The sequence below is a fragment of the Olea europaea genome, chromosome 11 (assembly GCF_002742605.1).
Source record: "Olea europaea var. sylvestris chromosome 11, O_europaea_v1, whole genome shotgun sequence".
NCBI classification, from domain to species: Eukaryota; Viridiplantae; Streptophyta; class Magnoliopsida; order Lamiales; family Oleaceae; genus Olea; species Olea europaea.
The window spans coordinates 22,318,359-22,386,259 of record NC_036247.1 but is presented as its reverse complement, the minus strand read 5'-3'; the positions used below and the strand labels follow the sequence as shown (position 1 = coordinate 22,386,259).

The window sequence follows — 67,901 nt, the reverse complement described above, 5'->3', positions numbered from 1 at the left end:
TATGAAATTATCTTTTTCATCTGGTAATCTTAATTTTGGTAGATTTTTGCATTCTTCTTTTAATGATTTAACTATTTCTGTATATTTTTCATTCCATCCCTTAGTATTTTTTTCTAAGTAAAACTTGGATTTTATGTCTTTATTTAGAAAATTTTTCAATAAATCCTTCTACATAATTTAAACATCCTAAAAATTTTTAAATTTGTTCCTTGGATTCTAATTTATCTGGAAAACTTTCTATCTTTTTGGATATATGAGTTTGTAATTTTATTCATCTTTTATCAATTGATAATCCGAGAAAAACAAGATACCTCTTGTTTTTCTATTATAGATTTCTTTTAGATAGTACAATTCCTTCTTTTTTACATTCGTTAATAAATTAGATTAAATGATTTCTATGCTCTTCTTTACTATTAGAACATATTAATATATCATCAATATATACTATTAGAAATTCATTAAACTTTTTAAATATATTATCCATCTTTTTTTGATATATTTGTGGTGCATTTTTCAAACCAAATGGCATAACTAACCATTCATATTTTCCTTGAGGTATGCTAAATGCAGTATATTGTATATTATATTCTTCCATTTTTACTTGCCAAAATCCTGATTTACAATCAAATTTAGAATAATATTGTTTTTCTCTCACAAGATTTATTAACATTTCTTTATTTTATAGAAAGTAACCATCAAATTTAGTATATTTATTTAATTCTTTATAATTTATGATCATCCTAACTTTTCCTCTAACTTGTTCAGAGTGTTTCATAACCATAAAGACTGGACTGCTATGAGGTCTATTATTAGGGCTAATAAGTTTTTGTTCTAACAATTCTTTTATTTGATTTTCAAATTCTTGTGTATCTTCTATTGTATACATCATTGGTCTTACTCTTATTATAACATTTTCTGTTAATTCTATTTTGACTTTTAGGTGATGTGGTTTCCAAAATAATAATGGATTTTCTCCATAAACATTTTCTAATTGTTCAATGATTTTTTTTATATTCATTTCTATCCCTGTTTTTAGAACCTTTTTATATAATATTCTTTTATTTTTTATTTCATTATTAAGAATTGGTTTTTTCTCCAATTTATCACCTCGCTGGGCTGACTGAATTTTATAAGATTTAAACTCTCTAGAATTTTTTAATAAGTGTCCACAAGCTATTTGTAGTATTATCATATAATTATTTTATTTATAAAATTGAGATTGTTGTATGAAATCATTTCCTAATAATATATCATATTCTAATTTATCATATTTATAAATTTTATTTATTATTAATTGTTTACTTCCAAAAATTATATTAACTTTATCATCATCACTATTAATTATTTGAGTACTTTCTCCTGTAACACCAGTTATTTTTATATTACTATTATTATTCCATGATTTTATTAAAAAAAAATTTAAATATTGTTATATCACTTCCTTTATCTATTAAAGTACAAGTTGTTATATTTGTTTATACAATAGTAATTTGTATATATACAGCTAATGGAAAACTTATCTGATTATTCACCTAATTCTTTTTACACAATGTAGTTTGTCCATTATGAACAATATATAATCCTTCTCTTTTTATACTATATTCTTTTAATCCATTTAGAAAACTCATTCCTAAAAGTATATAAGGGTTTATATTCATACTTCTATCTATATAATATGGTACTAAAAGATCTATTCCTCCTATTTTTATTGGTACCTTAACTTCTAAATTTGTTATATGTACTTGTCCATCAAAATTTACATACTTATATGGTTCAATTTTATGAGTTATTAGTCCTTTATTTCTAATCGAAGTTATATGACATTCACTAGCTCCTGTATCTATTAATATATTTGGTCCATTTATATTTTCTCTACCATTATAATATTCTCTTTCTATTTTCATGTTTCCAGCATTCCTATACAGTTCTACTTCTTTTATTTTGTTGATTTCTTCTAATTGGTTTTTATTAGGTATTTTAAAACTTTTTGATCTTTTAATTAATTTTCCATCCTTAAATGTTATGTTATTAAAATATTCTCCTTCATTTAATTCTGTTATTTCAGGTTTATTTTTTGATATACTAAATTCATATTTTTCTAGAATTACACTTATTTGTTTATTTACTAATATCTTTACATTCTTTATGAACTTCAATCTATGGTTTATTGGAATAAATATTCCCATAGTTAGAATTGGTAAATGTGTATAAAGTTCTATATTCTATAGTCATAATTTGATCACCTGGTCGCATAATATCATCTCTATGAAACTTGAAATGTAGTCCTAAAACTTCATTAAAATTTATATCTTTTAATGATACACAATAATTTGGATAACATGCAAACATAATTTTTTGATATGATAAATTTCCTTCTATTGTTCCTAAATGACTATCTTTTAAGTTTATTATTCTTCCATTATGTAAAGTTATAGTTAAGGGCGAATCTATCACTTCTCTAAATAGTGATTTAAACATTACTTGTATTCCTGTTAAATAAAAATATTAAATTTTTTCACTTTATTTTTTACTAATCTTTGTTAATAATTTATCAACTGTATTTTTTGTTAAAAGATTTAATTTATGTTGTCTATAAGTTGTTTTTATATCTATGGTTTTTTCTATTTTGTGATATTCATTTATTGCTATTCTTTCTCTTTTTCAAATTCTATCAAAGACTTCCCATTTTTAAGTCTAATGACAATTTTTTCAATTTTCTAAACTTGTTATTATCAAAAGTAACTTTTAATCCATATCCTTCTATTCCTTCATATTCTTGTATATTTATATTATTACTTTTTATTTTTTCAATCTCTTTATTCAGATCATGATTCATCCTCTTCTGTTTCATTTATATATACTTCTTGGTCATAGTATTCTTTAATATCTGATATTTCACTTAATTCGTCTTTTATTCCTATGTATTCTTTTTGTAATATTCTAACATTCTTTTTATCACAATCAGGGCTTATATGACCTATTTCTCCACAATTCCAACATTTACATTGGCTTTTATTTTTCTTTTTATCTTTTTTGTTGGTTATATGGGTTATTTTTTCTTTTGTAATATCTTCTTCTAGGTTTTATATATTTTTTATTAAAATTTCTAAATTTTTTAAACTTTTTATTTTTATATTTTATTTTATTAATTTTTTTTCAGGATTACATCCCCATTGTACAGGGGTCTCCATATCTTCAGAACATATTTTAGTTAACTTTCTTGATTTTTTCATTAATTGTCTTTGTTGACAAATATATGCAAGTCTTTCAAATAAAAATTTTATTCTTGAACCTAAAGTTTTAGGTATTCCAGTATTATCTCTAACATATTTTTCAAATTCTATTTTAAAATATATTCCCCATGAACCTGGTAATTTATTATAATACATGTTTTGGTATACTTCTTGATTTTCATGACTATAAAATTGAACATAATAGTAATTTTTAAATTCACAAGTATATTCTTTAATTTTACACATATCACATATTGTTAAGTTTATTAATTTTATTCTAGCATTATCTTTTTCTCTTATTGATTCTTCTTCAGCATCTTATCCAATTTTCTCCTAAAAACTCATCTGAAATAAATTTCACTAATTTTTCTATACCTTGTCTATCTGATTTGATTATTTCTGTTTGTATATTTCTTTTTATTAATGTTTTTGTATCATTGCTTATTCCTTCCCACCAATTTCTAACATCTCATTCAAAAGATACTATTAAGAAATCTATTCTTCTTTCAATATTTTCCCATGTGTCATCGTTGTTATATAAAAAGAATAATATCATTGAATCTACCCAAGTTAATAAGGCTTTTTTAGTATCTATTTTAAAATTTAAATCTAGTTTTGTTCCTCCATGATTAATTGGTTTATCATAATTATTATTTAATTCAAACCTATCATTATATTTATTTCCTTTTGGTGGTTGTCTATCTCTTACTTTATCATAGAATTATCTATATGGTTTATTATATATAGGTGCATAACTTTCATCTGTGTCATTAATTCTTGTTTAGAGGTTCCTGCTGGATTAGGTCCTCCTCTAGTATTCATTAAAACTTGTTATTCACTTATATCAGTTAAGCTTAATTGATCAAAATTTTCTATTAGCAAATCTAATTCTTCACTCATCTTCTTTTTTTTCTACTTTTAATTTTCCTAATGATTTTTCTCTAGATTCTTCTTCATCTTCTAGTATTTTTGGTAATATATTCTTTCTAAATTCATCATCCATACTACATGTTTCTATTACTATATTTTCTTTTTCTATATGTTTCTTTTCTATTCGAGTCATCTCTTTTTCTATAAGTTTTTTTTATCTATTTTCTTATATTCATTCTTATTATTTCCTTTTAATTCTCTAATTTCTATTTTTAATATATTTATATCGTTTCTTATTTCTTTTACTTCATTTCTCAAATCTTATACATCATTTATTAACATTTTTATTCATAATTTTAATTCTTCCATATATTCAGTTATTGACATCTTAATTTTTTCTTATTTCTAACTCGTAGGTTAATTTGCATCTTTTATCTTCTTTTTTATCTATTATTTTTCTAAATCTTCTCTCAACTGTTTCTGGATCTACTAATTCTTCTTTTACTATAGTAAAATATTTGCTCTCAAGTCTTAGTTTTTCACATTTTAATTTTGTTAATCGTCTATTCTTTGATATTCTCATTATTTCTGGTATTAACATTATATTTCTTATTTCTTCTTATATTTTATCCATCTTTAAATAATTTATTCAATTTTTTATGTGTATTATCAATTGTACTCATATTTTTCTTTATAATATAAATTATTTTCTTCATCTTCATATATATTAATAATTTTTTCATATGTATATATATCTTTTATTTTTTCTATTATTAATTTCTCTATTATTTGTTCCTTTATTTCTTTAGGAATTTCTTTAATTATTGTCAAAGTCATTATTTTTAATTTATTATGAATAGGTTTTAAAAATATATAAGTACCTTTTTCTTCTTCTAACCACCAATAATTATCTATTTTTCTTATTTTTATTTCCATGATCTTTATGGCTCTGATATCAATAAAGGGGGCTACTTAGAGCGAACAAAAATCAAATAAATAAAATAAAAATATTAATCAAATAAATCAAATAAAAATTATCAAATTTCAACACTCCCTTTTCATCCCTAATTTTAAACCCTAACCATGTCTATCACCTTCTCTCCTCTTCCTTCTCTCTACCAACTAACCCACCCACCCCTCAACCACAATCCCTAGCAGCATTGGAAGCTTCACCGCATCGACGATGTCGTCACTATCGGAAATGGTGACTTGCAGTGCTGAATCAGGCTGCGGTTTCGGTGATGCTTCCAGCAGCAAAGGCGGTGGCAGTGACGCATGACGCAGCAGCAGCACCGCATACATCTGGCAATGCCTCTGTATTTGCCGGTGCCTCTGCAAATGTCTTTCCAGCGACAGCGCCTCTACTTCAGCATCGGTACACGTATATCGCGACGATGTGCATTTTTGCCGACGCCTCATCTTCGTGGATATGGTGATGTTGATGACGTGGATGGTGGTGGATTTGGTTGCCACGATAGGGGTAGAGGTGGTGACGGTGGCTTCTCTGTACAGTGTCGATGTGCAATAGTGAGGAGGCAGTTGTGGTGATTTGTAGATACAAGCTGTGGTAGTGGTGCGATGGAGGTGGTTTTGAGGCCGTGGTTTTGTTGGATATAGTGATGATTGATTTCTGTTGGTGGCAGTGACAATGGATATGGTAGTTCCGAGAGATTTCTGTTGAATCTGGCGGTAGTGGTCTTTGTCATGGTGCTTGGATAGGTTGTATTGGTGGTGGTGCGGTGCGGTGCGGTGCGGTGCGGTGCGGTGCGGTGCCAATGGTTCTCTTGATCCGTACATGTGGTTCTGGTGAGGTTATGTTTGCCAGTGTTGGGAATGGTGGTGAATGATCAAATCTATCTTTATTGTGATCGTCTGTGACCAGATTTGTGTTAACTGTGACTATATGTGACTTTATTACATATAGTCACAAAATCAGACTAACATAGTCATAAACAGTCACAATGAAGATAAATTTGATCATGAACACATAAGGTCACAATTCATACGTTACATGTCACAATTCGTCGTTAAGGTCACAGTACATTGGTAACAAGTTTGAGCTCACATGTCACAGTCCTTTTATATAAGTCACAAATTAGTATAAAGGTCACAAATCAATATTAACAGGTCACATGTCGTTTTGTAAAAGTCACAGATCAAATTTAAAGGTCACAGAATTTATGTTACGAGTCACGGGTAACAAATCACAGTTAAAAATCATATTTTATAGGTCACAATATACATAGGTCGTAGGTTATTATTCAAAAAAAGAAAAAAATAGATTTGTGAATTTGATATATTTAATTACAAAAATATTTTTGATTAATTATTTCATAATTAAAATATTAATAGTATCTAATTTTTGAAATTTCAAACTTTATTTTTTAATTTTTAAATTGATTACATGCATATTCATCTCACATAATTAGGTCACAGATCTAATGAAATTAGTTATAGATCATTGTCTAAAAAAAAAGGAAAAAAAAAAAAGAGGCACGTCGTTAGTTGCCAAAATGGTTGTTGGAGTCGTCGCCAGAGAGGTTGTCGGAGGCAGTCGAAATTGTCGTCGGAGTCAGAGCAGTGGTCGGAGGTATCGTCGGAGAAGTTGCCGGCGGTGGTGGGGTTGCCAGAGGTGGAATGGGATGGAGAGAGAAAAAGAATGGTTTGAATTTAAATTTTAAAATTTGGTGGGATGGGATGGAGTGGGGCGGGGCGGGGTAGGTAGATTGATTATATTATATTACTATTAAATATTTAATAATTACATTTATCACCTGATTTGTAAAAAAATTTAGAAAGCTTGATAAGTTTGAAGTATGAATTTTATATGTAGGACTTAAGTGGTCTTCCCCTTTTTTGGGAGAATGTTATTGAATTGGGCAACTTACAAAAATACCCTTAAAATTAAAGATGTTTTGAAAAATCATATGAAAATTTTTTTAAAAGTAACACTAGTAATCATGTTCTTAACATATCCATAATGTCCAAGACAATTCATATGACAAATGATAAGAAAAAGTGACAAACACTAAAAAAGTGACATATATGATTCAAATTGGAAAAAATGACAAACATTTAAAAAAGTAACGAAAATTCAAAGAAAATGACATACAGTCACAAAAGTAACAAAAAAAAATTTTAAAAAAAAAGTGAGAAAAAATAGAAAAAAAGTGACTAAAAACATTTGAAAAAGTGACAAAAAATAAAATAAATTGACATACACTAAAGGAGTGTACAAATCCAAAAAAAAAAAAGGTGGCAAAAAATTAGAAATGTAACAAAAATTCAAAAAAAGTGAAAAGAATTTGAAAAGAGACAGAAATTCAAAGAAAGTGACAAATGCTCGAAAAAGTGACAAAGTTCAAAGAAAATAACGTACACTCAAAACTTGGCACAAATTTAAAAAAAAAAAAAACGTCAAACGCCCGAAAAGTGATGGAAATTAAAAAAAAAAGTGACAGAATTTTTATTTTTATTTTTTTAAAAAGAAGTGACAAAAATAGATAAAGTAACAAAAAATCGAACAGCTGCAGAAATTCAAAAGAAGCGACAAAAGTTCAAAATAATGACAAACATTATCATTTTTAAGTGACATAAGACACTTTTTAAAGTTATGTATGATATACAATGTCATTTTTATTAAATGTGATGTTTGTCTCTAAAAAAGTGACAAAAATTCAAAAAAAGTGACAAGCACTCAAAAAGTGATAAAATTCAAAAAAAAAAAAAAAAAGTGATAGCCATCGTTTCTTCTCTTTCTCCGTTCATCGTCAAGCATTTTTAAATCTGTTTACTGACAAAACACCAATTAAAATGTCAAGTATCTTTAAATCAATTCATAGCCACCGTTATCTTACAACTCAACTAATCCATTGACTTCCACTTAATGAAGATCCCAACATGAGAATAAGCTGATTTTTTATTTTTTTAAATTTTTTGAATCTCCGTTGCTAGAAGAGGTCATCACCTACACCGGATTCAACCACTCCTTCACCACACCCAAAGTGCGAGAATTTTCAAAAAATATGATTGAAAATAAAAATAAAAAAGAAGAAGTGACAAAAACCATTAAAAAGTGACACAAATTCAAAAAGGTGACAAAAACTAAAAAAATTGACGTAAATTAAAAAAGTGACAAAACATCAATTAAAATCTTAAAATAAATCATTTTATGCAAATTCAACCACTCCACCACCACCACCACCACACCATAACCCATAGTTCAACCCGACACACCCAAACCTCAATCTAGATTCCTTCCCATTTTTTAAACAGTAGAAGCGATCTCGCCGATTACAATCATCGCATTGTCATCATCAAGCTCCTTCATCGACTACATGCCAAACTACCTACCAATTTCACCAACCCACTGCATTATAATAACATGACAATGATTAGTCATATAGTAGACATATTTCTCATAGCAGAAGAATTATAGTTTCAACATCAGCCAAATACCTCGATGCCACCCAAGGTTTGACACAATGGACATCGTTGAACTTTGCGATAAGAGCATTTTTATAGCGATAGAAGTGCTCTTAATTACTGAGGGAAGCATCTTAAGAATAACATTTGTGAAAGGTCCTGATCCTCTAAAATGTTGAGCAACTGGGGCCTCTTCCTCTTAAATGTTGGGGTGATAATGTCCTGTTCCATATCAAATGGTATGGGATCGAGGTTCATAGGTTTAATGACTTCTAAACCTCTCAACTGCCAAGAAAAAGCAATTAGGACTGTGAAAGTATTTGAATCTTTAATGGTGGACAATTATTTCTTTGTGCTTTCAACAACCATATTCAAACGTATGCTCAAAAAAAGTCAATGAAGAAGTGTGTATGATTAGTGATGATAAGCTAAAATAAAAAACCTAGGTAACAAAGGATAAACCTAAACCATTTCTTTTTTCTTTTGTAATCTTCTTAAGCTGTCAAAGTATTCTCTCACTTGGGTATTTTCGCGAAGGGCATTTTGTCAATAAATTAGGAGTTATTCAAATTTGTCGAATTAGTCCGTAAACTTCATAAGGATGCTTCCACAATTTATATAAAAGCCATATAAATCATATGATGTTTATTCAAATACATCATGTCTTTAAATGTAAATATAAATTGCAATTGAGACATTTTGTCAAACACCTTGATGGTATCTTAGAAAGTCAAAGGGAAAGAGTGTGTCATTTAATTTTGGAGCTAATCCAAAATTTAATGACTATATTTTTTATGCATTTATACACAAAAACATCACAATCTATGCCCAAACTTGCTTCAAATATAAATGAATGAAAAAACTACTCAAAATCAAAGTTCAACTGCAAAAACAAAGTTTATTCAATATTACCTTCAAAATCACGATTGTAATTCTTCATGTTTGAATTTCCTTCTACACTTCCAGATTTTCTCTTGAATGACTTTGATTCATGATATTAATTTACCTACTTTGACCATAGATAAAATCGACCAAATACCAACAAAGATATACCAAATTCAAGCATTTAGAGCACAAGAAAGGGTTTTCACTCAAGATTCGCCCCAAAATCACCCAATCATCCAAATGGAAAACTCTCGTTAAAACTACAAAGAAGCAGCAGCATTAAATTGGTAGGCAAGGTTTTCTCACCATAGGAAGATGGAAGTCGAATTCGAAGTCGGAGTCAGGAGCGAAGATTTCTCGAAAATTTTCTGATTCAGGGCTTTCCCCTTCTGATTGGGGATTTTCCTGTGGTTTTGAACATAATTAATACGGTAATAGTAGTTTAAGTTAGTTTTAAGGTATTGATCAATTACATAATTTTTTTAGGGCGCTGCACCTAATTTTCCCTATTGAATTTGTATCAATTATTTGGCAAATCTCGAACAATAAGAAAATATTGAGCCTAATTGTTTTTCCCAGGCCGAACCTTTAGCGCTTCCAAGGCTCCACCCTCAAAATTTCTGAACCAGAGGCACCCGCCTCTTTGGCCTACATTTAGGTCCGGCATTGACGGTATGAATTATCAGATTATTGGCAGGACCAAATTTCTAACAAAAAAATCGTGCAACAGTAGCTCTAGTTTGAATTTAAACAAAAAATGGTCAAAAGCAATCGAGAAGCTACCAAGACTTCCATCGTACGTCTACAACAGATAGAGATCATATTATTAGAAATACTGGTCTGATAACCAGTAGCTTGACAGCAATAAATCTTGCAGAATCTTCTTTCTCAATCTCGTCAAATTCTGAACACATCCGTTTGGAAACGCTCATCATATAATTGCCAATGACCATATCTTTCAAAGCTGTACGCAGACCTCGGGATATAAAAGTTGGGCTTCTCGATATATTTCAACTTCTTCAGATTCGATGTTGCTGTTGCAATATCACGACTAGTGACATTCGCGCATCCAGATAGATAAAAATGCTCAAGGTCCAAACATCCTTCAGATATCAGAGCAAGTCCTTTGGCCGTCAACTTTGAGAACCGGAGTTCAAGTTGCACAAGATGAGGCATAAATTTTCCAATGGCAGCAGCTTCTGAATCCCCATCCTGGGGACAGGCATCTAGATACTCGTTGGGAACAATTCCAGCATGTTGTGAAGGATCCAACCAATTCATCAGATTCCGCCTGAGAATTTGCAAATTAGGACATCGCGATCCGATGATTGCCAAAGACTTGTCAGATATTTCATAACAATAGCTGATATCGAGCTCCTTAAGCTTGGGACACCCAGAAGCCATTTCAGCCATAACTACATCAGAGACATTAGGACAGCTCTTGATAGAGAGAACTTGAATATTTGGACACCTGTAAGTGCAATAGACTGACTGGTATATTATCTCATGCATACAGAATGTGTGGGATGCACCAAATCAGTGGTAAATAGGAAAAAATGAATGAAGAATTGACTGCAATGACAGCTGTTCTACTTTAGCTTTTGTACAGCTCCTAAACCAATTTTTTGAGCAGAAAGAAAATGCAAATGAACCTCCAAGATGGGAACCACCATACAATTTAAACAGGCAAAAAAGTATCCACGTACATCTTAACCAGAACTTCAACATATAACCGTAAGTATTAAACCAACCATTTGAACACACGAAAACAGAGTGAAAACAAATTTCAACTTCTATATGTTCTGTAACACCTCAAAATGTGTATGTAAATACTTCAGTCACAGCTTAACAATCTTAAAAGAGTCGTTCAGGTATCTCAAGATTTGCTAGGATTCCCATTAAATTTTCTGTTTCTACCAAACAATTGGATAACTTCATTATTTGCTATAATCTACTGCCTCTGAAGGCCCAGCTCCGTTTTATCTTAATCTTGATTTTAATCGAAAAGTAAAACTTAGACCTGTTAGGAATAAGCCCTAAAAAAAGGTAGCTTTTTATAATAAACAAAATTCTAAACATGATTCATAACTCCAACATTCTATGCATGTATTTTTGTTACATTGCTGAGATGAGTATTAACCATATTGATCACATTGTACATGGTCATGTGTATGGAGAGATGATTGTGCACAAAATATAAAAATCATGGGTTAAGTGCACTTATTAGCTATTAACAATAGAGATTATAGTATGTTAACCTTCATGGGATCTAGTACGTAAACAATCAAGATTAGTTATAAACAATTAGTTAACCTTCATGGGTTGGAGTTACTATCTCTGTAACTAGATTGAGATTTGGAGTTTGAAATTCAAATGTGAACCATAGAATGAGAAGGAATTGTACAGGATCTAAACAGGAAAAAATATTCACCTTTCCCTATCCCAACCCTATAAAACCCCCTACTCCCACAACCGACTTGCAAAATGCCAGATATTCATAAATAATTTGGGATTTGAAGTATCAATTCTTTCAATTTTCTACGTTAATTAGAAATTCCAGTTCACATATGCTTACATTGGCTCTCAATTTCAATAAGACCTATTGTATTCCCTGAAAAAATATTTAGGACACACCATTTGGGATAGCTTGTGCTCCTGCTTTGCATATTAGAGCTTCCCAAAATAATCACATCGGCCAACTTCCTATAAAAACTCTTATAAAGTAAAATACTTAAATATATATATATATATATATATATATATATATATATATTCAATTCTCAAACAAAAAGAAGTCATGACTCTTCTTTGAAATAGCTCACAAACAATTCTTTCTTGTTTAATGAATAATGTTCATAAAGACTTATTACATAATAATAATAATAATAATAATAATAATAATAATAAATCATGATGATTAGTACAAGAAAAAGATATCTGTGATGAAGAAATACTACAGCATTGTTTTGGGCTGGGGTAATAGTGTTGAAGAAAAAACTTGATTCAACTGTTCAAAAAGGCTTTGGAGAAGCAAAGGGAACCACTTGACATGATTAAACTCATCATTTAGAAAACAATCGTATGCATAGTTTTACCCTTACAGTATTCAAAAGGTAGGAAAAAACAAGAATAAATAGTATATGCTTGGTGACTCCGAGATTTCAGCAATCAGCAATTTAAGCATTCAATCAACAAAATAGGAACACGTTTGGTTGTGGTTAAAAGTAAGTCAGACTCACTTTTAAGTTGCTTATTTTCACAAACATCATTTTCAGTGTTAGTTTTTTTTAATTAACAAAACATACTTTTACAGTACAGCTAAACATGCTCTAAATCAAATATAACACAAAAACTACCTATTACCGAAATTAAGCCCTGTAAATTACTAGAAGCATCCTCTCTGCAATATACAAGTTGGCTGATACCAAGGAATTTCAACTTATAATACGGAAACTACAACAAACAGCAAACTTTAAAGGCTAAAAATTCCACATTCAGTAATCCATAACCAGAGCCAAGTGACCAAATTCATCAAAATAAAATATAAATGATCACGATAGAGTAATCAGTGGCAACAAATCAAAGTCTTCACCAAATTTTAACAAATCAATTCAACCAAAGTTAGCCAATTATTGAAACACGTGAAGAAATTATCTGAAAGGAGCAAAGCTTTCCAGGTTGATGACCTGGGTTCCAGACCCATTCATCCCTTTTAAGAAAGGTGTGAAGAAATTTTCTATTTCCAGATCGACCCAGATTACCAACGAATAAATTAAAGCCATATCAGAGAACACACGTTAACAATCACCAAATTGAAAAAATAAATTAAGAAACCAGCGACGAATAAGCCTGCACGCAACAGTCACGAAACCAATTATACCTCTGAGCAATCAAAGAGAGGGAGCGATCCGAGCAGTGTCTAACACGTATTTCGGTAAGGGACCCATCGCTCCAGATGACGACAGATCGGACCATGTTATCGACCCGACGTTCAAACGCTGGGGTCCAGAATCGTGGAAACTCATTGGCCGAATCGATATAAGTCTCGAGATCGAACACGGAGTTGAGGTTCGGGTCCTTGCATGCCTGCAACCACGTCTTACACACCCGCATGATCCCCCGCCACCGGTCCTCCAAAGAGAGGCGCGAGAGGATGTTGATGAGGCACTCGTGAGTCAACTCGGCCCAGTCATGAGCGAGTTCACCTGAGTCGGTGATTTTGCCTTCTTTATCGTCGTCCATTTGTCGGATAACACAGTGGATTGATGTTGTTGTGACTTATAGGTTATAACTTGCGCGTTTGGTGAAACGGGATTCCTTTTTCATTTTTTTTTTTTTTCTTTTTTTTCTTTTCTTTTTTTTTTAAAGAATACAAACGGTTCCAAATCTTTGCCGATATGGTATATTTGGTCCAAATCTTTAAATCTTTACAAAAATGGTCTTAAATTCAGCATTTTTTTTTTTTTATATAAAATTAATCTTTTCGGATGGATTATGTTCAAGAGATCCAAAAGGATTGATGTTTTGCATGTGGACTGTTATTGCTCTTATTTTGTTTATAGTTAAAGGAGCAAAGCAAATTTGTAAAATAAAAATAAAGAATAAAAGATTTTAACTGGAAACAAAAATTAAAATATAAATCATTTCGTCCTCACTCATCATCACCACCACGCAAACCGTTGAGGCCATGAACGATCATCCCAAACCCCTGCAATTGTCACCATCATGATAACTAATTGAAGAATTAGCACTAGTAGAGATAGTAATCGGTTGAGCAGGCATGGGTCAAGTTCAAAGCCAACCCAATCACTAAATCGAAAGTTCGAGATGGATTAAATCCTTACCCAAAACTCGACGCGAATGAGACAAAACCAAATCGATTGGATTGATTTGATTTGATATGTTGATTCTAAAGTGTATTTTACCCTTCAAATCAAATTCTTTTTACACTTCAACCTTAAAATTGAAGTTTCAGAGTTGACTCAACCTGACTTTCTCAAAATTGTCTCGAGTCAAGTTGATTTATAAGGTTAGGCCAGTTCCGCGAGTAATATGTGATAAGTGTATTTTATACATTTATTTGGGCCTAAAGATATAGATATTTAATAGTTCATTTAAACAATTATAGCCTAATTTATTGTATATTTCGCTTATTAGGTGAAACTCGTTGAATGGAAAAGAAAGAAGCGAAAATTGAAAAAAAAAAAAAAAGTAAGATTCAAAGTTTGAGGACTACAGTGTAAGTTCTCAAAAGTTATGTTAGACCTCACGATGAGGATTTGAGAATGTTAGAGATCAATTGGATACAAATAAAAGTCAAAAGGAGTGAAATATGGTTAACAAATCAATTTTCAATCTCACAAGATGTTTCAGATTTTCAGCTAGAGATTGAAACATATTTTTTGCCTAATAAACATTCGAATTGGAAAAAAGATATTTCAAGTAAAGTTGTAGTTCTTTGAGTTATCTTTACAATCCAATTTGAATCGTCTCAATCGAATATTAAGAGAAAAAATTATGATAAAAATATTAAAAAACGTGCATATAAATTTTTCGCACAAAAGGGAGGCGTTGCGCCACCATCATGGCACTAAAGGACCACCAAATTCCACACTATAGAGATGCGGTGCCACGCGCCATTTCTATGGCGCAAGGCACTGCCTTCATATATTTAGGGTGCTTTTTTGGCCCGTTTTGAAACATATAAAAATCCTACATTCAACACAAATGTGAGGAGTATAAATACAAGTTTTTGACACTTCTAAAGGGGATTTCACACATTGAGATACAAAAAGTACAACTTGAGGATTAGAGAACAAATTTAAGAGGAGAAAAACAACAATTCAAGGGTTTGAAATTAAAATTTGAAACGAAAAGACAAACTTTGTGCAAGTTTCATTCACTTCTCTACATCTCAATTCAAAACCCGATAACGTACTCCGTTATTGTTATTTGCTTTTATTCATCTATCATGAGTAGTTAAACCTTATATTAGGACAAACAATGTAATCTACTTAGGATTATTTACTTTTTTTATTCAAGATTTTTATTCTTTTATCATACATGTGTTGATTTTGCTACGAGTTTAATGCATTGAATTACTTGATCACTAATTTGATGATTTTGTAAATCTTTTACGAATCGAGAGGTAGGTTTGAGATTTAGACCATATAGTAAAATTTGGTAAATTGGTATAACGTGTAGAGATACTTATACTAATTATTACGATCATTTATAAATTCTTAGAACTGGTATTTTGTATAACTAAAGTTGATTTGCATAGAGATATGAAATTGAATTAGTTAAATAGGCTCAATGAGAACTTAAGATGATTAAATTGAATACAATAGAAGAATTCGATCGAACATTAGATGAACTAGTTTTTCCATTGATTCATTTCAAAACTTCAAAGTCTATTATCCCTTAATTTAGAATGAACTATTATTTGTGTTTCAAAAGAATCCTTTATTTTAGGCTTAAGAAAAAAGGGATTCCTTGATATTGAATAAATGATTTTAATTTATACAAGTTAATAACTTGGGTTTTGATTCGTAAACTGTGACTTAAAGGTGATCAATAACTAAAATTATTCCGCCATAATATCCATTATATATTTGAATTCTAAATCAATCTTTATATGCATCCACTATTTATAGGCACTTACATAAAAAAAAATCATAGCAAATCACAATTCTTTCTTTATTTGATTGAATAGGAATTAGAAATATTAGATTAAGTATTAAAGTATAGTACTCACAGGAGCGATAATCTGGACTCAAAAGTCCATTATATTACTCGATTGATATAGAATACTTGCGGAATATAAAAATCAACAATAAGTTTTAAGGGTCGTTGCCGGAGACTATTTTTCTTTAATATTGGTTTAATTATTTCTTGTTTTTGTTTGATTTTTTTTCTTTTTCTTTTTTCAATTGATCTGTTTATTTTTACTTGCTCCATTGATAGGAAATGAAAAGAAGCAAGAAGTCTAAAATTCATAATGATTGATCTTGACTTAGATGATGGTAACATGCTATTTGGAGATTTTCCCTTGAAACAAGAATTTATAAGTGGGTATACAATCAACCTATCATAAATGATAAGGATGGTTAGCCAAAGGGATTAAATATAAATCAATTATTTATGAAAATATTAGACCGATATGTGAATATTGTTGTGCATTTTATTATACTAAAATTGCTTATTATTGGCAACTCCAGTGGAAGTGAGGAAAGATATCTTCGATGGTCCATATGAATAACAAGATCATTATAGTCAAATAGTTACAGGAGACATCATCATGCAAAAATATAAAAGGACTGAAGATCAAATAATTCCAGATGAGTCAACTAACATGCCAATGGAGAATTCAACCTGAGAAATTAACAACTAGAGAAGCAGAATATATAGAAATCGAAAAACTAATCACGAAGGAGCCAGACGAATTATGGCATTCAAAGAAGATGGAATTAGCATCAAACATCCAACTTTATATTAAATTTGTGATTAAAGTCGAGAAGATCGAAGTATTCTTGTTTGAGTTCGAATTAAGTAATTTTAGGCGATCATACCGTATTCAAAACGGCAAAATATGATTTTGGAGGAGTTGAGAAATTTGTAAAAGAGTTAAATTAAGCGAGCTGAGGAGGACTTCTAAAACCATATTCAAAGTGTCATGAAGCACTTGTGCAAAAGTCTAGCTAAAAGACTTTAAATTAAGCGCTTAATAGGAGACAATTCAATTTCTTACCTTTTTATTTATTATGCTTTCTGTATTTTCATTGCATATAACCTATTAAGGTGCATTAATTTTAAGCATGTTCATATTTCAATAAGAGGGTCATCATATCTATATTAAGCCTATTTAAAGAAAATCATATATTTGAGTGAAAAAAGTAGAAAACACATATGGCACATTTTTCAAAGCTCCAAGGATGTTTAAAAAGAAAAAAGAAAAATTGATTATCAAACACGCTGCGTTGTTGCCTTTAAATTGCTTCTTGACTCTCATATTTGTCTTTGTTTATCTTCTAAAGGTACATGGATATCAAGCGGGAAGCAGCTTAGCGAAAAAATGGAATGAAGTGGTTCAATAAGCCACCTCAAATATCAAACAGAAAATTTGGAGAGTACATTCTTTCTTCTTCCTCGTCTTTTTATGTATTAGATTATACTTTAAGACATTGAAGACTATGCTTACTTTAAATTTGGGGGTGGAAAATATTGATTTTTTAGTTTTATTATTCTTATGTGATTGTGTGCTTTTACTTCTTTATTATATATATAAAAAAATGGAAATATTGAAAAAAAAAATTAAAAAAATCGAACAAATTTTTTTGTATATTGTATGCTTGTGTGATCTTGCCGGAGAATATATTTGGAACTATATGTTAATTTATGAATTGTGAACATGTTACATATTTAGATTAATTGATTCTTATCCATGCAAAGCTTGATACTATTTGCACACATGAATTAAGTTTAGCATTATAAAGTTATGTGTTGATTCATATACTTGATAGGTTGATATAGTAGATATTAGATAATATACCCAAAATTACTACAATATACATCCTTCAACCAAATTTAGAATAGTTAAAGGCCGATTTTACTTTACATGGAGATATGGATATATATGAGGATTCTGTGTGTAAGTTCTTGCGTGAATTGTTTAAAGCTAATATGATGAAAATTAGATGAAACTCTTAAGTTTTTTGAGAATGGGTGTTTAATGAGGGACACAGTACTAATCATGGCAAAAAAATGGAGAAGAGAAAAAAGTTATCTCATTGTGAAGCATCTCTTTGCAACATTTATGACTCGAGTAATTAAGCCTTCAACGTTATCTAAAATTCTAGTGCCTTATAATTATCTAGTTTGGAAGTCATCAACCTCAAACTCGCTATAAGAGTCATTCAGAAAGCTTAATGGATGGAAATCTACGCATAAGATAATAAAAAAATTAATAATTATATATTTACTTCTTACATGCATTGATTAAATCTCAAATACTTATTTGAAAAATTAGATCTTTGACAAGAGATTATTAGCTTAGTTGAGTCTTGGATGTTAAAGCAATCAAAATTTGGAAAATCGTTATTTGTTGAAGTATTGATTTTGCAATTAGTGAGAGTCATCTAAACTAGATAGGGTGAGGAGTTAGTATAAAAATTTAGCATTAGATTACACCCTAGGTAAAAAGTGAGAAAGAATAAGCTTGGAGTGTGTGAATCTTATGAATGATGAAAGTAAAAATTTGACTAGCGAGTATTGGGAATTGAAACAACTCGTGAATTTATAATATTTTACTTAATTTACCCACACATATCAGTTTTACATTAAAAAGTACATATTCATTTTGGTAGTGCAACCTTGAAGCTGTTTATAGATTTAGCACAAAGATTTCAATCCTAAGACAAAACGACATGTTATCTAACCAAAATGTTTTGCATGTTGTGTGTTTGTTAAGTTATATTATGGTTTTGTTTGAGGACAAACAAATATTTAAGTTTTGAGGTGTTTGATAAATGTATTTTATACACTTATTTGAACCTAAAAATATAAACATTTAATAGTTCTTTTGAACAATTATAGCCTACTTTGTTGTAGATTTCATTTAATAAGCGAACTCAGTGATGGAAGTGAATTGAAAGAAAGAAGCGAAATTGGCAAAAAAAAACAGCAAGATCCAGAATCTGGGGATTAAAGTGTAAACACTTAAAAGTTTGTTGGACCTCACAATAAAGATTTGAGAATGCTAGATGTTGATTGGATGCAATAGAAGTCAAAAGGAGTTATATATGTCTGAAATATTTTCACAAATCAATTTTCAACCTGATAAGGATATTCCATAATTTTAGCCGGAGATTGAGACCCATTTTTGGCCCAGTAAATATTCGAATTGGAAAAATGGCTAATTCAAGTAAAAATTGTATCCCTTTGAGTTATCTTTATAATCCAATGTTAATCACCTCAATCAGATATCGTGAGAGAAAATTATGATAAAAATACTAAAGCAAGTGGAGATAGATTTTCAACCGAAGGGTGGGGATGCCACCAAATTCCACATTATAGAGACGCGGCACCGTGCATTACTCCTATGGCATTGAGGCACCGCCTGTGTATCTATGGTGCATTTTTTGCCCGTTTTGAAATCCATAACAACCTACATTCAACACAAACGTGGGGAGGAGTATAAATACAAGTTTTTGACATTTTGAAGGGGATTCTGCACATTAAGATACAGAAAACACAATTAGAAAATTAGAGAGCAAATTCAAGGGTTTGAAAACATGATTTGGAACTAGAAGAGGAACTTGGTGTAAGATTCATCTACTTCTCTATATCTGTTCAAAACCTAGTGATGTACTCCATTATTGTTATCTGTTTTTCTTCATCTATCATGAGTAGCTAAACCTTTTATTAGGGCAAATAATATAATCTACTTGGGACCATTTATTTCTTTTATTCAAGATCTTGTTCTTTTATCGTACACGTGTTGATTTTGCTATAAGTTTAATGTGTTGAATTACTTGAACTAATTTGATGATTTTGTGAATTTATTACGAATCAAGAGGTGAGTTTGAAATTTAGACCATATAGTAAAATTCAATAAATTGGTATAACATTTAGAGATACATATACTGATTATTGCGATCATTTATGAATTCTTAGAATTGGTATTTCGTCTAGATAAAATTGATCTGCATAGGCATATGGAATTGAATTAGTTAAATCAATTCAATAAGAATTTGAGAAGGATAAATTAAATACGATAAAAGAATTCGATCGAACACTACATTAGGCTTTTGAATATTAAATTGAGACTTAAAGGTGATCAATATGCAAAATAGTTCTGCACTGATATCCATTTTATATTTGAATTCTAAATTAATCTTTTTTGTGAATTTAATATTTTAAAGTACTTATATAAAAAATTACAATTCTTTCTTTGTTTTATCAAATAGAACTTAGAAATATTATATTAAGTATGAAAGTATAGTTCTCGTGGAAACGATAATCCTGACTCAAAAGTTCATTTGATATCTATACTTGCAAGATATAAAAAATCAACAACAATATGCCCGCCCTAGTGATATAAAGGTCGTTTGTTGAATTATTTTTGGTGGTGGTGCACTCTTGAATGATGTTTTCCTACTGGTGGTATGGTGCTTCACTATTCTAGGATGGTGAGAGTGTTTTTAGTGTGGTGGAGCTTAATTGTATCTTCAACAAATAATTTGGGGAGAATTTTGGCTGTATAGACTTTAAGTGGCATGCATGGTGATGTGGAGGGATGCGAGAGTAAGCACCAACTTATCGAGTCATGAGATGAGAGTCGATGAAGTAGTATATCAACATACCTCGATCAACCTTGACATGAGCTCACTTTTTGCTTGACCATTAAACATGGGTTATTAGCTAACCAACATCATTAGAGCCCTTATTAGAGAGCCAATTGGACTATTGCACGTAAGTATACGACAAATCGCAATTAACTTCTATAGCACGTACTTTACCTAATTGTCACATCAAGTACTAATTTTCCTCAACTATGAGCAACAATGCACCAAGTCTCATACAAGCCCATCAACACGGTCTCCCTTATTGGAAATTATCGTACTTTCTACACAATCTAAGCGTCCGGCCTGAGGTTACCTTATTATTTACGTAGGAATCGATGCAGCTACCACAATGATTGCCTTTTCACATTTCAAAAGTCTATCCCTTCATGAGAGCAAGAAGTTGACTGCTTAGAAAGAAGCCATGGCTAGAGATAAGGGGGACCATGTTGTGAGGCTGGACATCGAGATCGAAAATTTAAAGACCAATCAAGAGGAGATCAAGGGGTCATTGTTAACATGAGGAAAGAAGTTCATCGAGAAGTACAAGAAATTTAAGGACTACAAGAAGAGTGGCGGCCCTGCTAGGATGAAGGGAATAGACTTAACCTTCAGGAAAGTTAGGGACTGGCTACAGCTCGCTCACCCCAACCACGTCCTAAATAAAGCTTTTTTTAATTAAGGATGGGATAAAGGAGACAGTGAGCAGATGATGCAACTGATGAAGAGAACCACAACCAAACATTTTCTTGCTTGAAAAACATTTACTCCAAGCATATTTTGGGTTGGGCCGTGCCACATTAAACATTGTCACCTCTTGGTGGTGTTCTGATTCATGGTATAATATTTTATTTCCTAGGCTTGGGTGGCAAGTGAGATAACTCACAGACAACTTATCCCTCGAAACTCTTCGTCTCTTCCTGTCAAAACACTTCAGCCAATGGACCCTCCGGCTATCATTCCATCAAGTGGACTGCTGGTTTTGTTGAATAAGCTATGATTTCTAATCTCACTCCTCTTCCTTCCGAAGTGATCAGACCTTCCGAAGGAGAAATGTTAGAATTTCAAAAATCTCTAACTTGTAATTAACTTGGAAAAATAGTTTTCGTTTATCTCACTTTTTTCTCCTGATTTTTTCCTTTCTTTTGTAATAGAACTTTTTGGTGGATATTTTGTAATCATCATAAGCAGAAAGATACTTTCCTTTCCTTTCATATCTTTATCATAGATTTTATCATTGCAACAATTTTTCTGACCTTGGCTCATTTTCACCGTTTTGATATTCAAGCTTTCCCTATTATTGGTAGTATCATCCTTACTGGTAGGAAAGTTTTTCAACTCTTCAACTGTCACAGCTTCGGATATACGCTTTCTTAAATGAGGATTTTAATTTTGTTCTTGCCATTTTTTACACCGTGGTATTGGGGCCATTTTGTCTCAATGTCCTAAGGTAACACTCATGCGCAACCGCCTAGTTTTCCTTGATGCTAACTAATCCTTTTGGGGTATGAAATTTCATACTAAGATGCTACATGGATGTCACTACTTCTCGCCCAATTCAATCGCTAAAATGATTTGTCCCCATGGGACTAAACTATCATCGATAAACATATACAATTGCTCAGCCATAGGCATCCAAGGGTGATCAACCTACATTTGGTCAAATGCACTTCCAAACAGAATAATCACAGAATTACCATTGTTTAACAGCATACAATTGAGGCCATTGAGAGCTATGACTGCCCATAATACTAATCCGTTGCAATAAGGATATAAATCCTTACTCATCATCATTAAATGTGATTGGAATGGATACAATTTTTGGTTTACCTCAAATCCCGAATGTCTCAAACGCAGGTTCCTTAGCGACTCAGGAATAACTTCTTTCTATGTTCATTGTTCCTCCACCAGTGTCATCTTTACTAATTTTTCAAGAATATTTTCAACATAACGTGACCGATTAAAGACAATCCCATCTGATACTCTAGAGATCTTTATTCATGAGATAACATCAACCAGTCTCATATCTTTTATATCAAATTTTGAATTCAACATATCGTCCTATCATTACTACCAACAATGAGCATGTCATCAATATATAGACACAAAATAAAATATCCATTCTCAGTGTCTTTGATATAATAACATTTATTACATTTGTTGATTTTAAATATACTTCCCATCACAGCACATTCAAATTTTACATGCCATTGTTTTGATCTTTGATGTAAATCATACAAGGATTTCATAAGTTTATAGACTTTCATTTCTTAACCATGTGTAATAAAACCCTCAGGTTATGCCATGTAGATTTCTTCATCTAAACCTCCATTCAGAAAGGTTGTTTTCAGATCTATTTGATGTACTTTAAGATTGTGCATGGCAGTAATTGCTAGTACCATTCTTGCGAAATTTATTCTCGTCACATAACAATATGTATCAAAGTAGTCTAGATAAGTGGAAGACAAAATAGCATTATATAGCAATCTCTACAAGAACTATCTCCATTGATTGAGTAAGATCAAATGACATTATTGCGAATCCGCTAGCCAAAGGGTTAAATAGAAAATTAGTTGAAAAATCATTGAGTGGAATGGGACTAAAGCTCATGAAAGAATAAACCAATACAATAAAAACCAAACCTAATTGACTGGAGATCCCAAGATCTAAATTCAAATGGACAGCATAATTGCAAAGATCATGTTGGATCACTATGGGAACTTATCCCAGTCCATTCCTATGATGAAAACAATAATACCCATAAGGAATAAAGGATAAAATAGTAATGCGGATTACTTTTAATTAAGAGATTACCTATGTGAGAGAGAAATGGGGCCACTTCAAAGGAAAATTACCAGGGTTTAATTTTTTAGAAACTCCCAGGCTAGACCAAAGGGGAGCATGGGTTTGGAACAACGAGCCACCCAAATGATCGGCTCATGGATAGTTCCCTCGAGCTCGAGGAGCCCATGAGTCTAAATTAAATGACCGTTGCCAATGGTCACAAAACTTTCCAATGTCCCAATGGTCACAGAATCTGTTTATTTATTTTATTTTTCAAACTCTATAAATACTCCTCATTTCAATACATTTTCACACCAATTCTCTACAATATATCTTCTACATTTTACAATCTAAATTACTTGCTCTTAATTCAATTCTTCATTAGCTATTCCATTATTATTCAATAACAAATCCATTTGATCCATCTATGACATTTTCATTCCTTATATTTTTCTCACTTTATCTCAATTTTATAATTCATCAATCACATTCACACTTCTATATCATATTTATTCATTCCATTTCATTTCCTACAAGTGGATATCAATTCTTATGCTGAGGGACTATTTGTGGCAACTCACCATTGACGTCACAATCTCAATTTCACAATGAGTTTTTCGATCTCAACGATATTCCCTTTCTTGACGATTTAGGCGTCGACGATATGCATAGGAGTAGTTATCCAATTAACTTGGATGATATTGATGAAGGGAAAGCTATGGAACCAAAACTCAAAATGCCAGATACGAGAGTGAAGAGAAAATCTAAAGAAATTGCGAAGTGTTGGTAACACTTCAAATTAGTTTATACAAATCGGACAGTTGATGGAGCCCAAGAATGTAAAGCAGTTTGTACATATTAGCAAACAAGTTGGCATGACAAAAGGGAATCGAAACTATTCACCTTAACAGTAACTACTTGAAATGTTCGCCTAAACATGGACTTGCTGGTCAAACACAAACAAAACGTCAATTCAGTATTCCTTCTCTCGGTACCAATTCTTCTATGAACGTGAATTAATTCGAAGAAAATTGCCATGAAGGAATGGTGAAGTTTGTTGTCCATGCTCAATTACCAGTAAACATAGTGGACAACCAACATTTCACAAAGTTTGTACAAGAATATCTTCAACCAAGATATGTGAAGATAGGTAGAAACACTCTTCATTTCGATGGCATTGAATATTCATTAGGCACAAAAAACAAATAGTACATGATTTACAAAAATATGAGAATGTTATATTGTTTACATCAAATATACGGGAAGGCATTAATAAAAAAGGGTATATAACTACAACGGCTCTATATATACTCACTTTGGATAATGCATAAAAGAATAATTGCTTTTAAAATGATTGAGTTCCCTCACAATGTCAATAACATATTTGATGTTATTATGCAAATTATAAAATTATTGTTGTGAATATAAAATTCATAATTTTACATAGTTCAAGTGTTAATAAACCTATTAGAGAATATAGTATTTCAAAATGTGTCAAAGTCAAGAAGTTATACAATTCAATCAATTTAATGCTAGTAAAAAAGCTCAAAAGGGACAAGTCAGGAATCAAATTGCTACACAAATGTAAAATGACTATTCGATGACTCATACTTGATTCTATAGATTTATTTTATTGTTCTAATCTCCCAATTCCTTCTTTTTTTTTTTTTTTTGTGCTATCAGTATTTAAGCATGTAAGCTTAGTCCACTTGCTATTGAAATGTTTGCTCCAATCTTATAATTCACAATCAAAATGTGTACTAGCATTGTATGATGAAATGTATCCATTATTGAATAAAAAATCATATAATAAAGTTTAATAAAAACAAACGTGCTATTCTAGTAAACTGTTTTGAGAAACAATTTTTCGGAGTAACAAACCTACGTTTCCTACAATTTTAGAATTGAATATGAAAACGAAAAACTAAAAAATGAATTCAAAACTCAAAAGTGAAGTACAACCCAAATGAACCCCAAGTGTTTCTACATAAAATCTTGCAAATGAAATTATAATAACCGACAATTTTTGATAACATATTGATAAGGATTCTGAAATTGTAGGTTTAATATGCATATGGAAAAGAGTACTTATTAGTAACGCCATTATTGTTTTAGAACCCATTACAGAATCAGCCAATCAGAGGCACCAAGGAGAGACTGTTGAAATCCATGCAACCAAACATGCGATGAATATCTTCATAATTTTCAATGGTACCTGTAATGAAACGGTGCCGTTTCTTGCCTGGTCGCTGCCCTAATCCCCAACCACTTCTCCAGTGACATTCCGATTCTCTCTTCCACAAGTGATTCGTGCGAATGATTTGCAAAGCCAATTGATCTCTCTATACGGCCATTCTTCCCTCTTCTCAATTCGTCTACCACCGCGCGTTTTCTAGCTATCTCTGTCGCGATTACCTCTTGTCTGATCCTTTCTTTCTCTAGCTCTATAAGAATCGCTTCACGCAATTTTCTTTGCTCCAGAAAATCGTTACCAGGCGGTCTCAAATATCCTGCTGGAACAACCAGTAGAAAACAGTATAAAATACAAAAAATCAAAATCAAAATACATATTTCAATTTCGGGAACTAAGCTGTCGAATTTTCAGAGAATGAAAAAATATTCTGAAATTGAATAAAACCTCGGGAGGCTTGTTCTGTGAGGAAACTGTAAGGAGAAGCTTGTTCACCAATTGTTCGATAATTGAACTCCATTATTGCATACCAAGAATTTAAAGTAGGGTTGTGTACAGAGAGTTTAAATTTCTATGCTTAGATAAAGAATAATGGTGATTGGTTAAAAAAAGAGACGTGCTTGCCTTTTTTAACACGTCTTTAGTTGAACTCTCAGCCAATGCTGGCTCGTCATAACTAACTCCTTATAAAGAAAAAATGGGAAAATTACCCAAAAACCTACATTTTAATTATATATTTCACTTGTCAAATCTTAAAATTTTCTTTTCACGTTAAACCCACATCGCACCATTTCTCTCTCTATCACATAAACAATCTAAATAGCTGGCTTCGGTCAGGAGCGAATCCGGGATGTTAAGCCAGCATGGACAGCTGTAATAAAATATTAAGAGCTCGTTTGATGTCATTTTTTGCAAAAAAAAAATGTATTTTGAAATAGTAATTTGATGGAGAATGTGTAGTTAAAAATAATAAACTTTTTTGATTTTACGTGTAATATTATTTTATTAAAAAATATTTGATCGAAAATAAAAGAAAGAAAAATGTATTCTGAACTAAATGGGAATCAAACAAAACTTAAAATTTAAATAAAATAATTATTTTGTTGAAATTGAACATATATAGAATAAATCGTACTCACCAAATAACATTATTGCTTTGTATAATTCAAAGGAAGAGCATGGTGTTTGAATTTTTACAATTGCATAAAAACTAATAAAATCTTACATATATTATTTTGATAAACTTTGTATCACAACTCATTAAGTGTCATAGTCGTCAAGCTTTCACTATATCCTAAAATAGCTCACAGGTTCGATTCTCCACTGACTTCCTTATTTCAATGGTTTTTGGTTAAAATTGTATAACTAAAAAAAGCAAAAGGAAGCGCCAACCAAAGATTCGAGCCTGGGACATCAAAGAAGCAAAAGAAAGCAACAACCAACTTGGCTAGAAGGAATATTTGGAAGAAAAATAATTCACCAGTAATATATACTATATATTTGTCCGTTCTCAGAAAAAAAAGGCTCCTAGCGATCAGCACACACGGCCGCGGTGGCTCGCCGGGTGCTGGATCCGCCAGTGGCTCCGGTGACAAAAGTAAGGACTGATTTGCAAATGAGGAATTAGCATGCCCACTCACTTCAAAACCCTTAGTCAACGACAAAAGCAAGAAGAAAATTTACTACGGCTGCCGCGGTTGTTATGGGCCTTTCGAAGGAAAAAAAATGTACTCCAACAATCGATCTGCTTTGGTGATATATTTTGGGGTGGTGGATTTTGATGCATTTTTGTTGATGGTGGTGCAGTGGTGATACCAATGATGATGTCGGTTGTAGTGATGGTGGTGGTGGTGTCTGACATAAGTGTTTGGAGGCAATGGAAGATCATGAGAAAGGTTTGGAGGGAATTGGAAGAGTTGCCACCGATAGCCCCTATCCACCACCAACAGCAAAGTTAATAAGAATAATTATAGGGATTATTTATAAATTGAAACGTGCTGGGCGTACAAGGGACCCCTGCCAGACAACAATAAGCGTGGGCCCTGGAGCAATTTTTTTTTTTTTTTTTTTTTTTTCAAATGGGACTAGCCCCTACAGTGAGGGGTCGGTATAACCACTATAGGTTCTCCTTTATAAGTTAGTTTTTACCCGATGGAAAAATATGTAGAATATTTCATTCTAGCAAAATATTAATGAAGCTCATCGGTCAACCAACAACTTTTAAGGTCGACGTTCAATGTACAGCAACAAGATCCTCAGTTATACATTGTTCGATCATGTTGACCAAAAGAGATAAATATGTATATTCTGGCCACTCTAAATTTATGGTAAGTTTAACTTGTATTAATCAAGTTAGCATTTTCTAGTAAGTTTTATTAGTAGCTTACCTTTTAGATCTACTGGAAATTGGAATAAGACCAATTTTCAATTTATTCTGATATGGAGTCACATAGAGACATAGAGATGAAATTTTTCTGAATTTAAGCCACGAACAAATTATATTACAAATTTGTAGGTGGATGAGCGAACCACGGAGGAAAAGGCCACAGATGCCTACCTACCGATTACTTTTGTCAAAGGAATGTAAAATGGTGGTGACCTTATAAATGTTAACTATAACCTTTGTAACTAGGTCTGTGTTAATTGTAACATGTTGTGACCAAGTCTGTACATGTTAATTATGATCGGTTTGTGACCAAAACTGTCTTCATTGTGACTATCCATGCTCACTTCTGCCTTAATTGTGATTGACCAAATTAACAGTGGCTTGATTACATACAGTCCAATTAGACTAACCTGGTCACAAACAATTACTCTGAAGACAAACTTGGTATGGAATAAAAAAATTTTCATCTCATCGCTCTCTTATCCTAAAAAGAGGAAAGAAAGAAAATGAGGGAGCTACCTTAATAGCAACCAATTCTATTCAAAATTCTAAGTACTTATTGGTACAAATTTTAAACCAATTAAAATCAATTTTTTGACTGTTATTTCACTATTTCAACCATCATTTTTGAATTCTTCTCTCACAGGTAGGATCCACTTTATTTTTAACGGTCAAAACATCAATTATCAAAATTCCTACCAAACAAGTATTAATTTATGAGATCTAAAATGTGTGATTTGTAATAAAATTTGTAATTGTGACTTATAATTTGTGCCTTCATGATCGATAAATAAATTATGATTAATTAATTTGATTATTTGTGACTGAATCTTTGTTAACTGTGGTCGATTGTGACAAGGTCCATCTTTACTGTGACGGTATGTGATCAAGCTGTATTAACAATGATGCGTAACTAAACATCTATTAACAATGATTGTTTTCGACAGAACTTGATTACATTTAAAGTTTGTGACCAAAATATATATTAATTGTAATTCTTTGTGACAAAATCTGTGTTAACTTGGACCAGTTGTGACCAATATAATGTTGAATGTGACCTGTTGGCTGATTATGACTTGTTATCACAATTATTATAAAAAAAAAAAAAAATTATTTGGCAGAAACTATTCTAAATTAAAGACTTAAGTTACAATCAATCGTCATAATATTTTATGGTGATGGTCTAGGTTCATATCAGACGTGGGTATAGTTTATGAGTCATTATAAAGTGAATTCATGAAATTGTCGCTAAATTAATTCAATTACAGAAACTTTGAGATTTGGATTCATCAATCGTGGGAGAATATAGGTGAAGATGTTGAAGGTAAGAGAAGTTGAAAAAATAACTAATTAAAAATACAAGTTTATTTTAAAAATTATAAATTTGAATTTTCCCCCAAATTCCCCCCTTCCCCTCTCTCTAGAGTTTCCTTTTTCTCTCTTCCCCAGATTTTTTAATGATTATAAATTTTAATTTTCCCCAAAATTCTCTCTCTCTCTCTCTCTCTCTCTCTCTCTCTCATGGCTTTACTCATCTCTCTTCTTTGTAGGTCTGTATGCCATCGCGAAGGATTTCATTTCGTATCTACCAAGACGATGCATTTCCATGGAGGTTTAGAGGTAGTTGTGTGAAGTCTATTAGATGGAATCAATCATGGAAATTGAATCAAAAGTAGGATTGGAGGACTTGGGTGAAAAAAGACCGGCTAAAAAGGATAGGAAAGTGTTGAAAGAAGCTAAGAGGATTAGAAGCGCGGGAGGTTTGGCCGTGAATACAAAGTTGGCGAAGATGGGGTTGTTGTTGGTGGCGATGGGGAAGGGGAAGGTGGCAGAGATGATTAAATTATCCCGTATATTATTATTATTATTATTCAACACCTGATTTATGAAAATTATTATTATTCTTCTTCAACACCTGATTTATGAAAATTATTATTATTCTTCTTCAACACCTGATTGATTTTACAAGTTTGATAAATATAAAATTGTATTCTTAATGTATTGTAATTATGCATTTTTCTCATTTCTTCAACAAACTACTTGGGCGTGAAGTGGGACTCTTCTTAGCTCATGTTTAGGCTCCATTACAAGTGGAAATTACAGGAAGTAAGACACTGAGAGATCCCATTTCATAATCATATGTTAGGATTTATATTTCAAAAATAAGATGTTTTGTTAATTAATTAATATATTTTAAATATTAATAATTATATTACAAAATTAAATATACATATTCATCCTACCCAATTACACATACCAAAACTCTAATCATTTTCATCCTTTCCATTCTCTCTTCCCTCTTTATCCCAACTTCTCTTATATCTCTAGCCGATCGCTGCTTCCACCACCCTCGCTAGCGCCACCACATCACTGGCACCACCTCGCAATTACCACGCTTGACCACCTCACCACACCCACCAAAAAATCTCCAATGCTGCAACGACCGTCGATGCATCATCACCACAAATCCTTTATTTTCACCTCAACTATCAACACCACACCAAACAAATCAAGAGAAATAAAAAGAGATGGGAAATAAAGAAAAGGATCGCCCCGCACCTCCAGCGACGTAACGACTCACAGCATCGATGATGCCAAGATCTGGGAAAATTTGTGGGTAAATGATGAGATCCGGAGATATGTCGGGATTTGCTGCAGTGGCAATCGATGGGATTTGGGAGAATTTGTGTCGTGCTGTGCACAGCAACAGCACGTTAACATCTTGAGGTGGTGGCGATTTGCGTAAGGTTGTGAGGGTGTTGACTATTTTTGTGGGTGATTTTTGTTGGTTGTGTTTATCATTGGTAGTGTTGTGGCGGTGGTCATCACAGCAGTAGTGTCAGCATTAGTGGTGATGGTACTTGTGTTCTATAGTGGACTGATTTGTTTGAGGAGGTAGTGGTAGTTCTAACGATAACAACGACGGTGGTGCTGCTGCTGGAGACAATGATGAGATGGTGCTCGCAAGTGTTGATGGTAGTCACAAATTATTTGGTTGACTGTGACCATTATTTATAACCAATAAAAAAGATAAATTGTGACCAAGAAAAAAGTATGACCTAAAAATTGTTAATTTGTGTCGATAATTTGATAATTTGTGACCGTATAATAAATTGTGATTTGAAACCAATAAATAAATTGTGATTGATGAACAAATTGTAACCTATAAATTTTTTGAATTTTGATAGTAAAATAATTTGACATATAGAAATTTTGATTTATGATCGAAAAATAATATGTTACTAACTAAATTGTTAATTTGTGACTAAATTATATATATTTGTGACCTTAGTATATAATTAATTAATTGAATCATAAATAAATTTTAATAAATATTTGATTTTTTAAATTTGACATCTTTGTTCTTAATTTTGAAATTGGTGATACCTAACTTCTTAGTTAAGAAACTTTCCCCATTAAAATAAGTTATTGGGACAAAAAAAAGTTTTAGAATAGTGATTTTTTAAATAATGTATGGCTAAAATAAGGGGAAAATTGAATTTCTGTGTACCATTATTTCATTGGAGTTTACATGGTTGAAAATGAATTTTGAAAAAATAGAGTACAAAGAGGAGCTTAGTTCCTATCATAAGTTGGCAGAGACAATATCTTCCTGCTTTTTAAAATAAAATTTTAATGGTTATGACTAAGGTAAAATCGTGATAATGTAGCGATACTCGAACATGCAACTGAATTGCCTGTTCTTAGGAGAGCAACACCAGGGTTCATTAGTGCATATTTTGTCAAAATTTATAATTACTTATAAATGGATGATTCCAATGAATGTATGGTTAAAAGTAGATAAAGTTTGTAAATCTTAAAAAATAACGAAATGGTAAAGTTTAACTAGCTTATAAACAATTATAAACTTTAAAAAACAGGATTATTTAGAGTACATAGCTATGATGACAAATGAAAGCGAGCAAATAACCATTTGACTTGTTAACTTTACACATTGAGATTTGAGATTAGTGTAAGGTATTTTATGAGATTTCCTATCTTTTCATCGGCATTGGGTGAGATATTGAAAAGGAACAGGTTTATTATAAGATAGTTTGCATCCTTCCAATTGTTAAGGAAGCGAATTCCACGTATGCTAGATGTAAGATAGTTTGCATCCTTCCAATTGTTAAGGAAGCGAATTCCACGTATGCTAGATGTAGCATCAGAAGAACAAACCATTGGAAGGCAACTCTAAATTACAATTCTATTTCCGCCTACGGATGCAAGCATAAGGGTAGAGATTCAGCAAGGATTTGGCTTCTTCTATTCAAATTTACAATTCTATTTCCGCCTATGGATGCAAGCATAAGGGTAAAGATTCAGCAAGGATTTGGCTTCTTCTATTCAAGTAAGAAGGTGTGTAAAGATTCACAGACATCACTCATAAAACACTAATTTCGTGAGAAGAGCTTTTATAGGTAAAAATGCTACTCTGTCCAACACAGCAATATGGTCCTTGTTCATCTCAACAAAAGAAAGAAAAGCAAAAGAAATTAGATGTAGGTGGACGTGGATACAATTGCAGAGCGCAGGAAGAACGCAAAACTTGTTTTGAGAACTTCCTTCACGAACTCATTAAGATGTCTCCTAAAGCATGAAAATGGGACACGATATTATTCACAAAAATGTGTTGAAAAATATACCCTTACCTGAAAGGAGAGGACGCAAGAATCAAGAGCCTCAAATCTACACTTGACAATAAATTCCATACCAATGACTTAGAGCATCTCCAAGGGGGATGTGGATAGCACTGCCACATCACCCACAATAAGCTTACATGGCAAAAGAAAAGGTGCTCTAACTTAATTTTTTAAATTTGTCTTCATTGGAGGATGTGTTCATTTAATTTTTTTATAATTTATCACCCTCTCTACATCCTCTCTCTTGTACATGTGGCCTTCGATTGGTACAATCCACATCCCATTGGAAATGCTCTTCTTTCCATTCTCATCTTGTTTTCCACATGTACAACAACTCACATTGTTGCAAAGGAGATGCTCTTAGCCAACCAGATTTCTCAAGTTGTGGAGGGCAAGAGAAAGGCATATATGCAACAGAGGATAAATCAAAGAATTGGTTCTCCAGCACCCAACAGCAGCTACAATAAGGCTAAGAGTTACATTTTAGGGGCATACAATTAATACGTTCTAGTCCCAATTATCAGCATAGAATTAACTCTTACACGTCCCAATAATCACACCAACCAAATTTCTATGTTCCTATAGTCCAAGACAATTACCACCTAGTTCCAACCATTCGATGTCAGTCTTGTTTGATTTGATATTCCCATGTAGTAGAACTATTGCTCCCATAAAGAAACCAAGTCGAGATTCAGATTGTTATACCTAGAGTATATCATCATCATCATCATCATCATCATCATGAAACCTCTTCAATCTCACCATGGTCGCCTAAATACTCATATAGGCATGGATTCATCTTTTTATCACTAGTAGGCATTTCAGACTACTTTGATGAAGCTATATGGGCAATCACTCTCCATAAGTACAGACCCATTAACTAATTTAAGATTGGTTAAATAGAGCCAAGGATCTCTGCACAAGATATAAGGTTTATACTTGGCCGTTTAAGAATTCAGGCTTCTAATTTCAAATCACAAAACTGATTGGTATTACACTTTATGGCATACACACAATCACAGGTGAATATGAGCACATTTTCACCTCAGCTTAATGATAAGGTGTAAAAGATTAGAAGTAAAAGTTAGCACTTCCGTATGAACAAGAACTTAACGCAACTTACAACAATTAGCATTCATATATTCTGTAATGCATAACATATCTATATAAAAATAGAGAGACTGGACGAAAAAAGAATATGGGTTATGAGATTAAAAAGCCTCAGCAACAAAACAACATACATAACTTATAACCTGCAGAGAGTTATTTGTAAGCACGGTAGATGATAGTGCAACTGTAATAAATAAGGATCAATATCCTACTAAACATAAAAGTCAATAATCATAAACAAACATTAATCGAACTTGAAACACAATAAAAGAAAAATAAAAAAATAAAATAAAAAAATAAAAAATCAACATAGATATTCATGTGCTCTTATCTTTTTATGCACTTAGTTGCCCCCCACATTACATTTCTAAATTAATTGGTCATCGTATTCTCATCCTTTCATACGTTAACCAAGTAGAGAATTAGCCTTTTTTACTGAATATCGTCTATATCTTTTCTTTTGAAACATAAAAGAATTGCTTCAGGCAATGTAGTGAAGAGAGAGTCAACAGCAAGTTAGAACAATAAACGAAAAGACATAACACTAGTTCTCAAGATCAATGGGTTTTATACCTAACACGAGCGACTTGATTAAGTGGATACAATTTTCATTCTTAAAGAAAGAATCAACAGCGAGTTAGAACAATAAACAAAAAGGACATAACACTAGGGCTCAAGATGAATGTATTTTAATACCTCTAACACGAGCATCTTGATTAAGTGGATACAATTTTCATTCTTACAGAAAGAGTCAACAGCGAGTTAGAACAATAAACAAAAAGGACATAACACTAGGGCTCAAGATGAATGTATTTTAATACCTCTAACACGAGCAACTTGATTAAGTGGGCACAGTTTTCATGTTTCCAGAACCCAAATCATCAGAAATTTCTTATAAAAAAAAGTGGCAAAACTCGAACTGGCAATTATAATAAAATTCAAATCTAAAAAAAGTTATAATTGCAGAGTCGATAAGAACAGATAAAGATAAAAGGAAGTATAAACCACTTTTATTAAAACAGTAAAAATTGCAGAGTCAACAAGAACAGATAAACCACAGTTTTGAGATTAATCACACAGTAAAAACTACACACCGCCACAAATAAATGAGGAAATCGAGACCAGTAGTGAATCAAGTACTAAGCAAGTTGATAGTCATCGTCAGCGAACCGATCGCGATCGACAAAAACGATAGCATAGAGAGCATAAATTATCCCAGGAACGTAGCCTAGAATAGTCAACACCAAACATATGAAAAACTCCACCTATAAAAACAAAATACACACACTTAGCAACACAATCATTAAAGGAGAATATATCTACGAAAGGAGCTTACAGAGCAGCAGCCGTGTCGGAGGCAAACTCCGAGTGGAGGGAGGAGAATAGCGAGTATGATTTCGCAAAGAAATACGCATCCTTCTGACATTTTTTCCGATTTCCGATCCGACTGATTCTAATTCTAGACAGAGAGCGTGAATTGGACAATTTTGCTACTCAGACAGGCTCACGAATAGGTTAGAAAACAGACTGACGGCCGCAGGCCATATCTCCCAGTGGCAAAGGTGGGCGGACAGGGTTCAGCGCGGCAGTGTGCTGAGTTCGATTCCCCGCAAGGTGAAATTGGCTTTGTTGCAAGTAGGAGTTACCATATGGGTTAACAACCTTGGCCTATCCATGTGCTCTCCACCCTAGCTCCTGGGAGGCACATCCTGCGATTTACCTCCTCCACGATGACCCAAGACAGGGTCGGTGGGGACGCTTAAGATTGGGGTTCAACCTTTTTTTTTTTTTTAGAAAACAGACTGAAGTGAAAAAGGGTTTTTGACTGAAAAAAATAAATAAATAAACAAAAGATGATTAAATAATTATATGAAAAACTCCACCTATAAAAACAAAATACACACACTTAGCAACACAATCATTAAAGGAGAATATATCTACGAAAGGAGCTTACAGAGCAGCAGCCGTGTCGGAGGCAAACTCCGAGTGGAGGGAGGAGAATAGCGAGTATGATTTCGCAAAGAAATACGCATCCTTCTGACATTTTTTCCGATTTCCGATCCGACTGATTCTAATTCTAGACAGAGAGCGTGAATTGGACAATTTTGCTACTCAGACAGGCTCACGAATAGGTTAGAAAACAGACTGACGGCCGCAGGCCATATCTCCCAGTGGCAAAGGTGGGCGGACAGGGTTCAGCGCGGCAGTGTGCTGAGTTCGATTCCCCGCAAGGTGAAATTGGCTTTGTTGCAAGTAGGAGTTACCATATGGGTTAACAACCTTGGCCTATCCATGTGCTCTCCACCCTAGCTCCTGGGAGGCACATCCTGCGATTTACCTCCTCCACGATGACCCAAGACAGGGTCGGTGGGGACGCTTAAGATTGGGGTTCAACCTTTTTTTTTTTTTTAGAAAACAGACTGAAGTGAAAAAGGGTTTTTGACTGAAAAAAATAAATAAATAAACAAAAGATGATTAAATAATTGTTTCTCTCTTCACAAACCAAAAAATTAACAATTCTCTCTCTCTCTCTCTCTCTCTCTCTCTCTTCCCGAATCAGAACAATTCTCTCAGCTCCTGTACGCCGCCGGCGACTCAAGTGGAAAAGGGGAAACTCGTTTTATGAAAGATATGGTTCTTCACTAAATTGAGGGAATTAATTGGGACGTCGAGAAATTTGAATTCGTAACCGATCGAGGATAGTTAATAATAAATGGTATTGCTAAAGTCTTCCTCGAGGCACATCATAGTTACTGTATCTACAATATACAGGGAAATCTGAAGACTATGTATCGAGGTAATGGCATCGTTGCGTTATTTAGGAGAGCTGCAGAGGTTACAGTTTTGAAGAGTTTGAGAAGTTCTTGGTTAAAATAGAAAGTAAATCGCATGCTGCATGAAACTATCTAACAGGGATGGGGACTGAACATTGGACATGATCACATTTTTCTGGATGTCGATACAACGTCAAACAATGCGGAGTTGCCCAATACTTTGTTCAAAAAGGATCGAGAATTACTAATTCTCGAAATGATTGAGCAGATTCGTAACAAGTTATAATAGTGGTTTTAGGATCGACGTAAGGAATCACAGAGTTGTACAAGTGTGCTAACCCCCACTCAGGAAAATAAACTTTTCAATACTCTAGAGGTGGCGAGAAAGATATGTGTAGAACCAATGGATTAGTTTCGCTTCTCCGTGAGATGTGCACGTAATTTTGGATACATCGTGAACTTGAATGATTATAAGTGCACGTGTAAACAGTTTCAATTGGAGAGTTTTCTATGTACATATGCAGTAACAGTGGTTATGCATAGAAAATTCCCACAACACTCCTTATGCAGTGTTTATTACATGGCTGATTATTGGATAGCAGCGTATGTCGAAACAATATTTTCTGTACCAAACAAAGCCAAGTGGGAAGTTCTCGACCACATTCTTCCACTAAATAATTTGTTGCCACTAGAAGTCGGACCACGTACTACTGGACATAGACATACGTCTAGAATACCATCAATCGGAGAATTTTTCCAACCTCGTAAGTGCGATATGTGCGGCGTAACAAAGCATACTGAAAGATTTTGCATAAGTCAGATTCTTCTAAATAACAACGCAACAGATGTGTAATGAAATTTAATTTTTATATACTATTTTCACATTCTATCAGTATTTGAAATCGTAATACTTGAAGATTTTTTTTAAAAAAACCTACTGTATTCTCCACTTGTTTATTTAATATTTGATTTAATTTTTTATATAAATATTTCATTAACTAATTGAATTGATTACATTTATTATTCATGTAATACTCATTTACTTTATTTAATTATTCATTATACACAAAATACATAAACATTTAACATACTTCATGAAACATTTAAAAAAACAAATAAACTGTAAAATAAATAATATACATTTTACAATTATTTCATAATTATAAATGAATGAATGAATTGTACAATATTAAAATAAATGTTACAATATGTACAATTATTTCATAAAAAATGTACATGTCTAATATTTACTGATCACCATTAAATTCAAATAAATTACATCCTAATTTCTTTTTCCAATTTTGTATTCATACCTAGTTGATTGCATCAACCTTATGTGTCATATTAAAAAATTCTATATGCTTGATGATGAATATATCGCAATCACCCATACAATCAAACAATATTGTATTAGTTCGAGGCTGTGTAGCTAGAACCTAAATTGTAAATTTAAAAAATAAAATTACAAACAATTACAATATTTGCTACCTCGTCGTCATCGTGGCCCGTATGGTGGTCAGTCTGTCCTGTGCAGTAATATTCGCTCATCTAACTATCATGAGAACTATCACAGACATCGACGCCAGATTTTGCTCCAGCTGACCTTGTGTCAAGCATGAATGATCGGGATCGTACACATACATAGTCAAGTCGATGAATATGATCTCCATACAACGTAGTGATGATTCATACACAACGATATGTACAGAAGCGTACAATCCTCCCATGACTTTCCCCCGACTCCCGGTGACATCCTTACAACCCACTCCATCATATATGCGGGCACCGTGTACTCGTTACCTATAACTTGGATCGACTGGTACTTAATGTCAACGGCATGGACGAACTCGATGTTCAATATGAGTCAGTCAGGAATGTTGAACGATTTTAGATTCTTTTAACTCAATCTCGTAGCAAAGTCATGGCCAAGTCAATGTGCTATATCGGGAAACGCCAATAAAAAATGAGTTATTTCATTTCATAAAATCAAAATTATGTATACATAATAAATAACAATATTGTTACTTCACTTACATCGTCGGCGAGTCAAGTCCCCAAAGTGGTGATGCCATGGAACCACTTATAAGGGTCTGAGATCATCTTCTGAGCAATCGTGCGGCTGACTCTGAAAAAATAAGAAAAGAAATTGTTAAAAGAAGTATAGATGTGTCAGTGTCTACGTACTGTACTAATTGTATAAAATACAATACTTACCCGGGCCTAATTGCCTTCCACTTTGTCTCAAATGATTTTCACTTGTTGTGGTCCACCTTTCTGAATAAATTGAGATGTATCTTGTCGACGAACCTACTCCTCAGTAAAGGGAGAAACGACGCATTATGACGGCACTTTCGGCCTCTTACAAACCACCTGCTCCAACACTTCAACAGCACGTGTCCTCTGATCTTCCATCTCAGGGATCTCCACCTCCCCGGCCATCGAGACCATTCCCTCACCTGCCATCGGAACCACCTCCTCCATCCCCTTCACAACCACCCCCTTCGCCATCGGGCTCACCCCCTCCGTACTCCTCTGTACCTGTATCCTATCCGACATCCCTTCTTTCTCTCATGTACCGCCTCCGACTCTTATACCATCTCCACCATCCTCATCGGGGCGACACCCTCCGTCACCTTCTGCACCCCCTCCATGGCCTCCTCGACCATCTTTCCCGTTGCCATTGGGGCCACACCTTCCGCAACCTTCTATATCCTCTCGCATGTTGCGGTCGAGGCTACACTCTCCGTAGTATACTTAAAGAATGACTCAAATACAACATCTGATGGCCACAACGAATCGACATAATCCCCCTCGCCCATGAGAACCACCATTCCCTCCATCCCGATAACTGCCAACACCTCCCTTATCCCCTCCATCCCGATAACCATCAGTCTGTCACAGGCCTACTATTTCGCCTTGTATCACTGCAACCTCAGCATAAACGTCTCCTAACCCGGCTCATAGCATCACGACATCATCTCGTAACTCTGCCATGTTGCCTCTCATCTCTATCAGGAGTTTGAAAAAATCATCTGTCAAAGCACGGCGACTAGGTGCAAAAGGTTATATACTGAACGACCCTCCTAAAAAAATAAATATTACAAATGAATAACTTCATTGAAAAAACCAAAATGACAATGACAAATTATTTTTAATTAACATATCCTATCTCGATCCACGCGCGACTCGAGCATCTGAACGTCTGGCGCGGTCGAACGTGATCTTCTCGATGGTGGTGACATCCTCGACGGAGGTGATACTGGAAGGCCCTCCTGAAAAAATAAATATTCAACAAATTATATTATACGATCAAAGCCATATTCAACAAATTATATTCAATTAACATCTGGATCCACGCTGGACTCTGGTATCTAATCATCAGGAGCAGTTGGAACAAACAGTTCACGAATATAAATATGACTCTCCTCCTCGATCGACGGTACCAACTCATTAAGGACTTTAAGCTGACATTTTAACATTTCACAGTTAATGACTATGTATTGAGATTTTAAAAGGACATGCAATATAATCACAAATATGTAATACGTACCTCAGGATCGTCGAGGAGAGCTAATAACTGTCTGGCAAGTGGCTTGTCTTGTGCTCGCCAGTGATGTGTCCGAGGGCAGCATAGCTCACCCTCCCGCATACCGACTAGTCAAGATGGGGACAATCTCGCACACACATATCTGCAGCAATTACAATTATTATATATAGAATTTAATAAAAAAAATGTAGATAATTCATTAATTTAAACATATACCTGCAACGCCAACGACAGTCCATATGCATCGTACTTGCGCTCGGGTCTGTCCCCTTAGGCATCGAAAATCCCCCTCCTGAAGACGCGTAATGTATCTACAAAACATCTCTGTCCCCATGGATAATTGTTGAAGATATCAATGTCATCAACAACCTCCAAATGAAAAATGCCAATCGATGTCTTCTTGTGATGACACCTGAGTACGCTCTCGAGGATAAGTATAAGCCCAGCTTAGCTTATTAGACATCCGATCGCATATCCTAAATGCGTCTCCCAACTTCGCTAGAGTAACTGTCGTCTGTCCATAAAAATATTCATTCAATAACCTCCTGTTCCTCAGAATACGGGCTCTCGCGAGCTTCTTCGTTCGTACATCGAATCCAATGACAAGAAAAAAAACTCTAATATGGAGAACGTCGCTAACGGTCCCCCAAGATCAAAATGGAGGGCATCTTCATTAACTGGCTTCAGCAGCCGACATAGCAGGGCATCAAGCAACTGCTCAGAAAATTGTATGTCACGCAACGAATACAATGGCCATAAGCACGATTGACATAATATGTCTACATGTTCGTCATCCAACAAATCTAATACCAAAGTGAAGCTGGTAAAGTTACAGTTCGACGTAACTTTACCAAGGATATGTCTGACGGCGTTGTCCAGATGATATTCCATCATGAAAAATTTCAAATATTAGAATCTTGTGCAAGAGATAATTGATAAACCAAAATATTAGAAAAATAAACTAACAAACTGCTACTATACGCAATAATCAACAGATAACGGAATAAAGGAAATGAACGTAAATTAATATTTAATTGCATAATTTAATTAATTTATTAATACTTAATTTAATGGGGTTTTTATGTTTAAATAATTATTTTATTTGTGTATATATACTATTTATTTAATATTTAGTTATTATTTTAATTACTAATTTTAATCGCTTAGTTTCATTTTTTTTTATTAATACTCAATTTCATTATTTATGTTATTTTTTAATTACTAATTTTAATTGTTTAATTTCATTATTTTATTAAGACTCAATTTAATTATTTATTTTAATATTTTAGTTACAAATTTTAATTGCTTAATTTAATTATTTTATTAATACTTAATTTAATTTTTTATTTAAACATTTCATTAGTTATTGTAATTTTTTTATGTATATTACTTATTTAATTACCTATTTTAATTACTAAATTTAATTGTTTAATTTAATTATTTTTGTAACGCTTAATTAAATTGTTTATTCTAACATGTAATTAATTATTTTAATTGTTTATGTATATTATATATTTATTATCTAATTATTTATCTTAATTACTAATTTTAATTGCTTAATTTCGTTATTTCATGAACACTCAATTTAATTATTTATGTTAATAATTTAATTACAAATTTTAATTGTTTAATTTGATTATTTGATTAATACTTAATTTAATTTTGTATTTAAACATTTCATTTGTTATTTTAATTGTTTATGTATATTATATATTAATTACTTAACTTAATTACTAATTTGAATTCCTTAGTTTCATTATTTTATTAATACTCAATTTCATTATTTATGTTAACATTTTAATGACAAATTTTAATTGCTTAATTTAATTATTTTTGTAATCCTTAATTTAATTGTTTAAGTATATTATTTTTTAAATTTTTTTATTTATTTATTGCTTGATTAATGCTTAATTTAATCGGTTATTTTTATTTTAGTTACTAATTTTTAATTCTGTAAGTATATTATTTGCTTATAATAATTAAAACAGTTAAACATAACTAATTACTAAATTAAAAAAATTAAATCCAGACGGACGGCCTAGGAGTCTGGGGCGTTCGATTTCTAGATGGCCCAGCAGTCTGGACCATCTGGAAGTCGTACAGCCCGAACGCGGGTCGTCTCAACATTTCGACTACCTGCAAAATAGCGGAGATCACCATTTTCGACGACCTCCGCTACTTTTTTTGCTTCAAAACATGTACATATTTCCTCAAAATACAATCTATAATCATTTTTGTAAAGATTTCTCAACAAATATACATACAAAATTGATTTCCAATCAAAAACCGAAGCTTACCTTCTTCAAGGTCAGAGAAATGGCGTTCTGGGTCATAGATTTTTTGACTTCTTGGTCGGTGTCTGGGTCGTCGATCCTCTGTGACAATACCACCATGCTTTTCTCTCTTCACAAGTGAGGATAAAAGTGCCTTTTCATTGCTTACTTAGTTTTTAACATTCCATTTTTTTTTTAGCACTTGGTCAAAGGCTATTTTTGAAAGATGCCACTAATTCCTCAAACCAAGGTCCTGTACCTTGTTGGGTTCAATTTGGGGGAAACTCTGACTCAGAAAGATATGGAAATGGACGTGTAAATTGGGCGGACAAGGACCACTACGTAAATTTGAGCTTCCGTTTAGCACACATCATTCATTATTTTAAAAGCCTGTATTCTACCCTATTGGCAAGTCTAAATGAATAGCTTTTATTCCGTTTGAATGAGTTGGGTAAATAAAATTCAATAATGCTACTCAACCAAGGTAAGGGACATGGTAAAAAAACAGGATTTTAAAATTGTTGATGTGGAAAGGACAAAAAAAAAAAAAAAAAAAAAGACTATAAAAAATAACAAATGTCAGGGATCTCAGGGTTGCAACTTGAAAACTGAAATGCTGCAGCCTTTTTCGTTTTTCATTTATACCGTGTTTGGCTAAACCTAAACACGTTATTTTTATTTTTAACTCTTTAGCTCCAAATATAATTCCGATTTTGTTGTATATATATATATATATATATTTTTTTTTTTGTAAATTTTAATAAAATTTGATAAAACTTTTAGTTATAAAATTGATAAAATTTTTGGATCCAATAAAATGTAGGTTCGAAAATGAGTTTTTGAAAATTAGGACCAAACATGGACATAATTATTAATTAATAATTCATCTCACAATTTCTTAAAAGTAATTTTACCTAATAGGAAAGTTTTAAAAGTAGCCAAACATGCTCTTAATAAGGAATTCTAGTGCCGACTTGTTTAAAGAGTTTGAGCTTCATCCGTAAATTCTCCGTCGATGAGAAAAAAAAAAGCTTTTCTAATTTTTAATAATCATGAAATTATTATCATGAAAAACTTTTTTAGTAATCATCATAAATTCTAGTGTTAATAACTTTTTAATAATCATGAAAAACTTCTAAATTCTCCGTCTAAATGAAAATTTAGCCCATTTTGTTGACTTAATTAAAAATTAGAATTTTTTTTCTAATTTTTAATAATCATGAAATTATAGTCCCAATTAAGATGATTATTAAAAAATTATTAACACTAGTATGCCCATGTTTGGTCCTAATTTTCTAAAACTCATTTTCGAACTCACATTTCATTGGATCCAAAACTTTTACTGAATTTTTAACTACAAATTTTATTAAAATTTACTAAAAATATTATTTTTAACTAACAAAATCAGAATTATATTTGGAGCTAAAAGTTAAAAATAAAAATAAATAACATGTTTAGGTTTAGCCAAACATGGCATAAATGAAAAACAAAAAAGGCTGCAGCCCTGAGGCCCCCAACATTTGTTATTTTTTATGGTCTTTTTCTTTCATTTCTTCATGCCACATCAGTAATTTTAAAATTCTGTTTTCTGCCCTGTCCCTTACCCTGGCTGAGTAATATTATTGAATAAAATTGAAGAGTAATAGTGTCAATTGTGTGTGAGCTGGCACTTGAGTCCCAATAAATGAAGATTAAGCCCTGTTTGAGCTCAAAGATTTTCCTTCCTTTTTAATGATACATTTTCCATCAATTTACTTCATAATACATTACAAGAAATTAATGGGGTTCAAATAGAGCCTAAGTACGTTGATGATCATAATTTGAAAACTTCTATATATATATTGAAACATTCATACAATAAGATTGTGTTTGATTGCATTTATTTTTCATGAAAAATATCAGTTTTCCATTGAAATTCCTACTTTAGAGTGTTTGATTACTATTTTTTTTCATTTAAAATATTTTTCAACTTCTGAAAATATGTTTAATTTTCTTTTTTTAAGGAATATATTTTCTTTGGAAGTAGTAGGTCTTGTTTTCCTCAAAACAAGAAAAGTATTTTCTTTTTTAGGTGATATTTTGCATGCCAATCAAACACACTCTAAAATATTTTGTGCGTAAATTCAAATTTTTTCTATTTTAAACTATACATATTCCTAAAAATCACTATTTAAAACATTGCTTATCCCAAATAATAATTGTCAAACAATAACTAGATCCACACTAAATTTTAATTACAACGAAGTTCTCAATTTTATTTAATTTTGTACATAAACATATTAACTTTTATTGTTGTATTATTATGATTAAACTAAAATTAATTATTACATTTTTATATCTGGTAATAATTATTATCCAAATATTCCATTAGCATGGAAAAATATTTTTTCTAACTTATGTATTTCTTATTTATTTAAGAACATTCAATGCAATTATATATGATGCAAATAAGCCCCCGTTTGGCTTCCATTTCTTGAAATGAAAATGGTTGAAATAGTGTTATTTTCAAAAAATGATGGGCTAAAAAAGGAAAAAATTTCGATTTACGTGTAATATTATTTCATGAAAAATTGTGTGATTAAAAATAAGAAAGAGAAAAATGAAATATAAGTCCAAAGTTTTTATTTTTCACAATTAGCATTGTTCTTTATAAGTTATATTTTCTATTTATTTTCACTAATAATTTGATTTTAGAGTTTTGATATTATTTGACACAATCAATTCTAACTCTATTTTGTTATTACAAATCATAACTAAGAAATTACTAAGGACTTCAGGTGTTTTATGCAATTTTTGGTTGCACAATTGCTATAGTTGCACATAGGGCTGGACATTGTCTGGTTCGGTTCGGTTCTCGTTAGAACCGAACCTCGTTAGAACCGAACCGACCCGAAATTTTCGGGTATTTAGTAAGTGGAACCGTCGGGTCCAAATTTAATTACGGAACCGTTCGGGTTCGGTTCCATTCGGTTCGGTTCGATCCGGTTCGGTTCCATTTGATTCCGTATTATAATTAAATTTTTTAATATATACAAAATTACGTTAATTTAATTAATGATATATTTAATATTAGCTCTTACAAAATAACGTAGTTCAATCTTATATATTTCACGTCTCTCTTTGTTGAACTCTTCATAAATTTGATTATTAAAATCACAGAAAGAGAAAGATAGCGAGCTCAAAATAATTAAGAGAGATGTTGTAGAGTTTTAATTCGATTTTCTCCGGTAGAAACGACACTACAGTAGAATAACAGATTTGGATAAAATTGAGGTCAATTTGATTAAGTCGATTTTGAACTGAATATTAGAAATAGGAAAATCATATTTTGTGGTTTGAACTAAATTAACTAGTTAACAAATTTATTTAGAAAAAATTACGGAGATTCGATTTTTATTCGGTTCTTCGGGTCTTGACCTAGAACCGAGAAGAACCGAGAACCGAACCATACCCGTCGGTTCTTGATTCAAATACCCGTTCGGGTATTTAACTTGAGAAGAACTGTCGGGTTCGGTTCGGTTCGTGAGTTTTGTCCAGCCCTAGTTGCATAGATGAATGCATGTTTACTTCACTTTGAATGACTGGATTTATCAATAGCTCAGCCATAATCTTACTAAGCCCCTGTTTGACTACTATTATTTGATTTTAATTTTTTTTACATATTTATTTTGAATCGTACATTGACATAATAAAATATTTCAAGCATAAATACAAAAGTTTGTTATACTTTTTAACCACACATTTTTCAAAAAAATTTCAGCGTTGTCCTTGCTCTCGATGATGCCTAAGGTGATTTATATGAATTTTAAAATATATTATAAATAGTCGATTTTCACTTTCAAGGAATGGTGACAAATTTCAAAATGTGTTAAATAATCACTCAACGTAAACTACTAAGTTATGATGATTAACATTCTAAAATATAATAAAAACTTTATCTCAAGTCGAAAAGACAATTAATATTTTTCATGTGTAACAAAGTGTAACTTTTTTAACATGTCTTCCTCAAAATGGACACATCATCACACTAAATTATAATTAACAAAATTTTTTAAAATACCTTGAAACTTAATCTCAGATCAAAAAGTAATTAATATTTCTCACAAGTGTAAAAGATAAACACCTGTTCTAAAATGTCTTCAAATGGACACAACATTTCTCTATTTAATATTTATATATTGGTTTGTGTCTCTACAAAAGATGACATTGTCGGAGACAACTTATAAAAAGGGCTATGCAAGGATTAGTTTTTGATATATTTGTTAGACCAATTTTAACCCGCAGGAGCGTGATCAAAATACAATTTATATGAAGGGAAATTTGGACAAAGTTTTAGTACATATAAATGTGGTAAACGATTACGCAAAACAAGAATTAAAGAGTAAAAAATAGAGAATAATTCAAGACGAGACGTTATCTCTTTCCTTAAGACAAATTGTCCCGCTACGGTGCTTACGGTGAATGACACTTGTCTCCCAAGATATAATGGATTCACAACTTGTGGTATTAGCACTTCCAACCACAAGAAACCATCTAACTTTCGACAGAATTTTCCCTCTACAAATGAAATGAATGACAATGCTATAGAAATAGAAATGAGAGAATTGTAAGAGTAGAATGAGTACTCAATGCAATTGGTGTACCAAAATCATGTCCATATGGTCCTATTTATAGATGTAGAAAAGGGTGCAAGTGAAGTAGTGTGGGCCAAAACATGCATCTTTTCGAAAAGTTGCAACACTTTATTTCTTTTAATTTTGGACCGTAATTTTTCATTCATCCTAAATTAGTTTCGAGATTCAAAATATACCAAGACAATCAACTCGAAGAGTAGAATAAGCTGATCTATTTACTTTGGTAGTTTGACCATCGGATCAAGTTTGAATATTTGGTCAAAGTTGACACGAAGTCACACATTTTCATTTTCCACTTAACCAATTTTCGATTATTTTTGGACCAATTCCGATAACCCCCCCACATGAATGTAATTTCGGGTACGCATATGCAAATGCGATGATAGATGCAATGTAAAGAAGAAGTGAAAAAATACTGCATCAGGAATGGTGACTTCTGGCCTTGAACCTTACTTAGTGAAATATTATTGGACTTACTCGACTAATTAGTGAACAATAGATTTTGAACCACTCAGCCTTTGGTGTAAGCCAAGACAACTGTACTTACACAGATATCTTCCTTATTCTGTGCTTAGTTCTCATGATTTGGTTCATTTTGGTTTTGAACCCTTCTTGATTTTCATAAGTGTTTAGAGAATTCAAGCCTTAAACAATTCTCATCGAAATGGCCCCACTTCACACTTATATAGGTGACCTCTTATTAAGAGAATTCTGCCATACTCTACTTGACTTAATCAAGATATATGATCATTAAAAGATAATCTTAACCTCTATCCACTCTGCAAAAAGCATTTTAGTATTATAGAAATGAGTTAGGAATTCTAGTTTCCTAAGTGTTTCATGAAATTTTCACAACTTAGTTGTCCATTTGAATCAAGATCTTGGGATCTCCAGTCAACAAGATAGGGTTACCATTACAAAAACTCTTACGTAGTAGGCTTTAATAATATTCCTTTCGATAGGCAACGTACTTGATCTCTAGGAAAACTTTTCGTAATATTCTCCTTTGATTTCACATAATCTATGGAGATAACGCCATTTGAGATTAGTTGCTTAATAGCATTGTGTCTACGACAAATATGTCTAGACTTACCATTATACATGCTGCTTCGAGCCCCTCCAATTGTCGATTGACTATCACAATGTATACTTATCGCAAGTACTGGCTTGGGCCAACATGGAACATCTTCTAAGAAATTTTGATGCCATTTTGATTCTTTTCCAACTTTGCCCAAAGCAATAAACTCATATTCCATCATTGATCGAGCTATGCACATTTACTTTGTTGATTTTTATAATACAGCAGCTCCACTAATGGTAAATACATAACCACTAGTGCACATGGAATCCTTCGTATCGGATATCCAATTTGCATCACAATATCCTTCTAGTACCACAGGATATTTTGTGAAGTGTAATCCATAGGTTAAGGTATACTTCAAGTACCTTAGAAACCTCGTCAAAGCCTTCCAATGATCATGGCTTGGATTACTTGTAAATTTATTGAGTTTATTCATTGCAAAAGCAATATCCGGTCGAATGCAGTTTGTAATATATATAAGACTGCCAATTATTTGTGAATACCTTAGTTGTGATACGCTTTTTCCCGTATTCTTAACTCAGTGTATACTCGGATCAAGAGGAATTATCGCAGGACTTTCCTCAAACACGTCAAACTTCTTAAGTACTTTTTCTATGTAATGAGATTGTGAAAGTACAATTCTATCCTGCGTTCTAGAGATTTTAATCCCTAGGATTACATCTGCCATATCTACATCTTTCATATCAAAAGCTTTGTTAGCATCTTTTTGATGTTAAGCAATATTTTGTGATTATTGTCCATTATTAACATATCTTCTATATATAGACATACAATTACAAAGGCATTTGGTGTATGTTTAATACATTTGTCACGTTCATTGATTTTGAATCGATTTGACAATATTATTTTGTCAAACTTTTGGTGTCATTGTCTAGGAGTCTGTTTTAATCCAATAAGAACTTAATAAGTTTACACACTTTATGTTCTTGAATAGGAGAAACGAACCATTTAGGTTGCTCCATATAAATCTCCTCTTCTAACTCACTGTTTAGGAATGTTTTTTTTTTTACATCAATTTGATGAATCTTAAGACTGTGTATTGTAGCAATTGTAATTAACAACCTTATCGTTGTAATTCTAGTAACGGGTGAGTAGGTATCAAAGAAGTCAAGTTTTTCTTTTTGCCTATATTTTTTAGCAACCAATCTAGCTTTATATTTATCAATGGATCCGTCAAGTTTCAATTTCTTTTTGAATATTCATTCACATTCTAAAGGCTTGTTACCGGGAGGTAAATCAACCAACTCCCACGTATGGTTTTGCATTATAGAATCTATTTCGCTATTGATAGCTTCTTTCCAATGCGGTGCTTCTGATGTAGACATTGCTTCATCGAAAGTCTTTGGGTCATCCTCTACCATATAGGTTAGAAAATCTGGATCAAACGTCTTGGAAGTCCTAACCCTTTTACTACGCCTTAATTCTTCCTCATTTGAAGCTCCATTGGTAATTTCATATGTTCTCTTGTTAGAACTCGTATTTTCCTTATATTTGTAAGAAAAAAATATTTTCAAAGAATGTTGCATCCCTTGATTCGATTATGTTCCCTTCGCGTACGTCTTGTATTTCGGATTTGTGTTCAAGAAATTAATATGCACTACTATTATTGATGTATCTAATAAATATACAATCTATCATTTTAGGACCCATTTTTACTTGTTTAGGCTTAGATACCTCAACCTTAGCCAAACACCCCCACACATTCAAGTATTGGTAGGATGGAGGATGATCTTTCCATAGTTCATATGGTGTCTCTTTCATTTTCTTAAGAAATATTTTATTAAGAAGACTATTTTCTATATGTTTTATAATAAACCCGAACTTATTAACATGACATTCATCGTTTTTTAAGTGTTCAATTTTTGCGTTCTGCAACATCATTTGATTGAGGAGAGTAAGGTGTCGTTGTTTGATGAACAATTCCATATTCGGAACAAAAGTTTTCAAACGGTGCCCCATATTCACCTCCTCTATCACTACGAATATTCTTTATTCATTTTTCAAATTGTATTTCAACTTCAATTTTATAGATTTTGAATGTATCTAAAGCTTCGTCTTTATTTCTAAAAAAAAGACTTAGCAAAATTTTGTACAATCATCAATAAATGTCTTAAAGTATTTCTTATCACCTCGAGTTTGTACAAATTTTAGATCGCATATATCGCTATGGATCAATTCAAGAGGAGTTGTGTTCCTTTGTATTAAATAGAACGGTGTTTTAGCTAATTTTGCTTCAACACATATTTCACATTTATGAATATGATTGATTTTATGTGCTCGAATTAAACTTTGATTCATTAGTTTGCGCAACGATTTGTAATTCACATGTCATAATCAACTATGCCACAAACATGAAGGCTCAAGCAAGTAAACAGAATTTATAGTTTTATTTATAACGACTTGCTTTGGTACAATTGTAAGAACGTTCAACTTGAACATTCCATCACACATGTATTCTTTTCATACATATATCTCATTCTTAGACAACACAAATTTATTGAATACAAATACAAGTTTAAAACGATTGTTGCTAAGTCGAGACCCGGACACTAAATTTTTTCGTATATTTGGCACATGTAAGACATTCTTGAAGATGAGTTCTTTCCCGGATGTCATCTTCAAAGCGACTTTGCCTTGTCCTTCAACTTTGAAACTAGCAGAATTTTCCATGTACAGTAGTTCCCCATTCAATTGCTGATAGTTAGAGAACATCGCCCTATCCGTACACACAGGGCAGGTAGCGTCGGTGTCAATCCACCATTCTCTAGTATTTCCAATCATGTTGTATTCGGACAATACTGCAGATAAACTCATTATTGCAGCCCGTCGAATAGAGTGTCATTTGCAACCATGTGGGCTTGAGCATTCTTCTTTAGCTTTCGACATTCATTTGAACGATGTCCAGCCTTGTCACAATTGTAAAAATTCCCTTTGAACTTCTTAGCCTTCTTGGAATTGTCTCTTCGCAGTGCATAATTAGGAGTCTTTCGTTTCTTTTTTGTTGCCTTTGGTTCCATTTCAACAAAGTTTGCACAATCTTGATCAACTGACCTTCATTCGATTTATCGGTTGTCCTCTTCAATCCTCAAGCGCATAATCAATTTTTCCAAATTCATTTCCTTGCGTTTGTGCTTGAGACAATTTTTGAAATCTCTCCACATAGGGGGGAGTTTCTCAATAATGGCAGTCACTTGAAATGATTCACTCAATTCCATTTTCTCGGCATGGATGTCGTGCAAAAAGACTTGAATATCTTGCACTTGGCTAATCATGATTTTGGAATCCATCATCGTGTAGTCCAAAAATTTACCGACAATGAACTTCTTTGCTCCGGCATCCTCGGTCTTGTACTTTATCTCCAAAGAATCTCATAGTTCCTTGGCTGATTCCTTTGAACTATACACTCTATATAGTGTATTATTCAATTCGTTTAGGATATAATTCTTACACAGGAAGTCCAAGTGTTTCCATGCATCCAAAGCAATAACTGATTCACTATTATTTTTCCCTTCTTGTACAGCAGGTGCAGTTTCTTTTAGAAACTTAGCCAAATTAATAGTGGTAAGATAAAACATCTTTTGTTGCCACCTCTTGAAGTTTGCTCCTGCAAATTTTTTTGACTTTTTTCCATGTGGGATAGTAATATTATGCAATGGTACAGCCACGGGTGGTACCACATTATTGGAACCATTTTAATTTGATGAAGTCCCGATGGTAGTTATTTCTGTTATACAAATAGAAGTTCAACAAAATGATGGTAATATCAATGAAGGAATAATACCAAAGCACTATTCAAACAAAGTGATAGTTTGTCCACAACCAACCACAAAGACACATTTTTGTCTTAAATTTGTTGGAGACAACTTATAAAAAGAAGCTATGTAAGGGTTGATTTTTGATATATTTGTTCTACTAGTTTTAACTTCCAGGAGCGTGATCAAAATACAATTTATATGAACGAAAATTTGGACAGAGTTTTGATATATATAAATGTGGTAAACGATTACGCAAAACAAGAATTAAGGAGTAGAAAATAGAGAATAATCCAAAGCGAGAAATTACCTCTTTCCTTAAGAAAAATTGCCCCGCTACGATACTCACGGTGAATGACACTTGTCTTCCAAGATACAATTGATTCACAACTTCTGGTAGCAGCACTTCAAATCATAAGAAATCGACGAACTTTCGACAGAATTTTCCCTCTACAAATGAAATGCATGAAAATGCTATAGAAATAGAAATGAGAGAATCGCAAGAGGAGAATGAGTGCTTAATGCAATTGGTGTACCCAAAACCATGTCCATAGAGTCCGATTTATAGATGTAGAAAGAGTACAAATAAGTAGTGTATGCCAAAACATGCATCCTTTCGAAAAGTTGCAACACTTAGCCAAAACATACGTCCTTTCGAAAAGTTACAACACTTCCATTTCTTCCAATTTTGGACTGCAATTTTTCATTCATCCGGAATTGATTTCGAGATTCCAAATATACCATGACGATCTACTCGACGAATAGAATAAGTTAATCTATTTACTTCGTAATTTGAGTATCGGATCAAGTCCGAATATTTGGTTGAAATTGATACGAAGTCACACATTTTCATTTTCTACTTTTACACTTAACCAATTTTCGATTATTTTTGAACCAATTCCAACGGACATAATCTTTATTAATCTCTTTTTAAAATAAATATTAAATTTAAATTTTCAGTTTGAGATACATGAATTTTTTTACAGTATTTTAACATCATAGATTTTTAGTTCGATACAAAAATGTATCTAATAGTAAAAAAACAACATATTATAATAGACTTGTTTGAAGGAGTCTTGACCTCCAATATTGTGTTTTTGAAGAACTCAAACCTACAAAAGATATTTCTTTTCCTTATTTTTTTTCATTTTATTTTTTGACACTCTTTATTAGAGATATTTAGATGATAATTCCCACACGTGATGTCAAATAAATAGCAAAAACTATGGACATAGCTCCTAATAATACATAACATAAAATCTTACATATAAAAACATTAATATAGAAAAAAATTTAAATATAGAATAGGCTCATAGTATTTCTTCCCTTTAAAAAATATCTTCATCCTCAATGGTTGACTTTTCTGAATAATTCTTCTTCTTTTTCTTTTTCAATTTATAAATAGATATGACGAGTCTTTCGATATTTCTTGAATATGCTCCCTTGATTAGTAATCGTATAGAAAAACAACCATGAAGTTTGTAACATTGAATGTGTAATCTTTAATGCATAAGGGAATGAACTCTCCATGTAGTTATTGATGATTAATATTCATAAAGTTCTTGCAAACCCACTAGCCAGGAATTTGGTGGTCTATCTTCGGGCATTAGATCAACATCAACACAGAAATTTTCATGCCCCTTTACAGATTAAATTCTACCACCATGTGATTATTGGTATCATACGTTTGTTGAGTTCATCTACATGAAACATTTTTTTGTTACCCAATACTAGCTTCATTGAACAATGTTTGTTGTTTCCAATGCTGACATGAGATGCTTCCATCATCCACATATTGGTGTGCATGTATCAAAGCCACAAAAACAATTGTACATTTTATATCTTGGTCACTTTAAATATTGTAATTTAATTTAGAGCCCTACTTGACATCCATGGCCCTGGACGTGTATTTTTATCCTTTAATTTACATCTAAGATCTCAGAGAACTAGTTCATCTTGCCCAATTTTATTTTATTTTATTTATTTATTTTTAACAATTAGACATATATGGCACTATATTTGCTATGCGATCTACTCAGTGCTCATGCAACTGATACTTGACGAGCTCTCATATCAAATAATACAAGTGTATCTGAAGGAAAAAACAATCAATTATAGTGTCCTTATTCGGAGGCTTGATCTCCAATATTGAGTTTTCGAGGAGCACAATGTAAGGATTTTTAATTAAAGATGGACTTGTATGTGTGAATAATTGTGTGTTAAATTATAGGCTATCGAATTCGGTTGAGCCCAATTAAAGTGATCTAATAAGGTTTTAGTTTTGGGTTTTAATGTATCCAATTAAAGTATGGGTTTACATATGTGTAGAGACCGGGCCCAAGTCCTAATTCTATGATGGGTCGAATTAGGTCAAAGGGCATCCTTATATAAATAGGTTATGGTCCCCAAATCACACGCAACAAAACGAATTATTCATTCTCTACTGCATCCCATCACAGAAGAGGAAAAGGAGACTGCGTGTAGATTTGGAAGATCATACCGCGAAATCCATATTGCATTAACCATGTCAGATTCAGGTATGCTTCCGCTTTAATTCTTATATTTCTCGATGATTTAACATGAAAGATCCAGTAATTTAAAATATTAAATTATCCAACACACAAATCTCCAAAAGTAATTATCTTCTTTTTTTAATTTCATTTCTGCGGCACTATTTACATAGGATGTAATTTGGGTAAATTTCGCCTCGCAGTCACTACACTTTGCCCTTACTCACAATCAAGTCATTTGACTTTAATTCGAAGCAATTGCACCACTGTACTTTAGTTTATGAGCAACCAGACACGCCGTTAGCCTTACATTCAAACATTTAACAAAATTGGTGACATAACCGTTAAAAGTAGTGAAATCTCCTCACATTCTACCAGCTCAACAAAGTCGATCACTGAGCATTAAACTTTCTTGCAATCATAGCACTAAACTTTTAAGTCTTGACAATCACACCACTAATTAACATTAATTTCAAGGTTCCAAAAAAAGTATTTTTAATTTTTTTTTAATATTTTGATGCTATTATATAAATAAAATAATGCATACTAAACAACTAACACCTTATATATTAGAATTACTTAATAATTTCTATAACTAGAAAATTTCAAGTTTTTTAAAAACGAGACAATTACAAAGTTTTCTGGACAATCCCTATTTAATAGAGTCGGAAAGAATTACTAATAATAATAAATCTATAAATATACAAAAATATATAATTTTTCAAAATTAATTATAATATGGTTAAGAAGGATATTGGAAATTCTCATCTATGATCAACATGATTCCATTACAGTTTTTTGTGATAACAGTTCTGCCATGGGTGGATATGGGGGGAGACAGTACTGGGCTGTAGCCCAGTGCTGTCCAAACCCATATCCAAAATCACTCCCTTAAAAGAAAGGGAAAAAAATAATAAGTTAGCCCATTAGCCAAATTGTACTTAGTCGGCCCGTCCAATCTCCCATATATTTGTTTTTGTCAAATTATTAAGTCCAACCCAAAACTTATTCATTTACATTTTCCTGCGCGTCAATTAGAACTATAGCGTCATAGTGAAATTGAAATCCAAAATCCCCAAATTTAAACCCCAAAACCCTAGCCATACTGAATCCATTGACCACTTGTTCGCACCATAAATTGGAGTTGACTCATGGCTTTGGTTTTAAGCCTTTTTAGGTGCAATTTAATATATATATATATATATTTATTTATTTATTTATTTATTTATTTTTTCAATTTGTGGGCATGCACTTTGCTGTGACCTATAAATGCCTATATTTTTTGAGTTTTGTATATGAATAATGTAATTTTTGGTTGCATAGACAGAAATTGAATCCTTCCCTGTGCTTTCTATTTTTTTTTTCTATTTTCTACTTGAGCAAAATAATTTTAATGCATTTTTTTCCCTTTCAAATTGCTAAAGGTTGGAAAAGTGAGTAGAGGTTCATCTGGGATATACATGAGGCTTTTATACAATAATTTTTAAGCAATTTATGTTGGTGTTTCGCGTGGGTAGTCGCTAACAATTAAAAAGGGAACAGACAATTGTGTAAGGAACAAACCTCTTGAGACAAAGTCTCAAAAAAGGGGTGTTTTATTGGCGATAACTTTACAATTGGAATTTAAACAAAATGCCTCCAAGGGGCGCAAGCACACGAGTACTAAAAAGAAATGTTTTAAATCTAAACTAAGGAATTGAAATTACATATTCTCTATTTGAGAGTGTTTGATTCGGGGTTTTTTGCTCTATATCTTTTTTTCCTTTTATATTCCCTTGATGATCTTTTTGTGATCAACCGTTTAGAAACTGCTTAATTGCTTTATAACTGCCCACTTTCTTCATGGTGGCCAACTTATCGTGGAACTGTCGTCTCTAACTGCTGCCACCACTCTTTGTTGCTCAACCGTCTTCAACTGAACTCCTTGAATCGTGGAACCTGATAAGATTACTCAATAACTGCTTCGATAATTGCACTTTTGGATAACCATAATATCTTATGTTTGCTAAGATCCTGGGCGATTCGAAGGTTTGGGCGAGAACAGGATCATAACTCTGGGCGACTGTAAGGCACTTCATTCGCTCAGAATTTGGACGTCTTGTAAGTTTGGGCGATGGTGTTACTGCGTTCGTGGGCTTCCACTGCATTCATTAATAACCCTATTTGGGACTTTATCCTGAATTGCCTAGTTGGGTTTCATTCTTTGGGCTATTCGATTTGGGCTGAACTTTTAGCGTGTCAATAATTACTTCCCAATATGGCAAAATTAATACCAATTATTAATTTTTGCCATATTCACTTTGTGGTTCCCAGCAACATTTGAAATTCCCAAAAATTTCAATCATTATTTTCTTCCATAGCCTGAAAAGGCGCGACGTTGCAAACCCTTATAACCTCCAAATACACGCCATTTTATCGCACTACTAAATCACGCCTCATTGTTCTGCGCTTCTCTCTCGCAATATTATTGTTCATCTTCTTACTTCTCTGCTACGTTTCTCAAGCAAATTTCAACAAAACTTTATTTCGTTCCTAATAGCTGCTTCACAATCCCAATCTGGTGACTCTTTCAATTTCGAAGACTTCCAAAAAATCCTTACTCGGCCATATATAACTCCGAACTTCCTTGCACCAGCCAATGCCAAACTCAATGAGTTTTATCTAGGTCCTTCATTCAACAACGCTGAGGCCATCGCACAAGTGGCGGTGGGCCAGCTGTTCCCTTGTACTCAAAGCCCTCCGTTTCTAAACTCTTTGTCGCTGAAGCCGCTTCGCGAAAGAGGTATTCGTATTTGACCTAAATCTGATGTTGTTTTCCGTAGATGACATGCTCACCTTGTGGGCCATGGTCTTCCCAAGACAATTTTTGATAGTGCTAGGATTTCTGATTTGTTAGAAATCTTTCTTCAACCCCCTATTTTTGATCCAGCGCTTTTCCCTATTGCTTTAAGTTTTTGGTCCTCTGAGTATAATACTTTTGTTTTCCCTCTTGGTCCCATGTCCATTACTTTAAGGGATGTTGGGGCCTTAGTAAATCTGCCACCTTTGGGCGATACCATTTTCCCTGATATTTTGATTTCTGGTGCCGCCCCAAAATTTGACAGAAAACTCACCGAGTCCTATTCAAGCCTGCAAAGCTGTTATAATCACTCGAGCGTTGAGCCTTCCCATGCTGAGCGTGTGGCCTTTCTTCAGCTTTGACTTTGTAAATATGTTCTGTGTGTGCCAAGCATGAAGCCTTCTATGAGCTATTTACCCATAGCGCACGATTGGTGCGTGGTAGGCCTCTGAATTTGTGTTCTTTCTTTTTGGCTGCCCTCTATAGAGGCATGGCTTCTCTCCAATTCCAATTGAAGAATGGTGCATCTCCCACTGACAGTGGGCCTCTTTGGTTCACTCAAATGTGGTTGAGAGCCTATTTTCCATCACTTTGTGCTCTATCCTTTTCCCTTCCTTCTGCTAGCTGCTAAGGGCTAGCTATTGGCCCACTGAGCCCTGTAAATATGTCCAGAAGGGATATCTTTTCATTCTTTTATACTTTGAATTCAATTCCTTCTTTCTTTTCTTTTCCTCCCTTTTTAACTCCAGATTATGTGCAATCCCCATCCACCCTGGACAGTGTGAGCACCTCTCTTCTCGTTTGGGTTTAGTTTTTGACCGGGAGGGAGTTGTTCCATGATATTTTGACTGGAACCAATGCCAAAACTGGGGTTGAAATATATGCTCTCCAATTTTTTGCTCGTCAACTTGGTTTTGGCCAAACTTGATCTGTTCGCCCTTGTTATTCAAGAAATTTCATAGATCGCTTCCACACCATTAATAAGGCAAAGGCAGAAGCTATAGATACTCGCAATATTCTTTTGACGAGTAACTTTTCATTAGCCCCCTTCAATCCTAGCCATGCCATTCATCTCCTTTTTGAACAACTCTGGCCATCAGTGCAGCACAGATTGTTTGCAACTTATACCAATCGCGCTTTCCATTTACTGGATCAGCCAGACATTTCTTCCACTTCTCCTGTTTTGGTCACCCCTGTGTCCATTAGGAGTCCTTCCTCTTCTACTCGTGCTAAACAGTCTGTTCGTCCATCTACTTCTCTTCCTACCAAACTCACTGCAACTAAGAGTGCCCCAAGCCATAAACGGACAGCCTCAACATCTCCTATTTTGGAGGATGATGATGATGATACTCCTCTCATTGTCAGGAGAAAGGTAATTAAATTAGTTTACTCACAAGCATACCTTTCTATATTTGAAACTTTTCTATTTGCTGATGGTTTATTCGAATTTCTCAGAAAAGCTCAGCCTCTCCTTTGAAGGCTTTGGTGTTGGCAGCTCCTACTCCATCATCCTCTGCTGAGACTACTTCATCCAAACCGACTGATGAAGGGACTACGCTTAAAGAGAAACCTTCAGTCCCGAAATCCTCATCACAACCAATGGATGAGCCATCTTCTTCCCAGGGCGTCAACCCCCAAAATGTCGAACCAGAAGGTAATACAATTTTTGATGTTTTACCTTTACTTGTGCTATTGGTTTTTAATTTGTTGTTGTTTGATTTCTGTAGATGCTCCCATGGGTTTGTTCGTTGTGGCAAAGTCTTCTCGCTTAGACAAGGGGAAGTCCTCACAACTGGTGGAGCCACAGGTGGTAGACTTGGCTGGGGATATGCCACCTCCCAAGATTGCTGATGAGGTAATCCTTGCTTCACTTTTACTTCCACTTTGTTTATTATAGTGAAAACCTTCAATGTTGGCAATTTTCTTTGCAGGATGCTGATAATATTGTGCGTTCCATCCAGGACTTGTTCACTTCCTGGGGACAAGTCAAGACGTCTCGTCTTACTTCAACCAGTCGTCCTTCTGCTTCTTTAGAGAAAGATATGCAGTTCCTCAAGCAGTCGATATTTGAGTATGTGTCCTTTATAGATATGGACATCGGTCAGGTTAGTACTGCCAAATATAATGATAAGCTTGAGCATTTGAGTGCGAAGTTGGCGCAAGCACTGACACTTCCATCGCTCAATCTTTCTGCTGATTTTAAAGCGACATTGAAAGTTGTCCATTCCAAGATTCTCTCCTTGCTGGCCAAAAATGTTGAACTGAAGGCCAAAAGTACTCAATATCTTCGCGTTGTATCTGAAAGAGAGTCTTTGCTTCTGGAGATCAACAAAGTTGAGGACGAATTGAAAGAAATCTCTTCTGAAGTTATGATTGAAGACTCTTTGATGACCAGTTTGGCTGCACAGATGAAGGAGTTTCAAGCAAGGATGGACGACTGCAAGACGAGAATGGCTGTTAAAAAACGTAATGCCTCCCAAGGAATTGAGCGAATCAAGTCTTTGGTCGAGCAGTACAAGAAGCTGGAGGTTGATGATGATTTTGTGGCTGAATTGAATGTCACTTCTTCTCAGCAGAGCGAGGATTGGGGGAGACCTAGGGAAAGAATTCGTTTGGGGCTAATTGTAATTAAGACATCTAATGCCTTAACTTTTCTTTTTGTAACTTCATATTAACTTTCCCCTTGTAACCTCGTACTAATGTCCATTGGTAATTCTGAACATACCAGCAGCCATTATCATTAATGAACGATTAATTTGTCTTCTTGTGTATTTATTAACGTTGTCTTTAATTGTCAACCTCCCAAACATTTAACTGCTTTATGCTAAGATTCACGCACATTTTCTCTTGGTATTTCTGTCACTTTTCCCACGACTTCGGGCCATTTGATTCTAATTACTAGGCACGAATGTGGCTGTTCATATTTTGTCTCTTCACTTTCACGCTTCTGTAAATGCACTTATATTCCACACTTGTCATTTTCGTTTCCATTCTCTTCTTCAAAACCAATTTGCTGCCATTGTTTGGCATTTTGATAATCGATCCAAAACCTTCGTTTTCCATGAAAATGGATTTGATCCGTCCATTTTGCCATCTTTCTTGATGTCACCTTTGGTATGGGAGATATAGGAAATATTCTTTGGCCAGCGAAATTCTTCCCATCGTCTCCATGTTCCTTACAAGGAGTTCGATGATGGAAGATAATTTTTTAGGACGCTTGCAAGCCACCTTGCTTGCTGAGAGTGCTTCTCAACCTCCTTGCCCGTTATTGCAGCGATGCATTTAGGAAGGCGATGTGAGAGTGCTTCTTCTTCCTTTCTGCTTGCTGAGAGTGCTTCTCGGCCTCTCTGCTTGCCTTTGCAGTAGTGCGATCAGGATAGCAATCAAGGTCAGTTCACCGTCTTACTCGGCAATCGACCGGGAGATTAATTTGCTCTTAATTATAGCTTATAGAGCATTTAGTATTTTGTATTTTGTAACTTTGTAATGAACGTTTGATAATAAAAGAATTTATTTGAACGTATTTCGCTCTGGCCCTTTTTAATCTACGATCGTTCAACGCGACTTGATTACGCTTTTATTTGTTCACTTTCCCATAAGGAAGGAACATATTTTTTTAAATATTTGCCATTAATGAACCTCATGTGCTTGGTGCCATCTAAATCTTCCAAATGATATGCTCCATTAGGCAACACATTATTTACTTTATATGGTCCTTCCCAATTGGGGGATCTTTGTTATCCAAAGAGAGTATTGTTTTCCAAACCAATTTGCCTAGGCTGAACGACTTGGCTATAACTTTTTTATTATAAAATTTAGTCATTCTTCATTTTTGAACTTGCAATCTGTTTAGGACATCCAACTTTAATTCGTCTAACTCCAATAAGTTTTGAACTAGTGACTCGGTATACTCATCACTACTTAACTTATGTTGCAAACACACTCTGATCGACTGCACGTTGATTTCCATAGGCAAAACGGCCTCCTGTCCATAAGTAAATTGGAAAGGAGTAATTTTGGTACTTGACCGAGGCGACATCCTATAAGCCTATAAGGCCTTGTTTAGACATTTGTGCCAATTTCTGGCATTTTCATCTATTATTTTCCTTATGATATTTTTTAGAATCTTATTAGAAGATTCTGCTTATCCGTTGGATTGAGCGTAATATGGTGTGGAGTTCACTAATTTAACTCCACACTCGCTCAAGAATTTATTCACTTGATCCCCATTTAAAGATGTTTCGTGATTTACCATCAAAATTTGTGGAATTCCAAATCTATAAATGATGTGATCACGGATAAATTCTATGACATTCTTTTGGGTGATCTCCTTTAAAGGTATCGCTTCTACCCACTTAGTGAAATAATTAGTTGCAACTATAACAAAGGTATGTTGTTTGGATGATGGGGGATAAATCTTCCCTATCAGGTCTATCGCCCAACCCTTAAACGGCCAAGGTTTGATAATAGGTGCCATCTCTCGTGCTGGCGCCCTTTGTATTGGACCATGCTTTTGGCATGCTAGACAACTCTTTGCATACTGAACACATGATTCTCCCATCTTTGGCCATAAATATCCATTCCTAATAATTAACCATCTCATCCTTTGGCCAGCTTGATGAGCTCCATATATCCCTTCGTGCACGTCAGCCATGATCGTCCTGGCTTCTTGCAAACTTACACATTTTAGCAATATACCATCAGAGCGTTTCTTAAACAACTCTTCATCTATCAGTGTATAGTTTAGCAGATGCAACTTCATTTTTCTACTATCTCCTTTATTAGGTTCTTTAAGGAACCTTTTAATCTCTGCCCTCCAATCTATTACATCTCCATCTTGTATGCAATGAATTTCAATCGTTCTCGCCCTTCTTTGGATCACGAGCAATATTGTTCCATAGTCACAAGTAGACCCCCAATTTAAAACCTTTGAGTACCCTGAGGCCATCTGGGCCAATTCGTTTGCTACATCATTAAATATCCTATTAACACATTGAAGCTCTATTTGGTCGAATTCTTGCAACAACTCTTGGGCGATTTCATACTGACTTATAATGGAATCACTTTGACATTTAAAATCGCCAATCAATTGGTGAATTACCAATTGAGAATCGCCTCTAATGATCACATTCTTTACCCCCATATCTATCATTAATTCTAGGCCCACGATTAAGGCTTCGTATTCGGCCTGATTGTTGGTGCACATCCTATCCAAAGTGAATGCGAACTTGTAACAAATCTCTAAAGGATTTATCAATGCTACTTCTACTCCTGCACCTTTAGAGGTTTTCGATCCATCGAAATATAAGACCCAATGTTTTAATTCGAATGAATTGATCTCTAACTCAATTTCTTCAAGCATATCAAGGCATGGATGATCGGCCAGAAAATTAGTCAAAGCCTGATTTTTAACTGTCTTTTGGGGTATGTATTGTACTTCGAATTCTAATAAAGCTAATGTCCAAAGGCATACCCTTTGGTGCAAAATAGGACGAGAGAACATATACTTAACCAAATTTACTTTAGAAATAAAATAAACGGTTACGGGCCGTAAATAAATCCTTAATTTTGTACATGTGAAATACAATGCAAGACATAACTTTTCAATGGCAGAATAATAACATTCACATTTTGTTAACCGTCTACTCAAGTAGTAAATCGCCCTTTCTTCATCAAATTTGTCTTCCCGCGCGACCATTCCAGCTATTGATTCTTCTTCAGCCGGTACATATACTTTTATTGGCTGTCCTTGGATTGGTGACACCAACACTGGTGGACTTGATAAATATGTCTTTAGGTTTTCAAAAGCCTTTTGATGCTCTTCTTTCCAGATGAATTCGTCCTGATTTTTCAACTTTAAAAGCAGCAGAAAAGCTTTAGTTCGCCTTGCACAATTAGAAATAAAGCGTCTTAAAAAGTTTACTTGGCCTAGAAACCTTAGCAATTCTTTTTCGTTGTTAGGTGGTTTGGCCTCTAAAATGACATTCGCTTTATTTTTATCAAGCTCAATACCCCTTTTGTGCACTAAGAAACCAAGAAAATTCCCTACATTAACACCAAATGCACATTTCAAGGGATTCAACTTTAGTTTATATTGCTTCATTCGCTCAAATGAATATCTTAATTGTTCAAAATGGTCCTCTTCTTTAAGGGATTTGACCACTATATCATCTACATACACTTCAACAAACTTGCCTATCATATCATGAAAAATCAAATTCATTGCCCTTTGATAAGTTGCTCCTTCATTTTTCAGGCCGAAAGGCATAACTACCCATTCAAAATATCCTAGAGACCCAGGGCATCTAAATACAGTTTTGTGTATATCTTTCTCAGCTATATAAATTTGATTGTATCCTAAATACCCATTCATGAAGGAATACATTACATGTCCGGCAGTCGAGTCTACTAAAGAATCTACCGTGGGCATTGGATATTTATCTTTAGATGTGGCTATGTTTAGATTCCTAAAGTCTATGCACACCCTTAGTTTACCATTCTTTTTTAATACCGGCACGATATTGGACAACCATTCAACATATCTGGCCGTTCTAATAAAGCCTGCTTTTAAGAATCGCTCTATCTCTTCCTTAATTTCAGGGAGTACATTTGGAGCGAAACGCCTAGGAGGTTGCCTATGAGGTTTAAAATTAGGCTTGATTGGTAATCTATGTTCCACCAAATCTCTATCTAAACGGCATATGTTCATATTTCCAACCAAAACAATCTTTGTACTCCTTTAATAAAGCGATTAATTTATCAAAAACCTCTTGATCGAGCATTTGGCTGATGAACGTTGGGCGATCTTCTCCTTCATTGCCAATATTCACTTTAATCAGGGGGTCTTGTGCTTGAGCGTATCCAGGCTTGGCGATCCTTATCACTTCGTCGTCCAGTTCCCTTGTAGGCATTTCTTCTTCTAAACAATCCACCTTGTTGACTTCTCGGCCAATACTTTGTTCCAACTTGAACACTGCCAATTTGTCTCTCAATGCTTTCAAGGCTGCTGCTTTTTTCGTCTTGTCCTTGCATTCTTTATTGAAAGCCATTAATTTGGCTTTGAAGGCCTGAATATCGACAATTTGTCTTTGTTGTTTACAACTCATTTAAAACTCCTTGATTATTCTTTTGCCAATTACTGGCTCTTCCAGGGCTACTATGTTTGGCCTCATCTCACTGAACATTTCAGTGAGTGCATCCACCGAAAATGGCTCTTCACTCTGCGCGACAATCTGAGTTTCTTCTCCATCTTGGACTACTCTGACAGGTCCATAATTTCCTTCGTACATGAACATTTTCACCGAGTTTGCTTCTGCGACAAAAGGCCTATGATCAGCCTGCACCACCTCCGCTTCGCCCTTGTCATTCTAAAAAACTAGGCACTGATGGAACGATGAAGGTATACAGTGACTTCCGTGTATCCAATCTCTTCCTAATAACACATTGTAACTAGTGTGATCATCTATTACAAAGAAGACTGTGGTCCTAGCAGTTGTTCCTATAGTTATGTCCAATGGCATAACCCCTTTAGCTGAAGTTGCTCCTCCATTGAAATTTGTCAGGATGACTTCCGTTGGGATCATATCACCTTCTGTCTTTGCAAACTTCCTCATCATCCTAGATGGAATGGTGTTTATAGCTGCTCCATTATCGATAAGCACTTTTACCACAGGTATGTCGTCAACTAGAGCTTTAACGTACAATGGCCTCAAGTGTTTGGTCAATTTAATGGCTGGTTGCTTAAAAATAACTTTTTCGACAACATCTATATCCACTTCCTACTTGTCTTCTGTCGAGTTACCTTTTTGTGATAAGTCAACATGCAGCATATCGCACTGAGCCTCTGTCTGCTGAATTTCTTTTTTACTGTTTTCTAATACTTCTTCTTCAGTTACCCAAGCTATGGGAGGAGGTATTATTTTTGGAGGTGATCCATACTTTTCAGAGCGAGGCACTCTTTTCTTCCTTTTGGATGTCCCGTATAGCACGTAAAAATCAAAAGAATGCCTAGATGGTTCTCCCAATAAGTCTACTTCACGAACTTCCTCTCGATGTAGTTGCTTCAATAGAGTATTGTACGATACCCCTCCTTTTCTTCTTTCTGCCTCCAGATCGATTTCTTCTTCGATGTCTGTCATACCATCATCTTCTTCACCATTGTAGGCCTCTCTAGAAGTTTGCCCTTCTTCATATTCCAGCATGCATGCTTCCTCTTCGTTATCCTCCTTTTCTTCTTCTTCCTTCCCTTTATTCTTGAACTCATTGGCTAGTAAATAGTTATTAGTCGTGGCAAGAGTAACGTACCAAACTAAATAGTCAGGGGCTGATCTGGATCTTCTCCATCTCTTCTGTCTCGCTCAAACTTCGACCTCCCAGAAGAAGTCTCTGGCAATTATTCTATAGGTTCGCCTGTACTAGTCTCTCCACTGTCTTTGAGAACATTTTGATTGGCTGCCTCGAGTAGTCTAGGTGCCTTTGGACGTAGCATTCCCTGTTTTTACCTCATCATTCGCCCATAATTCCGTTGAAAACACCTTTGTTGGGTCCTAGTCATCTCGTTGAAAGGTATCGCCCTTCCAGCCTTATACTGGAACGAATGCCATACACTTGGTTGGCGAGGTTGCGGTCTGAATGTTCTCCCATTATTTATTGGCCTGAACTACCTCTCAAAAGGCGGTCCCTTATAGAACGATGTACCCCGCCCTCTACCAGACTGAGCGTTTGGAAAAAAGCTAGGGCGATGGTGATGCTGCCATATCCCCAGTTTCTCTGCATTTGCACTCACCTCTTTTTTGCATCTTGCACATAGGTCGTCTTTGTCCTTTTTGGGCTCCTTCCCTTTGATATGTTCAAAGACATTGGGATGTGGTCCAGGATCTTCTTCTCCATCATCTATAACCAACTTGAATTTTGGCAACTTGTTTTTGAAACCAGACGTCACCATGTTCATTCTAAGTGGCTATGGAAAAGGATTTTCATCCACTACCATCTTCCTCTTATCCTCGAACGTAATTCGTCCTTTTTCAATGGCATCCTGTTACACATGGCGAAAAACCAAACAGTTGTTAGTCAAATGTGACCATGCATTATGCTACTTACAATATTTTTTACCCTTAATTTGTTCAGGGCTTGGCAATTTATGCTTATCGCTCAGCTTTATATGCTTATCCTTATATAATTTATCAAATATAAGGTCAGCTTTGGTTACATCGAACGAGAACGTTCTAGCCTTTATATTTCCATCTTTTATAGGCTCATCCTTGCCCGACGGTCTAGGCTTAGCCGTTATAGGACAAGTATACGTGTCTCCTTTAACTAATTCGGCCAAACACATTTTGATTTGATCGTAATACTCATCATTAATGGTATGAATATCAAAATTTGGGTCTCTATAATAAGTCCCCTTGCTAGAATTTTTCATTTGTTCTTCTTTTCTTATTAATCGTTCATACCTAATCACGTTCGTACTCAATTGAAAAAGATATGGAAATTCATTGTCTTGGAACTTCTTCTTCAAATCAAAGTTTAGACAACCTTGAGCGATTTTGACAAACTCCTTTTCGGGTAAAGGTACAAAACATTTACTTCTTGCTGTCTTGAACCTTTGAAGGAAACCTTCTGCCCATTCGTTTGGCATTTGACGTAAATTCGCCAAATCGACCAAAGTAACTTCAGACTCAGTCTTATAGAACTGAGTGTGGAACAATTGCTCCAACTGTTGCCATGTTTGAACAGAGTTTGCTGGCAAATTGATGAATCAGGAGAAGGCTACTCCTGTTAATGAATTTGGGAATAGCCTCATTTTATGGTAATCAATTACGTCACAACTTTGCAGTGTGAATCGCCCTATGTGTTCTAGAGTAGACACCTCTCCTAAACCGATAAACAATGAGAATTCTGGCACTTTGTACCCTCTAAGCCATGGATATGCTTGGTCTACCTAATCAGGATATGGCTTTGTGTAAATCGGCCTAATGACATGACGTACTCCAAAAGCCATCTGGTCCTGTACGATTTTCATAATCTGATTCCTCAACATGACGTTGGGGTCATATGAAATTCCTACAGGTTGGTTGACCGATTGATTTGCTTAAGGCCTGATGTTTGGTCCTTGATTGATAATAAAGTTACCATGATTTGAGCCATTGTTATCATTAGCCTGAACATTTATTCCATCATTAACACGTGGGGTATTCTGCCCATTATTTAGGACATTATCTCTTACATTTAAGTTACCCCCCAAGTTAGATGTACTAATGCCACTATTCTGATTTGTTATTACACCACCCCCCTGGTTTGAAGTAGATGGATCAAAAGGTGGTTCTACCCCTTGATTTAAATTTAAGACTGGGGGATTATGTCCCACAATTGTCCTAGTTTGAAAGTGGTTTGCAAGAGGCGCAATTGGCTGACAAATTTGGCCTACTAACTTATTCATTATTTCATTCAAAGTATTCAGTTGTTTGGCCATGTTATCATAATGTGCATTCCCATTCTGGGTAAATCTTTTCATATTATGAATATTTCGTAGATTTACCTGTTCAACAACATCTTGTGTGAGTTCTCCGAGTAATGCACGCATGGTTCGAGGACTCAATTCT

At 33.7% G+C, this 67,901-nt stretch overlaps 2 protein-coding genes across 3 annotated transcripts; both read right to left on the bottom strand.

The window, feature by feature from the left end:
* Positions 1 to 10,079: 10,079 nt before the first annotated feature.
* LOC111403781 (F-box protein SKIP1-like) lies at positions 10,080 to 13,683 on the bottom strand. Its single transcript, XM_023032404.1, has 2 exons — positions 13,294 to 13,683; positions 10,080 to 10,884 (listed from the first exon to the last, which is right to left on the bottom strand). Exons 1-2 carry the CDS (start codon positions 13,653 to 13,655, stop codon positions 10,311 to 10,313), a joined length of 936 nt encoding a protein of 311 aa, XP_022888172.1. The 5' UTR covers positions 13,656 to 13,683; the 3' UTR covers positions 10,080 to 10,310.
* Positions 13,684 to 25,450: 11,767 nt separating this feature from the next.
* On the bottom strand, positions 25,451 to 26,372 carry LOC111403780. Of its 2 annotated transcripts, none has more exons than XM_023032403.1 (2): positions 26,178 to 26,372; positions 25,451 to 26,049 (listed from the first exon to the last, which is right to left on the bottom strand). In XM_023032403.1, exons 1-2 carry the CDS (start codon positions 26,248 to 26,250, stop codon positions 25,745 to 25,747), a joined length of 378 nt encoding a protein of 125 aa, XP_022888171.1. In that variant the 5' UTR covers positions 26,251 to 26,372; the 3' UTR covers positions 25,451 to 25,744. The 2 variants fall into 2 exon arrangements, with proteins under 2 accessions (XP_022888171.1, XP_022888170.1); XM_023032402.1 differs by having other exon boundaries at positions 25,451 to 26,052; positions 26,178 to 26,366.
* Positions 26,373 to 67,901: the final 41,529 nt, after the last annotated feature.

Excerpts from the sequence above, each read along its gene's own strand:
- LOC111403781 (XM_023032404.1), bottom strand. The coding sequence starts at position 13,655 with ATGGACGACGATAAAGAAGGCAAAATCACCGACTCAGGTGAACTCGCT. Across the intron at positions 10,885-13,293 it reads CTCTCTTTGATTGCTCAGAG|GTGTCCAAATATTCAAGTTC; the intron begins GTATAATTGGTT and ends TTGCACTTACAG.
- LOC111403780 (XM_023032402.1), bottom strand. The coding sequence starts at position 26,250 with ATGGAGTTCAATTATCGAACAATTGGTGAACAAGCTTCTCCTTACAGT. Across the intron at positions 26,053-26,177 it reads CACAGAACAAGCCTCCCGAG|CAGGATATTTGAGACCGCCT; the intron begins GTTTTATTCAAT and ends TGGTTGTTCCAG.